Genomic DNA, 72,089 nt, shown 5'->3' with positions numbered 1-72,089 from the left:
TCTAATCACAAGAGATGGATCTTGATCGCATGGACTTGAAGATTGGATTTTGAGCTTAGATAGTTATGATAGAGTTGTTAGAAATTTTCTTTTTACATAGTTTTCAATAGATTTTGCATTGTAAGGACAAATGTTTTTCTGCTGCTTTTATAAATAAAATAAATTTTGTTTGACTTATTTATTTATTTGTTTACTTCCTTGCAATGAAATCGTTATGAAAATTGATGTTTGCATATTTCTACAACGAATGGATATGATTCTTAGTTATGTTATTTATGGAAATGTCGAGAATTTAGAAAATAGGGAGAGTTTCTCATCGCCCAAGTTTCAATTGGACAGAAACTTGGAATCATGCAACTTGGTTGCACGATGAATGAGAAATTTCATATTTTGGAAATTAGACTAATTCATTGACAAAGTGTCAAGTGAAGGACTAGGAGATCAAGTACACAAAGTTGCATGTTGATCAAAGTCCACCATAAGAGTAACAAAGACATTCGTCATGATTTACTAAAGGTTTGGTAAATATGATTATACTTACAAGATTAAGTGTAATTCTGAATTGATTAAAGGGTTTAGATCAATAGTAGAACGAATAAGAAGAATAAAGTAGACAGAAAGATAAGAGTTTCTCCATTTTAAGAAGAAGGGAGAGTAGCTTTTATGCTTTATGATAGGTCTTAATGATTCAGAACCATATCTCAATTGATCCTCTAAGTGAGTCTTAGTACAATTGTATGTTTAAGAAGAGGAATCAAGGATTGAAGAAATGGTTAAATCAAGAAGTCTATCATACTTCGTTCCAATAACAAGTCTTAAAGTTAAGATTGTGGCAATGAGTGAAAAGTATTAAAGGTTTATAACATTCATAAAATGTGGAAAGTTGTGATGTCTTGAATAAGACAAAGACCAACTTGGACCAATTTATGAAGTGTTTTGATAAAAACTACACTAACTCTTGAATATTTGTTTGTCAAGAAATGTTTATTGACAAAAGAATCTTATATGTCAAGGAGTCAGTGGGAGTCTCATTGGTCTGGAAAGGTTTCAAGAACAAATCAAATAAACCTTATCAATCATCACTAGCACACGAGTTGAGGTTTACAACCTATCGTGTTGACATTATTTTGTTTCCGTGCTGTTTCCAATTGAGTTAATTATGCATGAGAGTTCTGTGAGTTCTCATTTTGAACGCATAAAAGGCAAAGCACCTTAATCAATGAAAGGTTCATTGATAGGAAAGGGTGAGCTGCTTAACTACTTGGAAGACATGGTGGGCAGCTGTGCTACCATTAGGCAAGAAATCAAGATTAAAAAAGTTCGGTCCATATGAGTTTGAATTTGTAGTAAACTTTGTTTTTTAACAAATTCACATGGATAGGAACATATACACCACTTTAAATCTAAGTGTCATAAGATTTCCTCCTTCATGAAAATGATTGTGAGGAAATGCTTTCACTAAGAAAGATTTTAAGAAGATAGTGATTGTAAAATTGCATTCTCGAATTCGATCATGGTTACGGTATCCCTTTCCATAATTTGAATTGTGAGGTTTGGCAATTAGTATTAATTGTTAAGACACACATATGAACTATCTAAGGCAAAGGTGTATAAGTTCGAGAAGCCTTGATAAAAGATTATCAAAGCACTAAGTATTAGAAACATGGACTTAAGAAATTCAATAGGTATTGTCTTTCTGAAAGTTAAGATGTTTATGAATACATGTCGAAGCTAGTAGGAGCATAAGTGTTATGTTTTATAGTAATCATCATGATAGTGGGAGCATAAAAGTTATGATTGTATGATTATTATGGAAAGTATTGCAAGTTGGCAATATTAATTATAGAAAAACAAGAGTTATACCTTGCAAAGTCGTAAGGGTTGTAAAGTTGTTTTTCTATAATTAAAGGAGAGAATATTATGCTTCATTTCAAATCTAAAGGATTAGGTTGTGAAACGTTAATAGATTTAGTCAAAGGTACATAGTTTGTTCTTAAAATTTCGATTATGATTACGGCATTCCTCTTCACAATTCGAATTTTGAGAACATAGCAAATAAAACATTGTGCATCGTGTCCCATACGCTTCGGGTATAGGATTGATTGCAAATGCTTTAATGTTTGACCATTCTTAAATTTTCCAAATGTCTAGCGCATTTAGAGGGAAAAGGGACTAGAATCGATTTTGACTAAAATAATTAAACAACTATCAAAGAACAATCCAAAGTTCGACAAGGATTGGTTGCTTGTGAGTAGTTGGAAGCATGGTATTGGATGGACCATATTGACATTATTATGAATAGATAAGATTCTATTAAGAATAAGTTGTCATATGGAAAATATGGAAGCGTGTCCATATTGGGAAGTAAATATTGAAAATCTATGACTAAATTAGAAACTTTTATGCAAAAGGATGTTCAAAGGAATGTACTTTGAGTGAGAGATATCATATCTAAGGAATTGTCTTGTAACAATCTCCGTTAGAGAACTTTGCAATATCATTGGTAATAGTCTTTTTGACTTTGATGCAGTCACATTACGAAAGGATCGTTGCATAAAGTGTTAGAATCTAGCATATTCTATAAGTAGCAAGAATTTGATATTCTTACACTTATGAAAAAGGATTTGGAGTTGTAAAATGAGAATGATTGGAAATGTGTCCAATATGATCTATTTCACAAAGTAAGAACCATAGGTAAACATTGTGTGCATGCTAGGAGCTGTTGGATAAGGTGTCTAAGTCCATAACTTATTTGGTATATACTTGACCCGACCGGCATGGTCCATTTGGGTTGCATCTCATCCAAACTATTAAGGATAATTTTATGAGAGTTATACACATATGTTTATTAATATATTATGAGTTATAATATATTAATATGAAGTTACGTTATTTAATTAGTTTTAGTCTTAAATTAATTATGAATTAATTTAGAGATTAAAAGGAAGACTAATTAAATTATGGGATATTTGTTTTATATAGTGTGGGCTAATACTCATTTGTTAATGGGCTAGGCTTATGTGGAAGTCCATGGATGATCCATGGAGCTTTTAACCCATGGATCCTTGGAAAAGGAAAAGACATGGGTTATTAGGGTTTCACCCTAACCATGCATACTATATAAGCATGCTTATGGAGCATGAAATGGAGCCTAAGAGAAAACTAGTGAACTAGTGTGTGTGTGCATGTGTGTGGCCGATTTTTATACAAGGTGTATACTCTCTCAAAGTTTTCCAAGAGTTTGTGGTGTTTGTGATTCCATTTGAGGCATTCACACTATTGGTGCTTGGCCCTCAAACTCCTTAGAACCCAACTCACCAAAAGGTATGTAATCTCTTCTAACTCTTTTATGTTGAAATGTTCCCCATGCCATGTTAGATAGGTTATAAACCTTGGAAAATTATTATTTTGCATGTATTTAGACAAACATAGATCCAAGGTTTATTAGGGTTGCATGCACACTTAGGAAGTGTTAGATTGCTCAAAACCCAACAGTGGTATCAGAGCCTAGGCCTGCTTGTTTGATACTTGATGCAAAATAGTGAAAAAAGTCGAAATCGTTGCTGTCAGCATGGTGGACTCGCCGAGTCCATTGAGGGAACTCGACGAGTCCAAGGCAAACTTCAACCTACTCTGCGAGTCCGTTCATGCACTCGACGAGTAGGATCGAAAGAATGCAGATTCTCGACTTTTGCTGCTGGAAATGGACTAGAAACATTACGCTAAATTGTTTTGGTGTTATAAAACTTATTTTAGTTGGTGTAATGGTTGTTCTAATCCATTTACAATAGCATATATCAAAATTCCATGATTTTATGTGTTCATATAATTCTTGATTTTTTGATGATCATGTTCATGTTCTTATGAATTTAGAAAATGATAGGAATTATTTGCTGAATTGTTTAGGATTAATTCTTTATCATTTATGTGTTTTAATGGAGTCCATAATTTGTCCTCAAGTTATGGATTTCCAAAGGTCACTTTCATTTAACACACACTTAAAACACATAAGTTACATGAAAATAAAGAGTCTTCATTTTTATGAACCTTTAATTCATAAGTTATGAAATGAAGAGTTTTGCAAAGTTACAAAACTTGCCCTCAAGTTTTGGAATTTGTAAAGTTTCACACACTTTAATAAACTTTAATTCCAAACCTTAGAGTTTTAATAGTTAAAATTCGACCATTATACTATTTATAACATTAATGGTTAATTATTATATATATGTATAAGAATAAGTCGTTTTACCGTTAGTAGGCCTCATTCACGAAGCCGGTCTATAAGGTGGGTATAAGGTTGTTGCCTATAAAATGGCGACTTAATGGGTGTATACTCTCACCCACCGCTTGCTTGATCGGTGGAGGGTCGTTAGCCGAACGGGTAGAACAATGACTTTAAATTGTAACAGCCCGGAATTTCAGGTATTTCTTTAAATTATTTTTGGGGCACATTTAGGAGGGGACTCGGCGAGTTGGTGCATGACTCGCCGAGTAGGGCCATGGTCTTGGTCGCAGATACGCGACTGGACTCGACGAGTCCAAATAGGGACTCGGCGAGTCGACGCTGATTCATCTGAACCCTAGCCGTTTCGATCCTGAATCGTATATAATGATCTTATGGCCGTCATGTCGCGTCTTTTGGCCGATTGAAGATACCTTGGGGGTTTGTGGGCATCTGGAGCAAGAGTGAGGGCTAGAGGAAGCTTGAAGAGATTGTTAGACAAGGAGGGGCAAGGTGGTGATCAAAGGAAGTCCAAGGAGTCGAGTACTGGAGGTTGGGGACACAGGGAACACGTTTCCAGGTAATCTTCGGATCATAATCTGTAGCTTTTACGTTGTATGCGAATTTAGGGTTTAGGAAACCCATTTAAGGAATTGTTAGATTATAGTGTTGTTATAAGTGTTTAAAAACCCCTGTAATAGTATATGTGAAAGTCCAGGAAGCCCCATATCTATATACTTCGAAATCATGCGAAATACAGGAGACAGCGGATTGACTGCATGGCGAGGACTCGCCGAGTCCAATGATCACACTCGGCGAGTAGCTTGAAGATTCACTAGGACTCGCCGAGTTGTTCTTCAGACTCGGCGAGTAGCTTGAAGATCTACTAGAACTCGTCGAGTCGTTCTTTAGACTCGGCGAGTGGAGTCGGGGTGTCTATACTCGCCGAGTTGCCCTTTGCACTCGACGAGTCTGGTCAAGTTGACCGTTGACCTGTGTGTAATTTGGTAGGGTCGGTTGTCTTGTTTGATAAGATCATTAATTAAGGTATGTGGTATAATAGGGAGCCTGCAGATTAGCGGATCGAGTGCGAGTAGCTCGAAGGGTTTATAGCTTGCACACTACGAGGTGAGTCTTCTCACTATACTTCACCCGGAAGGGTTTGACTGCGAGACCGGAAGGTCGTATGTGTTATATTTATGCTATGTCTAGAGAGGTAGATGCTTTATATGTGATGAATGCTTATATGTGATGTATGCTTATACGGGCCGGAAGGCGAGACTTTATGTGATAGAAAGAACGGTATGATGTATGACTTATGTGTTATGTGCGTTATGTTACATGTGTTATGTTTTATACTACTATGGGCCGGAAGGCAATTTAATACGGGCCGGAAGGCGATATGTTATGGGCCGGAAGGCGGTTATATTACGGGCCGGAAGGCAATGTTATGTGGACCGAAAGGTCCGGGCCGGAAGGCGTATGTGGGTAAGTCGTATACTGGGGAACTCACTAAGCATTTATGCTTACTAGTTGTGTTTATGTTTTTCAGGTACTAGTGATGACCGTGGGAAGGCGCCGGCGTGACACGTACACACTGCCATTGTTGAAGATCTTGGAGATTTATTATTTATACTTTTGCAATAAACTTGGAATAAACTCTTTTGTCGAATAATGATGTTTTGTTTTAAATGAAAAATTTATTTGAAAATTTGAGTTGTTACATAAATCCTCATTAAAAGTATAATGAATATTATAAAATAACTAAACTCTTTTAATTCCCAATCTTAGTTATTTTAGGAAAATGTGAACATGGTGCTAGTCCATGGAATTCACACTTTGTACCTTACCAAGTCGTTGGTGGAGCGTGTGTGGTTAACCGACACACTAACTAGGACTAGTAAGGATCACGAAGGGTGACTTAATGTTTGTCATAGATCAATGGAGTGTGTGTGGTTAACCGGCACATTGATTAGGTGATAATATTAAGAGTACCAAGTGAATTAGCATGGTTATTCACACCTTGTTTTGTGATCCTCGGCATCCCAGTCACAAAACTTGAAGGGCACAATCGAGATTGAAACATGCCATTGAAAAGTTCAATGAATCTCAAAAGAATCTAGGAATTTCAAATCCAATTAAACCTAATAAATCATTTCATTTTCATGGTGGAAATTGGTGAATCGTCATTCACCTACCTTTCAAATATATTATTACTTAGATTACGGCATCCCTCTTCTAAGTGTAATATATTGTGATTGGATCCTAGCCTTAATATTACATTTGGGTGTCTTATTAAGGATCCTAAATATCTAATCTAAACTTACTCTCTTCTTTCAGATGTCTTCCAACACTAATGCTTCAGGCTCTAACCCAACTGGTTCTTTCTCTCTCATGAATCTTTGTGGGAGGGTCATCTTTGATGGTTCTAACTTCATGGATTGGATTAGGAACATCAGGATGGTTACTCGTTACGAGGACAAGGAATATGTCCTCGATAAGGAGTTAAAAGAACTTGATGAGTCTACTGCTACTCCTGAGGAGATCGCTGAATTCAGGACTCATGAGAGAGATGCTACTAAGGTGGCATGTATCATGATGGCCATGATGACAGCCGAGCTCCAAAAGTCGTATGAAGATTTCTACCCTTTTGAGATGCACCAAGACCTGATGGAAAGGTACCATCAGAGTTCTCATCAGGAGCGGTATGAAATAATCTCCTCCATAATAACTACCCGCATGAAGGATGGTGAATCCGTCACGGGCCACATGCAAAAGATGCAAAGGTATGTGGACCGTTTGCTGAAGCTGAATGTTAACATCCCCAAGGAATTGGTGATTGATATCATTTTGCACTCCTTGCCTTCTTGTTATGATCATTTTCGAATGACATATCATATGAACAAGGAGGAAGTTACCCTCAGCAAGCTTCAAGGACTCTTGAAGACCGCGGAAACCGGTCTTAAGGGTAAAGCGGTTGTTACCTCTACTACTCCTACTCCAACTTCTACCCCTGTTTTAGCTATTAGGCAAGGCAAAGGGAAAAAGAGGAAGCACCCTTCGAAGGGTACCAAGGGAAAGTCTCTTGAAGGCTCCTCATCAAAGACCAAGAACGGTTCTGCCACTCCTTCTGCCATTCCCAAGGATGTTGAATGCTTTTATTGCCATGAAAAGGCACACTGGAAGCGAAACTACCCTAAGTACTTGCAGGATCTAAAGGATGGGAAAGTGAAACCCACCTATGCAGGTATTTACACCATATTGTCTAATTACTCAACATACTCTAACTCTTGGGTGCTTGATACAGGATGTGGTATTCACATATGTTTTGATTTGCAGGGCCTAAGAAGAAGTGAGGATGTGGAGCACGGAAAGATAAACTTAATCATGGGGAATAGGAAGGCTTCACCTGTTTCCAAGATTGGAGTTTATACTTTGTTGCTTAATAATGGGTCAAAATTAGATTTGAATAAATGTGTGTACTCGTCTGAAATGGCGAGGAATATTATTTCTTTTCATGCTTTGTACAAACAAGGTTTTACCTTTTCGTTTGATAATGAATGTGGTGGTATTAATGCTTTCTATAAAAATGTGTTTTATTTAAAAGCGTTACCTTGTGATGGTGTGTATGAAACTGTATCGATTGTAGACAACTTAGGAAATAATGTGTTGTATATTGATTCTTCTACTAGCCTAGATAAAGCATCATTGTGGCATTGTCGTCTTGGACATGTAAACAAGAAACGCATAGGCCAACTCCAAAAGAGTGGAGTCTTGGAATCATTTGACCTTAAATCAGATGATAGTTGTGAATCTTGTCTACTTGGAAAAATGAAAAAATCACCCTTCACTGGAACTTGTGAGAGGGGTGAGGGTTTGTTGGACCTAATACATACTGATGTATGTGGGCCACTCAAAACCGCCACAAGGGATGCTAATCGGTATTATGTGACTTTTATTGATGATTTTAGTAGATATGGGTATGTTTACTTAATCAAACATAAGTCAGAAACCTTTGAAAGGTTTAAGGAATTCAAACAGGAAGTAGAAAATCAATTGGGCAGGAACATTAAGATGCTTCGATCCGATCGAGGTGGTGAGTATCTTAGTACCGAGTTCCTTGACTATCTTAAGGAGTGTGGGATTGTCTCACAATTGACTCCTCCCAGGACACCACAGTTGAATGGTGTAGCTGAGAGGCGTAATCGAACTTTGTTGGACATGGTTCGCTCTATGATGAGTCGAGTTTCGTTACCAATCTCTTTTTGGGGGTATGCCTTAGAGACTGCCACCCATATCCTTAATCTAGTCCCTATAAAGAAGGTTACCAAAACACCTCATGAGATTTGGACTGGGAAGGTTCCCAATTTGGACCACATCAAAGTTTGGGGTTGCGAAGCCTTTGTGAGGCGTGAAACTCATGATAAGCTTGAACCCCGAAGTGAAAGGTGTATTTTCATCGGCTACCCACAGAAATCCTTCGGTTACCTCATCTACAGACCCAGTGAGAATGTGGTCTTTGTAGCACGAAGAGGGATCTTTCGCGAGAAAGAATTTATAAGCCAAGGAGACAGTGGGAGGCAGATTGATCTTGAAGAAATTCAAGAATCAATTGGTGAAGGAACCTCAGACACTAGCAATCAACCTGAGGAGGAAACTTCTGTTGATCCAGCTGACGAGTCTGTACCTCCGAGGCGTTCCACACGGGTTAGGAACACACCTTCGTTTTATTATGGTTTTCATATTACTACGGAAGGTGATATGTTTATTAGTGATAGTACACTAGTAAATTTGGATGAACCTAGTAGTGTTAAGGAAGCCATGGCAGGCCCAGAGTCTGCTAAATGGAAGGAGGCTATGGACAGCGAGATACAGTCCATGTATGACAATCAAGTTTGGAACTTGGTTGACAATGTACCAGGCCGTAAAACAGTCGGGTGCAAATGGATCTTCAAGAAGAAGACAGACATGGAAGGAAAAGTGCATACTTATAAGGCTCGACTAGTTGCGAAGGGTTTTACTCAAACTCAAGGTATTGATTATGATGAAACCTTCTCGCCGGTAGCAAAGATTAAGTCTATTAGGGTTATGTTAGCCATTGCAGCATTTCATGATTATGAAATATGGCAAATGGATGTCAAAACCGCTTTCCTTAATGGAAAGTTGGCTGAGGATATGTACATGAATCAGCCAGAGGGTTTTGTCAGTGCAGAGTACCCTAATAGAGTATGCAAGCTTGAGAAATCCATATATGGATTAAAACAAGCATCTCGTAGCTGGAATCTTTGTTTTGATGAGAAGGTAAAAGAGTTTGGCTTCTCGAGAAGCGAAGATGAGTCTTGCGTGTATGTCAGAGCTATTAGGAGTATAGTTAGCTTCTTGGTACTGTATGTGGATGACATACTACTCATAGGAAATGACATCCCAACCTTACAGGAGGTTAAGTCCTGGCTTGGGAAGTGCTTTGCTATGAAGGACCTAGGGGAGGCTACCTATATCCTAGGGATAAGGATATTAAGAGAAAGGAGTATCTACTTGGATAAAGTGTTGAAAAGGTTCAACATAGAGAATTCCAAGAAAGGAGATTTACTGATCCAAAGCAATACCAAACTGAGTAAGACTCAGAGTCCGAGTACAGAGGCAGAGATTGCTGAGATGAGCCAATCACCGTATGCTTCCGCAGTTGGCTCGATCATGTATGCTATGACTTGATGTGGCATTTGCTTTGAGCATGGTTAGCAGGTTTCAGGGGAACCCTAGCAAGGCTCATTGGACCGCGGTAAAGAACATTCTCAAGTACCTACGGAGGACTAAGGATTGGGTCCTTACCCTTGGTGGCTGTGATGACTTGAGAGTATTAGGGTACAGTGATGCTGGTTTTCAGACTGATAGGGATAATTTCCGCTCTCAGTCGGGCTGGATCTTTACCTTAAATGGAGGGGCTATTTCTTGGAAGAGTTCCAAGCAGGAGACGGTGGCTGATTCGACTTGTGAATCAGAGTATATAGCAGCGAGTGAAGCAGCGAAGGAGGCGATATGGCTAAAGAACTTCATCGGAGACCTTGGAGTTGTACCAGCTATTAAGGAACCTATAGAGATTTTCTGTGACAACAATAGTGCGGTTACCTTAGCCAAGGAACCAAGAGATCATGGTAGATCTCGACACATTGACAGAAAATATCACTTCATAAGACACAAGATTGAAGAAGGACTCCTTGTGACAAGGAGGATATCGTCGGATGAGAATCCTGCAGATCCCCTTACGAAGGGACTGACGAGGGTTAAGCATTTTCAGCATGCGAGACGCATCGGGCTGAGGGACGATATTAGTCTTACAGATTAGATAGTTTTTCTGAAACTTGTAAAATGTAATCGACGTTTGATGATGAATAAAATTTGTGATTTATTTATGATTAAAGTGTTACTATCATTGTCAATTATTTACTATTGTTTCAGTTTTGCATGTTTTGACTTCCAGAATAATTAATTTATTCAAACCTCCACAATCGATCATACGTCGGAAGTAGGTATGAATCAAGATTGTCATGAATTGGGTTTGTAGATGCCTTAAAGGTGTTTAGACATGGCAATGGTTGCTACAACATTCATGAGTACTCATAAGTTATGAGTATTGGTATAAACCCACGCTCACTTGTATCACTTCATGGAATTTATCTCGAGTGATCGTGAGATGATAACATCATATAAATCTTTAAACCTAGAGATATAAGTTGTTACCTATGAGTTGGTTGTGCATTGATTGCACGTAAACGCATCAGTAACTTGATGTTATAAAACGTGCCTTTGTGTACAATTCAATAAGTAGTAGAACAAGCATATCAGTCGAAGTTTATCTGTTCCTTCTAGAAATAGAAGCGATATCTGGGCCCCTCGATGATTTTGGTTTGACCCATGTACCAGGCCTGGTCAGAACTAAACCGATGTGTTCAGTGAAGTTCTTCGTCAAACAAATCGGAAAATCGAGAAACAACTGCTAGATAATAAGCAAGACATAGTTCCATGTGTTTGTCCGGCTGATATCATGAGAACAGAAGATTATGTGATCACTTATCTAAAATGGCGCTTCATAGTTCGACAAAGTCTTCATTGTTCGAGGGAGTTTTCGAGAGCTACGATTGTTGGTTGGTTCCTGAAGTTATAGGCAAATATAGTTATTAGACTTATCCAAGTTGGAGTCTGTTGGATAAGGTGTCTAAGTCCATAACTTATTTGGTATATACTTGACCCGACCGGCATGGTCCATTTGGGTTGCACCTCATCCAAACTATTATGGATAATTTTATGAGAGTTATACACATATGTTTATTAATATATTATGAGTTATAATATATTAATATGAAGTTACGTTATTTAATTAGTTTTAGTCTTAAATTAATTATGAATTAATTTAGAGATTAAAAGGAAGACTAATTAAATTATGGGCTATTTGTTTTATATAGTGTGGGCTAATACTCATTTGTTAATGGGCTAGGCTTATGTGGAAGTCCATGGATGATCCATGGAGCTTTTAACCCATGGATCCTTGGAAAAGGAAAAGATATGGGTTATTAGGGTTTCACCCTAACCATGCATACTGTATAAGCATGCTTATGGAGCATGAAATGGATCCTAAGAGAAAACTAGTGAACTAGTGTGTGTGTGCATGTGTGTGGCCGGTTTTTATACAAGGTGTATACTCTCTCAAAGTTTTCCAAGAGTTTGTGGTGTTTGTGATTCCATTTGAGGCATTCACACTATTGGTGCTTGGCCCTCAAACTCCTTAGAACCCAACTCACCAAAAGGTATGTAATCTCTTCTAACTCTTTTATGTTGAAATTTTCCCCATGCCATGTTAGATAGGTTATAAACCTTGGAAAATTATTATTTTGCATGTATTTAGACAAACATAGATCCAAGGTTTATTAGGGTTGCATGCACACTTAGGAAGTGTTAGATTGCTCAAAACCCAACAGGACCATGGGACAAGTGTAATAATTCAAGTAAGAAGTTGATTACCCGAAACGACAAATAATGAGTAATCGATATGGTGATAAATAAATGGTGTTTTATTTATGCTCAAAGGGTTGAGGCTATATGGGATTAGTATTATTCTTGTGTTTCACCTTGCATGTTTTGACTTCCAGAATAATTGAATTTATTAAGAATAATCGAATTATTCAAACGAGCCACAGTCGTTCATATGTTGGAAGTAGATATGAATGAAGACTGTCATGAATTGGTGTGTGGATTGTCTAAAAGAGTATTAGACATAAACAAATGTTTGTTGCAACGTTCATGAGTGCTTACGAATATGATTTGAGCATTGGATTAAACCCACGCTCGCTTGGATCACTCCATGAATTGTATCACGAGTGATTAGTGAGACGATAACATCTTATATTCTTGAAACCGAGATGTGTGAGTTGTATCTTGCTAATTGGTTGCACATTGATAATATGTAAACGCACTAGTAACTTGGTGTTATAAAACATATTGTTGTGTGTGATTTGGTTAGTAAGTGCAAGCAAGCATTGTATCAAAGTTTATCCGTTCCTTTTATTCAAAGAATAAAAGCGATATCTTTGGGCCCCTCGATGGTTTAGTGATGACAAACGTAAATGCTCGGCCGGGCTAGGGCTAATTTGATTTGTTCAATTAGTCAGTCGTCATAAATCGGGAATCGAGATGTAGTACAAAGAGAATGATTTAAAATTATATCTCATATGATATCTAGAATGGAGGAATATATGATCCCTTATCTAAGGACATGCGTATCTGATAGGATCAGAGTTGACAGCGGCTTTGGAAAGCTACGATTGCAGATCAGGATCTGAATTCATACGCATAATAGTTATTAGACTTATCCAAGTGGGAGACTGTTGGATTAGTGTCTAAGTCCATAACTATTTTGGTATGTACTTGGTGCATGGTCCTTTTGGGTTGCCTTCACCAAAGCAACTTGATTGGAGAAATAAATAAAGAGAGAGAGGATATTATGATTTATTAATATGTTATAAGAATAATATATTAAAGGAGAAATCATATTTGTTTAATTAATATTGGTCAATAATTAATTAGGAATTAATTTTGTGATCAAGTGTAATTAATTAAACTAGAGAGGTTGATTTGTAATTTTGTGATAGTTACAAAATAAGGTAAGGATTATCTTATTATTAGGTTGGACGAATTTAAGGTGATAAGGCCTTAGAATTCGACTATGATAAGGATTCAAGGATTATCTTATGGGTTGCTTTGTGGATAAGCAACTAAATAAGGATAATGACTGAAACCCTATCTCTACACCTATATAAACACCCTAAGGCTCATGAATTCGTGTATCCCTTCCCAAGAAGTCCTAAGGACGAATTCTAACCTCTCTCCTCTCTCTTTATACCTTCTCCATTTGCTCTTGGTGTTTGTAAGCCATTAGAGGAGTGACACTTGTGACTCTAAGCATTCCAAAGTCAATTCAAGGAGGAATTAGGATTGTTATTGCTACATAACAATCAAGGTAATATCTTAAACCTAATCATATGTTAATATCGATTTCCATATGCTAGAATTAGGGTTTATAGTCTTGGATTAAAAGCATGTACAATAGAGAAACCTAGATCCAAGCATTAGGGTTTGTATGAGCACATAGGATGTCTTATGACCAAAACCCATCAATACTTTCATTGATACTTGTACATTTCTAGTAACTATTATAGGTATAGTTAGGAGATACTACTTGCTATTCCTATTACAAGGAATTACACCAGAGTGAGTTCATTCATGAGTCTATACTATACATTACATGTTACATGAATACGTCTACATAGATACGCTTACATGAATACATTTACATAAATACATTTACTTGTATACGCTTACATGGATACTTGTACCTAGATTCTAAATGATGAGTTACTAGTACATATTATACGTGTAAATTTGTTCTGTCTATCTTAGTTCAACAAGATATCTAGACGGGACTAACCATTCCGGAACCCACCTGTTAGCAACAGCGGTAATGAACTTCTATGGATGCCTACGATTATTACTTATATTAGGGGCACCTTTACAGGACTAACCATTCCCTTAACCTGTTGTTCGCTACAGAGGTAAATGAACATCTACGGATGCCTACAGTTAATACTTATATTAGGAGTAGATTTACGGGACTAACCATTCCTTAAACCTGCTGCCAGCTACAGAGGACAATGAACAATCTACGGATGTTCAAGGTTATACATTTCGGCAGTCGTGATGTCGAGTTGATCCTAATACAAAAGGATAACACTTACATGGCTATATTTTTCCTATTACTTTTAGTTTGTGATACATTCACATAAATGACGAGGTAGACTTTATATTGTTAATAGTAATTATAGAGGAGAAAACCATCTTTGTTATAGCAAAACATCCGAGTCTTGGTAAAAGACTACTTTCCATACATTTGAGTCTTGGTAGAAGACTACTTTCAAAACATACAAGTCTTGGTAGAAGACTACTTTCCATACAAGTCTTGGTAGAAGACTACTTTTAAAACATTCGGGCCTTGGTAGAAGGCTACTTTTTATACTGATAGGAATCAGAGGGATTTGCTAGGGTATTCAAACGCTTTCAACTGCTTTCAAATAGTTCATACTTATACAATCTTTTTCCAAAGGTTTACAAGTCATTACTTTACAGTTTTACAAATCAAAGACACATTAATACTTATGAATTCACCAGCTTTTTGGCTGATACTCGCTTTCAAAATAACTTGTATTCTCAGGTCACAAATAGACTGGTACGACGACCAGGTTTTGTGAAGACGGACAAATCAAGACTCCTATTTTATTTTTATTGTTCATTATGTTTTCTTATATTATTAAATAACACTTGAAACCAAAAATATACTATTAATGCAATGGATGATGTTGTTGCTTGTTTACGACTTTGCATTGTTATGATACATTAAATGACGTCCTCCGCTCCAGAACGTTTCTGCCGTTCTCGGTTTTGGGGTGTGACAATTTAGTCCATCCTTAACCAATATGGATCATTGGCCCAAACTATAAGTATTACTGATTTACCTAATCAGTCCCCATACATATAATCAGTCTCTTTTGATCACTAAATTAATTCTTGATCAATACCAATTAAATAATATGATTATAATATATTAATAAATCACAAATGACCTCTTTCTCAAATATATATCCTATCAAATTGCTCCGGTGAAAGCAACCCAAAATGATCATGCTACTATCTGGTCAAGTACATACCAATTATAGTTATGGGGTTTAGACACCTAATACAACAATCTCCCACTTGGATAAGTCTCAAACTATAACTGCCAATGCAACTTCAAAATCTGATTAGCAATCATAGCTCTCAAAATTCGTTGTCGAACTCTGACCTAGTCAATGATGTGTCCTTTAGATAAGGGATCATATAATCCTCTGTTCTTCAAGATATCGTGTTGATAAAGACATGGAATAAGGTCATACTCATTGTCTAACAATTTGTTTCCCGATTTCTGATTTGTTTGACATAGAACTTAACTGAACACATCAATTCAATCCTGATCGGGCCAGGCACATAAATCAAAAAAAAATCATCGAGGGGCCCAAGATATCGCTTTCAATCCTCTTAGGATAAAAGGAATGGATAAACTTTGACCTATATGCTTGTACTAATTATTAGTTAAATTATACACAACAACATATTATATAACATCAAGTTATTGATGCGTTTTCATACTATCAATGCACAACCAACTCGTAATCAGCAACTCATATATCTTGGTTTGAAGATTATATGATATTATCATCTCACAATCACTCGTGATAAATTCCATGAAGTGATTCATGTGACCGTGGGTTTAATCTATTACTCAAAACTTATTTCAAGATCACTCAGGAATGTTGTAGAAAACATTTTCTATGTCTAAACACTTTAGACAATCTACTAGCCAATTCATGATAGTCTAACCTCATATATTACTTCCAAAGTATGATTGACTGTGGATAGTTCAAATAATCATATTATTCTGGAAGTCAAAACATGCAAAAGTGAAACATAAAATAAACAATTGATAGAAGATAGTAAGATTTACTTATAAATAAAACCTTTATTATTTAATCACCAAATATCAATTACATTTATTTATTACAAGATTCTAACTGCCTATCTCACCACTAAAACTAATATCATCCCTTAGGTCAATGCTCTTAGCATGCTGCAAATGCTTAACCCTACTTAGTCCCTTCATAAGGGGATCTGATGGGTTATCCTCTGACGATACCCTCCCTCTTCACTATGAGGAGTCCCTCTTCTACTCGATGTCTAATGAAGTGATATTTTATGTTGATGTTCCTGGATCTGCCATAATCCCTTGGTTCCTTGGTGAAGGCAACCAAACCCTCTTTGTCACAGAAAATCTCCATAGGCTCCTTTACGGCTGGTACAACTACAAGGTCTCCGATGAAGTTCTTTAGCCATATTACCTCCTTCGATGCTTCGTTTGCTACTATGTACTCTGATTCACATTTTGAATCAACTACACACTCCTATTTGGAACTTTTCCATGTTACTGCACCTCCATTTAGGGTAAATACCCAGCGCGACTGAGAGCGGAAATTATCTCTGTCGGTCTGAAAGTTGGTGTCACTATACCCTGTCACTCTCAAGTCATCACTCCCACCGAGGATAAGGACCCAATTCTTAGTCCTCCGTAGGTACTTAAGAATGCTCTTTACTGCAATCCAGTGTGCTCTAACAGGATTCCCTTGATATCGATTAACCATGCTCAAAGCAAAAGCCACATCAGGGCGAGTACATATCATAACATACATGATCGAGCCAACGGAAGAAGCATATGGTACTCGACTCATTTATGCTATTTCGGCATCGGTACTCGCACTCTGAGTTTTACATAGTTTGGTATTGCTCTGGATAGGCAATTCTCCTTTATTGGAATTCTCCATGTTGAAATGTTTCAACACCTTTTCCAAGTAGGTACTTAGACTAAGTCCTATTAGCATTTTACTCCTATTTCTTAATATCCTTATCCATATAATGTAAGCAGCTACCCCAAGGTCCTTCATAGCGAAACACTTCCCAAGCCAGGATTTAACTTCCTGCAAGGTTGGAACGTTGTTTCCTATGAGCAGTATGTTATCCACATATAATACCAAAAAGCTAACTATACTCCCAATTGCTTTGACATATACGCATGACTCATCCTCACTTCTCGAAAAATCAAACGCTTTGACTTTCTCATCGAAACAAAGATTCCATCTGTGATATGCTTGTTTTAATCCATAAATGGATTTCTCAAGCTTACACACTTTATTATGGTACTTCGCATCTACAAAACCCTCTAGCTGACTCATGTAAACATCCTCAGCCAACTTCCCATTAAGGAAAGCGGTTTTGACATCCATCTACCATATTTCATAATCATGAAACGCAGCTATGCCTAGCATAACCCTTATAGATTTGATGTTCACTACCTGTGAGAAGGTCTCGTTATAGTCAACTCCAAGAGTTTGAGTAAAGCTCTTCGCAACCAATCGCACCTTATATGTGTGTACTTTCTCATCCATGTCAATCTTCTTCTTGAAGATCCACTTGCACCCGACCGTCTTACGACCTTGTACATTGTCAAACAAGTTCCAAACTTGATTGTCGTACATGGAATGAACCTTGCAGTCCATTGCCTCTTTCCACTTTGTAGACTCTTGTCCCGTCATGGGTTCCTTGTAGCTATTAGGTTCATACAAATTTATCAATGTACTATCACTGATAAACGTATCACCTTCCATTGTTATATGAAAACTATATAACACAGGTGGAACACTAACTCTACTGGAACGTCTCAGAGGTACGGACTCGTTTCCTTCATCGCTTAACTCTTGAAGCTCTTCAAGTTCAATTTTCCTCCCACTATTCTCTTGGCATATGAGTTCTCTTTCATGGAATACACCCCTTCTCGCTATGAAGACCACGTTCTCACTAGGTCTATAAAACAAATATCCAAATGATTTATGTGCGTAGCCAATGAAAATACAACGCTCACTATGAGGTTCGAGCTTGTCGCGAGTCTCTCGTCTTACTAAAGCCTCGTAACCCTAAACCTTGATATGCGCTAACGATGGAACCTTCCCTCTCCACATTTTGTGAGGTGTTTTGGCAACCTTCTTAGTTGGGACTAGATTAATGATATGAGCGGCAGTCTCTAAGGCATACCTCCAAAATGAGATAGGTAACGAAGCTCGACTCATCATGGAACGAACCATATCTAACAAGGTTTGATTGAGACTCTCAACCACACCATTAAGTTGTGGTGTCCTAGGTGGCATCAATTGTGAAACAATTCCACATTCTTTAAGATATCCGTGGAACTTAATCCTAAGATACTCACTACCTCAATCGGATAGGAGCATCTTTATCTTCCTAACCAATTGATTCTCCACTTCTTGTTTAAAATCTTTGAACTTTTAAAAGTTTTTCGAATTGTGCTTGATTAAGTATATCTGCTATAATCTTTGGTAAATGTTACATAGAAGCACTTAGCATCCCTTGTGGCGAATCTGAAGGGTCCAAACACATCGGTGTGTATGAGATCCAACAAACCCTCACATCTTTCACAAGTACCAGTGAAAGGTGACTTGGTCATCTTTCCAAGCAAACAAGGTTCGTTCAAGTCAAATGACTCCAACACTCCATCCTTTTGGCTATGCGCTTCTTGTCGAATGTCCAAGACGACAATGCCACAAGCATGCCTTGTCCAAACCATTGGACGAATCAATATGTAATATATTATTTCCTAAGTTGTCTACAACCATCACAGTATCATATATACCATTACAAGGCAATGCTTCAAAATAAAATTTACCATCACAAAAAGCATTAATAGAACCAATTTCATTGTTAAATGAAAATCTAAAACCTTGTTTATACAAACCATGAAAAGAAATAATGTTTCTCGCCCTATATGGCGAGTAGCAAGAATTGTTCAAATCTAACCCTAACCCATTACTAAGCAATAAAGAATAAACTTCAATCTTGGTGACAGGCGACACTTTCCTATTCCCCATGATCAATTTCATCTTCTCGTGCTCCACATCCATACTTCTTCTTAGACCCTACAAATTAGAACAAATGTGAAAACCACATCCTATATCAAGGACCCAAGAACTAGTATGTGATGAGTTATTAGATTGAATAGTGTAAATACCTACGAAGTATTTAGGGCAGCTTCGTTTCCAGTGCCCTTTTTCATGACAATGGAAGCACTCTGCTTCCTTTGGATTGGATGAGGAAGTAGCATAACCACCTATATTTTGTGACCACCTATATTTTGTGACAAAATATATTTTATGACAAAAAAAATCTCGTTTTTTTTTTTAATACGTGAAATATTCTAATAGAATATTACATTGTACATATTCTAAAAAATAATTTTAAAATGCAAAATAAATGGAAAAATCCGAAAATTCTTTTTTTAAATATTATTTTCGGAACTTGAGTTAACTAAAATAAAAAAAAAAATTGTGTCTCACAGTCTCGCAAAATATAGGTGGTCACAATATATATATATATATATATATATATATATATATATATATATATATATATATATATATATATATATATATATATATATAGAGAGAGAGAGAGAGAGAGAGAGAGAATATTGCAATATGGATGTCTATTTATAGAGAATAAAATATTATAAATTTTAATATATTTAAAACCATTTTTGATAAAAATAGCTCCTTAAAAATTTTAAAAAAAAAAAACGAAAAAAAAAACCTATGTTTTTATATATCTTAAGGTAACGATTAACAAAGTTTAAGGAAATATGTTTTATTGGAAAACACATGTGTATTCCTTTCCCATTTCCACCGGTACGATGAAGGTTTTTGCGGCAAAAATAAATAAGTGGCTGAGAATGATTCCTCCATTCTTAACCTTTTTTTATTTTCTCAATTGAACTTACCTATATATATATATATATATATATATATATATATATATATATATATATATATACACATAGAGAGAGAGAGAGAGACATGCAGTGGTGCTCTGTTGGTTCCTAGTTTGGGGTTTATTTATGTTGAATAGTGTGTGTGTGTGTTTGTGATCTTTCTAGAGATATATGGCTATGGTGGAGGAGAATTAGGTTTAGGGTTATAGTTTATGGTATAAAGAGGAGATGGAGGTGTTTAAAACAGAGGGGGTGACAGACTCCATCACCAGAGGAAGATTCTGTAACGCCCGTAGATCCGGGCTAGTCAATTTAGAGGCAATAGGGGTCGAAAACGACTTTTCAACAAAAGATTATTAAGAATAAATAATCTCAACCAAGTTTTAGTATATGTTACAACGTTTTCGTACATATAAAGAGCATCGAAATCCGAGTTTTAACGAAGAAGTTATGACCCGTCGAAGTTTCGCGATGGAACCGACACGATACCGGGAGGCGTAAATAGTGAATTTACGATAGAGCTAGATTTAGCCTTAGCGCTCTAAACGAAATTCGTAGTATATGTTAAACCGATAGTGTGCATAAAAAGAACATCCAAATCTGACTTCGTATGAGGAAGTTATGATTTTTCTAAGATTTAGCACAGCAGTGCACAGCCTGAAATCTGAATTTTAGATCGGTCGATTTTTAGCCAAAATAATCTAAACGATATACGAATATATCATTAATAGGAGTTAAACGATAAAAATACAATCGAAAACGGAGCTCGTATGCGAAAGATATGGACAAAGCTTAGTCCGTACTCTTCGAGCGTTGCGAATTCGATATACTTTTGTAAATCTGAGATAGAGTGAGAATTAGCCAACGAGGTCTAAATGAAAGTTGAGGATCTCATTAATTGGAACTCAACGGTAAAAAGACAGACAAAAACAGAGCTCGTATGCGAAAGTTATGGACGAAGCTTAGTCTCTACTTTTCGAGTGCGGCGAATTCGTTACAGTTTTGTAAATCCGAGATAGAATGAGAATTAGCCAACGAGATCTAAATGAAAGTTAAAGATCTCATTAATAGGAACTCAACGGTAAAAAGACAGACAAAAACGGAGCTCGTATGCAAAAGTTACGGACGAAGCTTGGAGACTATTTTACTATACAATTCCTATAAATAAGAGATGAACTCTTCATAATTTCCTCACACCTTCAAACCTTTCTTTCTATCTCTAACTTCTCGCTAACCTCCCTAAACCCCTCCCAAGTCTAGGGAACCTCCCTAGCACGAGAAGAAAGCCCCGGAGCGCTCGACATCTCTGAGAAGAAAAGCTTTCGGCTTGGAAACGCTGCTCCAGCGAAGCTTGGTTTTTAATAAAAACCCGCTGTAAGTGAGTTACGCCGATACTATATTTAATATAGCTTTTATTTAAATATAGTAACATTATTAGGACCTTAAAATAATTATTTGGGCTATTATTATGAGTTATATTGAGTGTTATTTAACGATTATATAATAGTAATAATAACTAGATTATTAATTAGTCGCGATTAACGTTAAAACTAAACTCTAGTGGTATTAATACTAGGTTTTGGTCAAGGAAAAATTGTTTTAAGAAGTAACGAAGTGCTGTCCGAGTGCCGAGTCACCACCTTACCAAGTGAGTGCATAGTTACTTTCAGCTTACACATAGATATGAAGTATTTTATATAAATTACGTGCTATGTGTGCATATTATCTGAATACTTGCTATCTATGATGGATGAACGTTTTATACATGTTTTCAATGATTTAAACTGTATATGTACTTTATATCTACAAAATGTGTTGGGTAAACCATCGGTAGATGTAATAGTTGCTGTGTGACAAAATAAAATAATGAGAGGCCTCATTATAGATGTTATTGATGATCCAGTCATCTAGCGGAGTATAGATGACGACCACGGACTATTCTAGATAGTCCAATGGAACGCTAGCAAGCTCGCAACTTGTAGGTGTTTATTTGAACTATGTGTTTAATTGAACTGTATGCTCACCAGATGTACTCCATCCCCCACATGGTTGCCTTAAGGACATTTATTGTTGAGGAATCCCCTTAGCAGTAGTGTCCATCCCGATGATCGTCTTTAGACTAGGTCCCTTGTGTTAGATGTCTTAGGGACGTAAAGTGAGGATAACGAGAATGGGTAATCAGGTTTATTTGGTTTGATAAAGTTAATAAACTTATTTATTGTGGGTTGAAAACTCTATGTGCTCACCAGGCTCCCAAGTCTGACCCACTCAGTTTCTTGTATTACAGGTAGTGGCGCATGAGCATAGATGTGATGTTTTGGACGCGGGATTACGAATATAGGCCTGTAGATATGAAATAATGTAGTAAGGCCTATGTTGTATTGTTTATACTTATGTACTGTATCGAACATGACATCCCGAGTCTTTTTAATGAAATACATTTCTAAGGAAATGCTTTTGATAAATATTTATCATAATATTGTTTTGGTACAAATTCCGCAACACTTTTATTTAAAATATTACTTTGATTTTTAAACAATGCATAAACAAAATCGGTCTTTTCTGGCCGTGAAAATGGAGATGTCACAGATTCCTAAAGCATTGGTTGTCTAGTTGAGACGACAGAACATTTGGTTGATGTCGTGAGGGTGAATGGGGAAAGGAATGGCATATGAAAGTCTTCTAGATTGTATCGGCAATGTGAAGAAGTTGGTGGTAACAGAGGGTTGTCGGAGACTAAAGTAACCAAGGAGAGAGACGGATGAGATGTTTGGTAGCAATTTTTGTGTGCATAGGAGATTAGGGTGACATCTAAAGAGAAGGTAATACCGTAATATACATTTAGGTACTATAAGATAAATTTAGATACGTGTATACGATAAAGATTGTAAGCTTAATATTATTGTACATTATGTTTAAATAGTGATACCTCCTAAATTTCAAGAAATATTGAATATACTTTATATATATATATATATATATATATATATATATATATATATATATATATATATATATATATATATATACACTAGTACAATACCCGCTACCCGCTGCAGCGGGCGGCGAATAGTTTTCGTGTGCAAGACATTAAGTTCGGGGGTGAACGTTTCATTTTCAACATTTATTTTTGGTGGGTCGCATATGATTTCATTTTGGAAACATATGGTATTCCATCGTATTCCAATGAAACACGTATCGAAATAGTTAATAACCATTAATTACTTTAATAATATTTTTATCAAAAATTTGGTTACTTGATCTTAGCGGTGTAGTCATAGGGTTCAATCCTTTAATGTTTATGTTTATGATGTTAATGTTTAGATTTTAGCATTTAGGGCTTTTGGTTTTTTAATTTTGCTTTTAGCATTTAATAGTTATGAATAAAATAAATTTGTATTGTATTGACACATTTGTATTTTATACATCACTTGCATCTATTAATCGTCATTGGTGAATGTTTATAGCTTATAGTTTTCCGATGGATATAGATTGTTTCACTTCATAACTCATCTGCATAAACACTTCAAATGCAGTCATTTGGTATTGATTTTTCCATTTCACTTTATTTTTTGTACTATGACATTCAAATTAATTTTCAATAAGGACTTTTTAAATCTACCCAATAATGTCTAGTTGTATATCTTGTTGAAATAACTGAATAGTTTTTTGAGTTTTTTTTAAAATCAAAATTAACCATAATCAAACAAATATTGTTCGATTTAATGTGTAATTTGGTTTTTGGTAAATGGTTCCAATTGGTTATTTTTTCCGTTCAGTTATCATTCGTTATTATTCATGTCTTTCTTTTTTAGCACGACTAACAAAATTCGTTAGTCATGTCAACAAACCACTAAATATTTTTCTTTAATTAAATAAAACATTATTTTTTTTGTTTCACCATATTTAAGTTTCGGATATATATTTTTAGTTTGTTTTCAGATTTAATTAGCTTTTTACTTATAAAATATAATATTTGTATGAGTTTCTAAAACTATTTTTATTTTTATGAAGTTCCAAAACTACTCTTTATTTTTAAATAATTTGTTAAACTATAAATTTATGTATATTATACTACAATGTCGTCAACTCGATATGAGTTTTCAAAGAAATGATATGTTAAGAATTTTAAGTAATAACTCCAAAAGAAATTATGCGGTCATTTCCATAGAGATGATAAAATTATATTTTACTTAATTAAACTTTTATCAAAATATTTTGGTTATAAATAGGGTTCTATATACCACCTAATAGCAAACACAGCTTTATAAGTTTTAAATCAACTTTTATTTTTAACAACTCAAAACCACTTTATAGAAAATATGTATGTTTATATTGACAATATTTAACTATTTACAAATTATATTAGCGAAAATAAAACAAATTATCTTTGCAATGTTAATAATTTGTATTATCTTTTTATTTACTTTAATTAAACTGTGAAAACAATAAACCTTATTTACTTTAAAAATTATCTTTTATAACGATAGGTTTAAAAAATTTTGAAATAAAATAAAGTTTTTTTTCGGTACAATAAAAAATACATAAGGAAATATCTACATCTACATTATTATATAAAGTTTGCCAAAAGAAAGATATGAATGTTCTATAGAACTAGAAAATAACTAGATTATGACTCGCGTTAAATATGGGGAGCGCATAAAGATAATATAATTGTATATTGATATTGCATAATAATTACAAGAAAATCAGGGTTATTGGTATTACTGAAATGTGTAGAAAATATACTGAAGTTGGTAAATATATATAGTCGTTGAAGGACCTCTTCGTAAACAATATTTTTTGTTTTATTAGTTGAACGACATTGCTCGTTACAAAGTACCTTTAAACTTTTTTTACTTGTGACATGGGAAACAGCTATATATAGCTAACCATGCGCGAAAACGGATCTACGCAAGTATAATCCAACATTAACAATGTACTTTCAAAATACATTGTTTTCATGGTTATATTGCAAAATACAATTGTTAATTTCAAAAAATAGAAACTTATTTATGTTTATTCGAAAGGAACCACATAAACCCCCTACAATATTAAATATAAAGACACTATAACAAATAAATATAAAAACAGTTATATTTGTTCGATTTAGATATTGCCCGTGACTCATTGAAAATGTCAAAATACATAATTGGCACACAACTTACTTGTTATTATAAGACGAATTAAACAATTTAAACACATGATGATGTCTTTTTTTATTTTATGATAATGATAAAATAATGGAAAAATGAATGCTTACTTCAAGACGTATGCGATCGTTTGAGTAAGGTCGATGGTCTTAACTGTTGAGTATTTATATCTTTTACATATAGCTATTAAATGGTTATTCAAAATGAATTAAAAGTTCATTGTTATTTCTTACCGATTTAGAAGTATATTTCGATCACTTTTGCATCAGATAAAAAACATATATGTTCTTTTAATATTACTACAATCCTACTTTCATATAAAATTACTTTTTTCATATAAAACCAAACTCGGTGTTTTTCTATCATTATTATCATCATATATTATATATTCTTGATAGTTTTGAAAAGTTCGTTGCAATTTCTTGTTTCTTTTTGAAATCGTTGTTATATCTTGTTGCTTTTAGAAATAAGTTTTAAACTACTTTTTGTATTAGACCAAATTTGAAGGTTATTTTTACATTATTACCATTGTATATGTTCCATTTCATTTTTATTATTTGAATATAGTTTTTGTAGTTCAAAAACGATGCGAATATAAAGATAATGATTATATATTAACCGACTCTCTATAATGTATAATTAAAAATCAAGACACTATAATCATAATTTATTGATGTTAGTTAAAATATAAGTTATTTGGGTATGAGGTTAGCATTTGGTTATTTATTTGGGAAATATAATATGTATTCTGCATTACAAGTGCTTATCTATTAAATTTAACATTTGTTACCTTAAAATTTTATTTTGGATTGACATAGCCATGATCATCCCATATTTAATATCTTGCACCTTTACTACCTGCTTATTTGCATTCATTAAATCAAGATTCAACATTTTTTTTAAAACAAATATAGACAAGAAACTATTGAGTTACTATTAAACTTAATGGATATACTAAAAGATACATGAGACTTGCCTTTTGAGAGATCAATAATACCAAATTGGACCACTTTCTGCATAATTTAAGAAGCGACGAAAACCTGATTGCCCAAATATATAATATCGTTATTTAAGTTGTAATCTGTTATATGCTAACAAAATTAAAAAATTTAGCCAAAATTCTGTTACATGCCATCAAAGATGAAAAAATATCCTTTAAAGTTGGATGAGGGTATTTGTTAAAAAAAAAAACACTTTTCGTTGGATGTATTTTTTGATGACAGGAACAATTATCAGTCCAAACATAATCTGTAAAAACCATCAAGCTAGACGGAGTGGGTACGAGAAAGGGGTGAGGGAAGCTTCCCTCACTCCTGCACACCACTTCGTTAGTGAGGGAAACGTGAGGGAAAAAGGGTGCGGGAAAGAGATGGGGGGAGGGGGTGCCGCAATCTCTCCCTTCATGCTATTGGTCAGGTTTTTTTTTCTTTTTATCTTATTTAATATTTATAAAATTATATACCTACTAAAAAAAATATAAAATATACATCAAAACTCATTGTTTTTAATTCCCTACAAAATGAGTATAATATATGTATGAACTATATTAAAAAAAAAAAAAAAAAAAAAAAAAAAAAAAAAAAAAAAAAAAGTGGGGGAAGGGCTTCCCACCCATTCCTTGGCTTTTAGGTGAGGGAAAGAAAAGTGACGGAAATGAGGGTATGGCCTACAAAAAGTGAGGGAAGCTTCCCTCCCACACCCTCCGATCTCATAGCCAAATCATAGATCGCTTAATCAACAAAATAAAATACCACAGTAGTAGATGATAATCCAGTTAGAACATCTTTTTTTTTAAAGATCAAGAAATTGACAATTTATTATAATCTTATCATGCTGATAAAAATCATAACAAAGTGCAATAGATTGAATCGATAGTTTACAATAATAATAATAATAATAATAATAATAATAATAATAAAATGAAGCCCTATAGAGATAGAAAAACCTAAGAACGAGACAAAAAAACACATAACACTACAAAGTTGCAAACATCAAAAACACATAATGCTAAAAATCTAGAAAAAAAAACATATAATTAGAATGTAACATGACAAAATAATCCAATATTACATGAAAGTATATGAAATGAACTAAATTAACATGTATTTAGATTATGCAAATTATGTTGAACAATGATTCTTCAAAAATATACTTATTGTTGTTTCATACCTACATACAAAGTTTAATAAAAAAAATTGTTAATTGTAATTATGCAATTTGATTCTAACATATAAAAACAACCACATAGAAAATTTAAGAATCAAAGAAAAAAAAATGTCTATATTACCGTAAATCTTATATTTAAGGAAATAAGATCATTCTCAATTTAGATTTTAACTTTTTAGCCTACTTTTTATATAGTCATGTAGTAATATGTAGGCAAGAATGTTGATATTAAGTGTTGTATATTGTTGTTACCGATAAAAAAAATTAAGTTGTAGTTTAAATAAAAGTTCTTTTTACATGGTAAGTATGTTTTCTATAATTTGTAAAAAAATAACAGAGCTATTGCAGTTTGTAGAGCTTGTTGAGGATCGAGTACAAGTTATTAGGTTAAGCATTTAATATGAAAAATTATACATTATTGTTTTGTTTGACTTAATGACGTAATATGTTAAGCCAAAAAAACGTTATGTTATGTTTTATGAGATTTCAAAAATAGAAACATAATTTTCTTAGTTATAGAAAACAATCTTTAAAATGTTTTATTACTATACTTAAACATATTCAAATTAGAATAATTATAGTTTAACTATTTCTGGATTAAATTGTTTATAAAATCCATCACCTTGATAGTGAATAAAAAATAAATTAAAAGATATTTACAACACGAAAAAATCACAACAGGTTACTGTTAAAAATGTTAAAAATCATTCCTAACTTTATTTTGTGATTTCATTCATACGATTTGAAATTCACATTCAACACAGAATCGCATTCAACGCATTCAAATGATCATGCAAATCTTTAGCACAACTTTTCATCTATCCATTTTTTGGTTTATCACCTTCATCTTTTTCACACCTACGAAATTCGATTCTAAAATGATCTCTTTGTAGATGTTCTTCAAAATCTGTTTCCTTAAGGATAATATTTTCTTTCCTTTCCATTGAGGTATTTTGCGGCTTTATGAAAGTGTTACTCCTCTTCCTCTATATTGATGTCCTCAAAATATTACTTATTTTGAAAAGTTGATCTGCGCCCTCATTCCATTTTTTTGCTTATTCTTCCTGTATTCATTTTTTTTTACTCATCAAATTCTTGTACTTTCATGTTGGGCATGGAGATATTAAAATATTGTTAATACTTCAATAGACAAAGATATTTGTATGAATTTTGTATCGGTGTATTGAGGTAATTGTGAATATTGGTTTACAAAAATCTTAAGAACACAAAACGAAATCTTTATCAAATTAGAGCTAAAATTAAGCAAAATCTATTGACCCCTTGTTGTGTGTATAAATTAAACCAAAAAACTGCCAAATCTATAAAAACAACACCATCTTACTATTAACTATTAGTCTATTACAAAGACCAAAACACTATTATATTCATCAATTGTTGTTGGTGGTTGGGGAGTAATAATCCCCAACTGTCAAGAACACATGTTCCCCCAAGACCACATCTACAGCTGGCTGATTTTCAATGCAATCCACTTTAATCTATAACACAATAAAAACTAATTAATCGCCTTTTAAATTCGCAAAAATAAATAATAATTAAAAAAAAAACATTTTGAAAACAAAACCTTGCAATTTCCTCGTCGAAATTCTAACTTCAGATTAGAGTGGTCCCTCGATAACAAATATACCTTCAATGCCTCTGCATATTTCGCATTCCCTGTTTTGAAGAAATCGATTTGTGCTTTATTAAAAAATTATTATAATTTGTGCAATAGGCTGCTTTTTTTTATGAAATTTGTTAAAAGGAGAGTGGATTGCAATTTGTTTAAGACAAAAAAAGGTGTGGTTTTATCACCTTATCCAAACACGCATTTGCATCTTTCATAATACTTGTATATTATAATTATATAACATATTAGTTAATCATGAAATTCATAAATAAATAAAAAAAAGGAGCAAATTAAAAGAGAGAGAGAGAGAGTTGACCTGTATATAAATGAAGGATTGCATTATCGTTGAATGTTAAAGTTGGTGTTGACAAAATGATCTCAAAGTCACAATGTGAAATATTGTGGTACGTCTCCTTAACAACAATTACCTACAAAACAATAATTAAAAAAAAAAAAAAAGTGTAAACAGTAATTCTCTCTAACGTATTACACCAATACTCTAGACATATTCCATTTTTTAACTTTTAAAGATTTCCAATAACAATTGGCTTTTTACAATATAACACTATTTACTTTTTTTAAATAAATAATTAATTCAATATACATCATAAATTAGTATCAATTTAATTTTAAATATAGCATCACAATTCACAAGCAATAATTATTACATATAGTAATCTTACAGCATTGTCAGGACACAGACGATAGTCAAGTAAAGGAGAACCTATCGCCTCTTTGATGTATGCTTCCTGTAAAAAGGTACAAATAATAATAATTATTATTAGAATTATAATTATCATCAAGAATTAAATTTAATCACCTGAGATTTTAAAATTTTGGAAGAGAGTGATGTGCCTTCATCCAATGACTTGAAGTAGACCTCCACAATGTCGGTGGGTTTAAGTTTAGAATCTTTCCTTAACTTTTGGATACGATTAACAACCTATAAATATAATAATCAAGAGGAATTTTCATCAGAAATTAAATTAATGTCTCAAATTATATAAATTATAAACCATAATTATCTACCAAATGTCGTTATCGATTTAGTAAAATACCAGACGAGCAAAACCAGCTTCAAACAAGGAGTCATCAGGGCGTAAATCCAGTACCACCGTTACATCGCCTAAAAAGTTAAAAATAATATTTTAACAAAAATATTAATTAAACTTTTTTTTTTAATTATAAAAAAGATGTCACGTTTCCTCACCATCAGCATATCCACCCATTTCCTCTTCAGTCACCCCATCAGGGAGTTTAAACTCACGAATGATCTACAAGACCAAAATTCCATTTTAAAAATATCCATGTACTTTTTTTTTTTCTCTCTTTTATTAACATTACTTTGAAAAATCTACCCAAGAGTGAAAAATAAGCAAATGTAACAAAGTACCTTGATATCCGAGAGCTTTAAGCAGTGATTAGCAATAGTAATTTCTCCTGATTTTTCAAAACATAAAATTTCCTCTTGTGACATTGACTTCACTGCTTCAGCAACTATTCGCATTGACTTCCCCAGTCTTTTTCCCAACACGCTACAAAATTAAACATAAATAAAACTCATAATATTTTTGAAAATAAAATTGTGCTAAAAGAAAAGGAGAAAATAAATAAATAAATACAAGTACCTGAAATTAGGTTCAGCACGTAAACAAGCATACATCGAAGTATCGTTACATGGCACAACAGATAAAACATTGAGCTCTTCTAACAAATACTGTTGTGAAAATTCAACCAAATAAAATGAAAGGTTAATTAATTACCATTTTGCCATTCAAGAAAAACAAAATTGACCTACCTCTCCCAGTTTTCCAGTAATGTCATCGAGAAACTCAGTATCCGTATGTGCAACAATCATTTCTCTGAAACAATTTAATGATTTAGCCTCGGTTGTAAAGAAAAGGGTAATTACGTAAATAGTTGTAAAAGAGAGGTGGAAATTACTTAATTACCTGAGTGGAATTTTGAGAGATTTATTGTGTAGCTCACGAATATTACGTGCAAGATCGATAACTTTCATCATTCTTTCAACACTTTGTTCAATACGACTCCCTACCTGAAACAATATAATTAATCATTAAATGCAAGAATTAAGGAGAAAAGATTGCTATGAAAAGATTTGTATAAACCTTTCTTTCCACTTGAGGGAAACTACAAAAGTGAATGCTTTCCTCTGATCCATTAACCACTTTTCGCATGTTTTGATAAAGAACCTCAGTGAAGAAGGGTGTGAAAGGAGCCATTACTTTACAACACGTTAAAAGCACCTATTGTAATATAATATAAAACTAATTAAGTAATTATTATGTATGATGAATTAAATAGAAAAATGAAAAGCATACATGGTAGAGAGTTGAAAGTGCAATTCTGCAATCTTCTTCTCCAGTTCGACCTTTAAGTCTTTTACGATTAAATCTTACGTATATATTGGTCAAATTGTCAATGAACTTTAAGAGATAAGGAACAACCTGTGAAAGTAGTAGCATATAAGTATTTAGATATTTATATGTAAGAATATGTGTGTGTATACTGTATAGATATATTACTGTATAGAGTCGATAGGAATCCATTTCTTGTGTGACAAAATGAACAAGGCTTTGAGTAGATGAGTTGATCCAATTATCAAGGGAATTAGGTGAGTTGAGAAGAGTGGTTGGAGTATGAGGAATAAAAGGTGGAAGCCCTTCAACTTCAAGTCTTTTTGCATTTTGGATAAGGAATCTGTACGCATTGTACCATGGTAAAAGTACATCTTTCTTCTGCATATGTAATCAATCACTTAAAAAATTAGCAAAATTACAGAAAGAGAAGGTGAAAATTTGTAAGAGACATTATGGTAAAAGGAGATTTAATAAGGTAATAAAGATTGATTACTCACAACATTATAAACTCCATCTTTTTTGAAACGTAAAGGCTCTGCACGCACTACTGGAGAGTTTATAATGTATAACCTTAGTGCATCCTGTAAACAAACAAATTTATAATTCCAGTCATAATTTCTGAAAATGGTTAGATATAAGTTAGGGTTCAAGATCAAAATTTTTTAAGAACTTACAGCTCCATATTCATCAATGACTTCCATGGGAGAAGGATAGTTCTTCAATCTTTTGCTCATCTTTTTACCATCTTCAGCCAAAACAAGGCCATTGCAGATGAGATTCCTAAATGCAGGTTTCTCAAATAATGCAGTTGACAACACCATCAAAGTGTAAAACCTGCCATTTTTTGTTTCAAAGATAAAGAGACATGAATGGAGCTTTTCTGTTTGAAAAAAGCATTTCTTACAATGAAAGTAGATAAAAGAAGAGAAGAGAAACAAACCATCCACGAGTTTGATCTAAGCCCTCTGCAACAAAATGTCCAGGGAAATTCTTTTGAAAGAATTCTTCATTTTCAAAAGGGTAGTGGATATATGCATATGGCATTGACCCACTCTCAAACCAACAATCAAATACCTGAAATCATGCAACAAATAATATTAATTCATCAATCAAGAAAAGAATATTCCTCTTTATTCTGAGAATTACATATGATTCATTTTCTTACATCTTCTACACGATGAAGCACACCAAACTTTTCACCACGAGGACTAGGAATTGTGATGTGATCAATGTTGTGGCGATGTAAATCAGTAACCTGTGTGAAAAAAATGATAATATTATATATTTTAAAACAACCACAAAAGTGCATTGTAATTACATATTGGATTTATATCCAAAATACATGATGTGTTGTGTGTAGTTACTAGTTATACTTACTTTCACCCCTGAAAGTCTTTCAAGTTCTTCAACTGAACCAATGACTTGAATATCTACACCATCTTCACTGATCCAAATAGGAAGAGGAGTTCCCCAAAATCTGCTTCTACTAATCGCCCAATCTCTTGCATTTTCCAGCCAATTGTGAAACCGTTTTTCCTGTATTTTTAAGATGGAATGGAATTGCAAATATAATGGAATGAGTCATTCCATTCCTTTGTTGACTAAATTATACCAAACAGTATAAATGACCTACCTTAACAAAAGCAGGAACCCATTTTGTTTTCTCATTGTTTTCAAGCAGTTGGTCTTTCAACTTTTCCACTGCTACAAACCTTGACAAAGAAACAAGAATAAACTAATTATGATACCACTTTATCCCATTAAGATAATAAAGATGAGAAGGGTATTCATGTCTTTTGCACAAAAGATGAGTATAAAAAGTGTACCAGCTGGGAACTGCTCTGTAGATGAGAGGGGTATCAGATCTCCAACAAAAAGGATATGAATGTGTAAGGCTTCCAGATTTGACCAGTCTGCCCTTATCCTGCATACATTGATAACAAAAGGTAATAAATAATCATTTTACATAAATGCCCCTGTTGCTAATTATATAACATTCAACTATACTTGCCTTAACTGCTTGAATGATATCTTTATCTGCCTCTTTAACATATCGACCACTGAAATCAGTAACTCTTTCTGTAAAGCAGCCATCATCATCAACTGCCATAACTAGATTTTCTCCCTGGAATGATATACAAGAAAAAGTAAGATCTTGTTATTTGAAAAATTATATATAAAAGAAACAATGCATATGTGATCAACATATTTCAGACCTTATGAATGATTTGATTTTCCAAACAAACACGATAATCATCTTCACCAAATGCTGGAGCACAGTGAACAATTCCAGTTCCACTATCTGAAGTTACATAATCATCTGCAACAACTCTGAATGCCACATCTGAGAATTCTTTGAAATAATCAAATAATGGCACATACCTGCAACAAAATTGGATTATTCAAGATTTAATTAATGTGCCAATAAACAAGATTAAGTTGAGTAAAAGCAAGATAATGTATTCCTTCTCAAAGTCATTTAGGCTGGACAAGATGATATTTTTTCTGCTGATAAGGATGAGGAGGATATTAACGTCTTTTACACATTGAATAAGGGAGAACAAATCAACAAACACACTTACTTTTTACCCACAAGTGAAGATCCTTGAAATTTATCCAACACTTCATAAGCAACCACAGAGTTTTTAGCCTTTACACCATTAGAACTAGATCCCTTGGTTTTGTCATCCACAGCTCCATTAGGTGTTCCTTTTTTTGCCTTTTCTACTGGAAGCTCTGATAATCGAGATTCAGCAACTACATAGATTTTTCCATTCGATTTGCTCTTCACCTGGTTTCATTTATAGACTTAACATCAACTATTTCTTTAACTCCAAAAATCAAAATGGAAGTATAGATCAACTCTACACTGCTAACCTTGACATATACAAAATTTGAGTTGACACAAAGTGCAAGATTGCTAGGGAGTGTCCATGGTGTGGTTGTCCATGCAACAAATGCAGCACCATCTTCATCATCAACAATTGGAAATGTCACCATTATTTCAGGATCAGGTACTTCCTGCTCTCAACAAATTAAAGGTGATACAAAGGGGATTAGAATTGTTTGAATCGCAATTAGCAAACAGGAAAACTTCAATTCAAACCTTGTAGTTTGAATTAGCCTCGAAATTGGACAATGGAGTCTTGCAACCTGTACTGTAGGGCATCACCTGTTACATAATTGATAATACAGGAAGACAATTAAACGTTTTGTAGAGTAGATAGTGTATTGAATTGACATTGAACAGATCAAGGAATGCTGAATTGAAGAACTAACCTTAAACCCTCTGTAAACAAGGTTTTTCTTAAATAACTGAGAAAAAACCCACCAAACACTCTCCATGAAATTCAGATCCATCGTTTTATAATCATTCTTAAAATCAATCCACCTTCCTGTTCTTGTAATTACCTTCTCCCACTCCCCAACGTATCGAGTAACAATACTCCTACATTCCTCATTATAATTGTCAATCCCCATCTTAATCACATCCTCTCTGCTCTTAATCCCAAGCTTGACGTCAATCTCATGCTCCACCGGCAACCCGTGGCGGTCCCAACCGAACCGCCGTGTAACGTGGTGGCCGGTCATGGTCTGGTACCGAGTGACGATGTCCTTGATTGTTCCGGCAAGGATGTGGCCGTAGTGAGGGAGACCAGTGGCAAACGGAGGCCCATCGTAGAAGACGTATTCCGGTAGGTGTTTGGTTTTCTCGAGTTGGGTTTCGAATGCTTTGACTTGAGTCCACCATTGTAAGATCTTCTCTTCTTGTTCTGGGAACGAGAAAGCTTCGTCTTCACATACATCATCCATTGCTTGCAAACTGCGATCAAAACCCTAATCGTTATGAAAACAGAGAGTGAATGAGGGACAATGTGAGGGTAGAAGGTAGTAAAGAAGTGTTCATGCAGGGGTTTTGGTTCCAGTGTAGAAAAGATGGTAACTTGCCTAAGATAAACATAACGTAGTCCCCACGTTTTAAGTCTTAATTGTTTCCTTTCCAATTCTCGTCGATTTCAAAGGATTTGGTTGACAAATTTTAATATCATTCTTTTCAATCTTAATGTTTGTTTTGTCAAAGAATTTGGAATTTAAATAGTGACTTTTGTCAAAGAATTTGGAATATACATAAAAATACGTTTAAAATAGGTTGTTTACTTTTTTTATTGAAAAAACTATCATTGGTTAAGCACAAGGTTCAAAAAAACTCACTCCAAAGTTTGTATGTACCACCAAGTTTTATCAAAATATCGTCTTACCTCATATATGTATATAAAAATAAATAATAGTTGAAAATACATATAAAAATATGAATTATATACAAAATTTCCGTCTTAAATCACGTTTTACAAACGACAAGACTCGTTAATGCTCAAAAAAGTTTGAGGTTTGACATTGTCGTCAAGTCACGCCTTACATTATTTAGAACATTGGTTAAACATATATATATATATATATATATATATATATATATATATATATATATATATATATGTGTGTGTGTTTACTTAAATGTTTGTATCACTAAATAATTGTATTTTATGTTAATTTGTTACTAAATAATTATTAATTATTAATATTTAAGAATATATACATAAATTTTATTAAAAATATATAAAATGGTTTGTAGATGTGGCAGTGGATCCCATTTTAAAAGAGTATTAATATTTCATTGATATGAAATAGTTTCTTCGAGAAAGGAGATGAAGTGAAGAAAGAATGTTAATGAGTGAAGTGAGGGTAACTACATGGAAATAGGGAGAGGACCTAGGTAATTACCGAATTTTAAAGGAAAAGAGGGAGAGAGAAAAGTGTTTTCTTGGCGCTTCATATTCATAAAGGCCTTCTTGGATTTTTATGAGATTTTGCTTTTTATAAAATTCTAAGTATAATTTTATAAATTTTCAAGGGTTGTTTGTGTTGGTTTTTATTTATGTATTTTTGTTTTTTAAAAATAATTCCATAAATTCTTGTATTCTATTTTATTATTTTGATAATTATTTAGCTTATAATTTATATTTTATGAACATAAATATTGTATTTCATATAATGAAATGTAACGTCCCAAAAATTCTAGACAAAATTTTTTATTTTTACTTCATTTTAAAACATCCATTAATCATATCAAAACAAGTAAAAGTGTATCATAGTGAAATAATATCATAGTACAATTCCGAAAATCACATAATGCAGAAAACATGAGCGAATACGGTGCAATCAAGTCGGGCGCTTCCTTTACGAGGTGGAAGTATCTGAAACATAAACTACAAACTATAAGCACAAAGCTTAGTGAGCTCCCCAAAAATACCACATTCATACATACATAACAAACAACCCATAATTGGGTCTATTTCACCCCCCTTTAGTATCTTTCAATCGGTATTGGGTCTATTGCACCCCCTTCTGTATCTTTCAACCGTTATTGGGTCTATTGCACTGCCTTCGGTATCCTTCAACCGGTATTGGGTCTATTTCACCCACACAACTAAGCATATAATCATATTAGCAAAAGTCACGAAGACAACAAATATAACATGGAATTGTCACGGAGACAACTATCATTCTATTAACATGATCTAGTGGGTCGCATTGGTGCCTTCAACCCACGAGTATAGGGAAGGAAACTCACATCAGTTTGCTATTAGTTAAACAGATGCTCGGGTTGCTAATACGAATACTTCTTACATTAAACATATACGATACTAACCTTAGTTACTATTTAAGTTTAAGCCCATAAATCACAAGGCCCAATAATGGCCTAAGTCCAACTAGAGAACCCTAAGGCCCAAAAGTTCCAAAATAGCCTAAAGTCAACGGTCCAAGCTTCAGCAACTGACCCTCACGTCGTGACCAGCTCATGGTCATGTTGTGAGTACAAACTTAACCCATACCCAACTCAGCAGGTTAACTCAACCAATCAACTCGCCCACTCTCGATTCCAATCACTGTCATGTCGTGGCCACTTCGAGCCAACGTTGTGACCTAAACCAAACAAAACAATCATGGATAGCATGCATTCTCACGATGTGGCAGGCTCATCCTCACGTCATGAGCGTTGTCTTGGCTAACTTTTAGCATTAAGCTCTTATTCCTTTAAGCCATTACCTAGGACTTTCCAGAGGGTCTTCCCTCACTCAAAGGATAAAAAAAATAGATTTTTAATCATGCATGTCCAATGCATGATTTAAACACTCACTAGGTCAAAAGAGAGAAATGAGATCAAGACTAAAACTTAAAGTCTAAAACTGTAACGCCCGTAGATCCGGGCTAGTCAATTTAGAGACGATAAGCATCAAAAATGACTATGGAAGATTATTTGGAAGGATTAATCTTAACCAAGTTGTACTATATGTCACAAGGTTTCTGTGCATATAAAGAACGCCAAAATCCGAGTTATAACGAAGAAGTTATGACCTGTCGAAGTTTCGTAACAAAACCAGCACGACGTTGAATGGCGTAAAAATTGAATTTACGTTAGAGTGATATTTAGCCTTATAAATCTAAACAAAAGTCGTAGAGTTCGTTAAACCATGAGCGTGCATAAAAAGAACGTCCAAATCTGACTTCGTATGAGGAAGTTATGATTTTTCTAAGTTTCGACTTAGCGGTATGCAGCCCGAATACTCGATTTGAGATCGAGCGGTTTTTAGCCGAAACAATCTAAACGAGAATCGAAGATCTCGTTAATAGTAGTGAAACGATAAAAAGATAGGCGAAAACGGACATCGGGTGAAGAAGTCATGAATTTATAACGGAATTTTCCTGTCCCGGCATACTAAAAATAAATAATAAAAATAAATTCAAAATTAGCCGACAGAGTCTAAACAAAAGTTGTAGATCGTAGTCTCACCTACGCGGGGATATAAAGAACGTCGAAAACAAAACTCGTATGAGGAAGATATGAATTTTTGAAGTTTATTAAATAATTAAAGTATTTAATTTAAATAAAAATTCGGATATTATCCAAAGGGGGGGAGTCACCGGGCTTAACCACATTACGCCCAGCGTAATTCGTGTTTCAGCCCCGTATAAAAGGATGTCGATGGCAGCCGATTCTTTTGCTCATTCTTCCCTTTTTCTCGCGTTTTTGCATCGTTTTTCGTGCAAGAATTATCCCGAAGCCCCTGTATCATTCCCAAGCCCCGAAGCAAGTCCCGAGGCCCCAAAGATCCCGAGAAGTGCGATTCCCGAGCCGAATCTCTGCCCACGAGGAGTCCGGTTTTTGTGAAAATCTTCCAGATCTACCGAAGAATACTACTTCTACAAGTCGTAGTGCTGTCTGATCATCTTCTGATCAAGTGAGTGTGTAGTTACCTTCTTCTCATGCATAAATATTAAAGTATTTGCTATGAAATACGTGTTATGTGTATAATATAAAGTTGTTTATATGTGTGGGTGTATAGTCCCTTTCATAAACACGGGTATAATACAAGTATTGTTTGAATGTATTAAGTATATGTTTGGGTGAACGTGTGGTTACTTTCTTCTAACACATAAATATGAAATATTTGTTATAAAATACGTGCTATGTGTTTATATATTGTTTTTTATTTGAGATGAGTGTGGAATGGATGTTTTATATAGTTTTTTTTAATGAGTTAAACTGTATATGTATTTTATATCTACAAATATGTTGGGTAGAACATGGGTAGATGAGATAGTTGGTATGTGATAAAAGGATGAGGTATGAAAGATGCACTTAAGAATAATATCGGTAGATGCACCAAATAGTGAATGTCGTAATCCTGGCAGATGTGCTTATAGGATAATGTCGGCAGATGTGCCAAATAGAGAATGTCATAATACTAGCAGATGCGTTTATAGGATAATCCTAGCAGATGCGCTTATAGGATAATGTCGGCAGATGCGCCTAAAAGAGAATGTCATAAACCTGACAGTCGCGCCTCATAGTGTATGACGTAATCCTGGCAGAGGCGCTTAAAGGATGATGTTGGTAGATGCGCCTTACATAGCAATAGATTTTGTGCTAATTCCTTAGATCAATCCTTAGGAATAATATCGGTAGATGCACCAAGTAGTGAATGTCGTAATCCTGGCAGATGTGCTTATAGGATAATGTCGGCAGATGCGCCAAATAGAGAATATCATAATACTAGCAGATGCGCTTATAGGATAATCCTGACATATGTGCTTATAGGATAATGTCGGCAGATGTGCCTAAAAGAGAATGTCATAAACCTAACAGTCGCGCCTCATAGTGTATGATGTAATCCTAGCAGAGGCGCTTAAAGGATGATGTTGGTAGATGCGCCTTACATAGCAATAGATTTTGTGCTAATTCCTTAGATCAATCCTTAGGAATAATATCGATAGATGCACCAAGTAGTGAATGTCGTAATCCTGGCAGATGTGCTTATAGGATAATGTCGGCAGATGCGCCAAATAGAGAATATCATAATACTAGCAGATGCGCTTATAGGATAATCCTGGCAGATGTGCTTATAGGATAATGTCGGCAAATGTGCCTAAAAGAGAATGTCATAAACCTGACAGTCGCGCCTCATAGTGTATGATGTAATCCTGCCAGAGGCGCTTAAAGGATGATGTTGGTAGATGCGCCTTACATAGCAATAGATTTTGTGCTAATTCCTTAGATCAATCCTTAGGAATGAATGAATGACGGGTAGTTGAATTCTTAGGGTAAAATCCTAAGAAATAAATAAGATATTGGGGATGGGTAATTGGGTTGATTGTTTGATGGTTGAATATAATAATTATATTATTGTGGGTTGAAAACCCTATATACTCACCAGGCTCCCAAGCTTGACCCACTCAGTTTTTTTTTGTATCACAGGTATCGATACGAAGATATATTTCACGGAGAGATTAAAGGAGATGTAAAATCTTTAGTGTAAATTGATGGGTTTTGGTCATAAGACATCCTATGTGCTCATACAAACCCTAATGCTCGGATCTAGGTTTCTCTATTGTACATGCTTTGAATCCAAGACTATAAACCCTAATTCTAGCATTCAAGTAATCATATTAATATGTAATTAGGTTTAAGATCATACCTTGATTGTTATATAGCAATAACAATCCCAATTCCTCCTTGTATTGACTTTGGAAGGCTTAGAGTCACAAGTGTCACTCCTCTAATGGTTCACAAACACCATAAGCAAGAGGATGAAGAGGAGAGAGGTTGGAGGCTGCCAAAAACGTGTGTAAACCCTTACAAGAACATAAGCCACGTTTTTTAGCCTTAAGGGGTCTTTATATAGTTGGGCTATTAGGGTTATCTAACAAGGAAACCCTAATTTGGATGCTTAAGCCCTAAGCAACCCATAAACTCCTTTAATTAAGCCCATGGACGATTTCCTTATGGGTTTCCCATTAGAATTCGTCCATCCTTTAATACAAGGCAATCCATGGCCCAAATTGCAATTATCTTATAATTACAATTCCAGTCCCTTAAGTTTAATTAATCTCTTTTAGTCACAAAACTAATTACCAATTAATTATTGACTAATATTAATTAAACAATATGATTTCTCCTTTAATATATTATTCCCATAACATATTAATAAATCATATTTAATCCTTGCTCTCCATAATTCATCCTATCAAGTTGCTTTGGTGAAGGCAACCCAAAAGGACCATGCACCATCGGGTCAAGTACATACCAAAATAGTTATGGACTTAGACACTAATCCAACAGTCTCCCACTTGGATAAGTCTAACAACTATTCTGCGTATGACTTTAGATCCTGATCTGCAATCGTAGCTTTCCAAAGCCGCTGTCAACTCTGATCATATCAGATACGCGTGTCCTTAGATAAGGGATCATATATTCCTCCATTCTAGATATCGTATGAGATATGATTTCTAATCATTCTCTTTGTACTATATCTCGATTTCCGATTTATGAGGATAGACTAATTGAACAAATCAAATTAGCCCTAGCCCGGCCGAGCATTTACGTATGTCATCACTAAACCATCGAGGGGCCCAAAGATATCGCTTTTATTCTTTGAATAAAAGGAACGGATAAACTTTGATACAATGCTTGCTTACACTCACTAACCAAATCACACACAACAATATGTTTTATAACACCAAGTTACTAGTGCGTTTTCATATTATCAATGTGCAACCGATTAGCAAGATACAACTCACACATCTCGGTTTAAAGAATATAAGATGTTATCATCTCACTAATCACTCGAGATAGTGATCCAAGTGAGCGTGGGTTTAATCCAATGCTCAAATCATATTCATAAGCACTCATGAACGTTGCAGCAAACATTTGCTTATGTCTAATACTCTTTTAGACAATCCACACACCAATTCACGACAGTCTTCATTCATACCTACTTCCAATATATGAACGACTGTGGCCCGTTCGAATAATTCGATTATTCTTAATAAACTCAATTATTCTGGAAGTCAAAACATGCAAGGTGAAACACAAGAATAATACTAATCCCATATGGCCTCAAACCTTTGAGTATAAACAAAACACGTTTTATTTATCACCATATCGATTACTCATTATTTGTCGTTTCGGGTAATTAACTTCTTACTTGAATTCCAACACTTGTCCCATGCTCCTAGCATGCACACAATGTTTACCTATGGTTCTTACTTTTGTGAAATAGACAAATTGAACACGTTTCCAATCCTTCTCATTTTACAACTCCAAATCCATTTTCTTAAGTGTGAGAATATCAAATTCTCGCTACTTATAGAATATGCTAGATTCTAACACTTTATGCAACGATCCTTTCGTAATGTCACTGCACCAAAGTCACAAAGACTATTGCCAATGATATTACAAAGTCCTCTATCGGAGATTGTTACAAGACAATTCCTTAGATACGATGTCTCTCACTCAAAGTACATTCCTTTGAACATCCTTTTGCATAAAGGTTCTAATCTAGACATAGATTTTCAATATTTACTTCCCAATATGGACACGCTTCCATATTTTCCATATGACAACTCATTCTTAATAGAATCTTATCTATTCGTAATTATGTCGATATTGTCCATCCAATATGGAAACATTTCCATAATTTCCAATACTATACTTCCAACTACTCACAAGCAACCAATCCTCGTCGAACTTTGGATTGTCCGTTGATAGTTGTTTAATTATTTTAGTCAAAACCGATTCTAGTCCCTTTTCCCTCTAAATGCACTAGACATTTGGAAAATCTTAGAATGGTCAAACATTAAATCATTTGCAATCGATCCTATACTCGAAGCGTATGGGACACGACGCATAATGTTTTATTTGCTATGTTCTCAAAATTCGAATTGTGAAGAGGAATGCCGTAATCATAATCGAAACTTTAAGAACACACTATGTACCCTTGACTAAGTTTATTAACATTTCACAACCTAATCCTTTAGATTTGAAATGAAGCATAATATTCTTTCCCTTAATTATAGCAAAACAACCTTTCAACTCTTACAACTTTGCAAAGTATGACTCTTGTTTTCTATAATTAATATTGCCAACTATGCAATACTTGCCTTAATAATCATACAATCATAACATTTATTCTCCCACTATCATGATGATTATTATAAAACATAACACTTATGCTCCCACTAGCTTCGACATGTATTCATAAACATCTTAACTTTCAAAAAAACAATACTTATTGAATTTCTTAAGTTCATGTTTCTAATACTTAGTGCTTTGATAATCTTTTATCAAGGCTTCTTGAACTTATACACTTTTTCCTTAGATAGTTCATATGTGTGTCTTAACAATTAAGACTAATTGCCAAACCTCACAATTCAAATTATGGAAAGGGATGCCGTAACCATGATCGAATTCGAGAATGCAATTTTACAATCACTATCTTTTAAAATCTTTCTTAGTGAAAGCATTTCCTCACAATCATTTTCATGAATGAGGAAATCTTATGACACTTAGATTTAAATGGTGTATTTGTTCCTATCCATGTGAATTTGTTAAAAACCAAAGTTTACGACAAATTCAAACTCATATGTATCGAACTTTCTTAATCTTGATTTCTTGCCTTATGGTAGCACAGCTGCCCACCACATCTTCCAAGTAGTTAAGCAGCTCACATTTTCCTATCAATGTACTTTTCATTGATCAAGGTCCTTGCCTTTTATGCATTCAAATGAGAACTCATAGGACTCACATGCATAATTAACTCGATTGGATTGGCATGGAAACAAAATAATGTCTTCACGATAGGTTGTAAACCTCAACTCGTGTGCTAGTGATGATCGATAAGGTTTATTTGATTTGTTCTTGAAACCTTTCAAGACCATTAAGACTCCCACTGACTCCTTGACATATACGATTCTCTTATCAAAACATTTCTTGACAATCAAATATTCAAGAGTTAGTGTAGCTTTTATCAAAAAACTTCATAATTTTGGTCTTAGTTGGTATTTGTCTTATCCAAGACATCACAACTTTCCACAATTGATGAATGTTATAAACCTTCTTAATACTATTCACTCAATGTCACAATCTTGACTTTAAGACTTGTTTTGGAACGAAGTATGATTGACTTCTTGATTTGACCATTTCTTCAATATTTGATTCCTCTTCTTGGACATACAATTGTACCAAGACTCACTTAGAGGATCAATTAAGACATGGTTCTTAATCATTAAGATCTATCATCAAGCATAAAAGGTACTCTCCCTTCTTCTTAGAATGGAGAAACTCTTATCTTTCTGCCTACTTGATTCTTCTTATTCGTTTTGCTATTGATCTAAACCCTTTAATCAATTCAAAATTACACTTAATCTTGTAAGTGTAATCATATTTACTAAGCCTTTAGTAAATCATGACGAATATCTTTGTTACTCTTATGGTGAACTCGATCAATACACAACTTTGTGTACTCGATCTCTTAGTCCTTCACTTGACACTTTGTCAATGAATTAGTCTAATTTCCAAATATGAAATTTCTCAGTCATCATGCAACCAAGTTGCGTGATTCCAAGTTTCTGTCCAATTGAAACTTGGGCGATGAGAAACTCTCCCTATTTGGTAAATTCTTGACATTTCCATAAATAACATAACTAAGAATCATATCCATTCGTTGTAGAAATATGCAAACATCAATTTTCATAACGATTTCATTGCAAGGAAGTAAACAAATAAATAAGTCAAACCAAAATTTATTTTATTTATTAAAAGCAGCGGAAAAACATTTGTCCTTACAATGCAAAATCTATTGAAAACTATGTAAAAGAAAATTTCTAACAACTCTATCATAACTATCTAAGCTCAAAATCCAATCTTCAAGTCCATGAGATCGAGATCCATCACTTGTGATTAGATTCATCTTGCTCTCTTATCAAGCTCCTTTCTTTTCACCGATCCTTCAAAACATTCAAATGCAATCTTATCACATCATGTATTAAGAACCAATGAATGGGAACTTAATGGAGTTAGATAGTGGATTCTTACCTAAAGCGTAGTCATACTTTTGACTCTCCCATCTCTTAGATCTCTTAGGTAAATAGGGCAACTTTGTCTCCAATGCCCCTTCTCTTGGCAATAAAAGCAAATTGACTCCTTTGGAACAACACATGGAACTACCTCAGACATCGCCTTTCTCTTATGATCAAACTTTTTGATCATTGCATGTCTTTCATTTCCATTGTCTATATCCATAGAGGTCTTGAAGGCAGATTCACCAATCAACTTTTCTTTTCTATTGCGCCAAACCATTGCTGATTCAGCAGCAATAAGCATATAGGTGAGATCTATAAGGGTCACGTCGCGGTTCATCATATAGTAATCTCTTACGAACTCACTATATGAGTTAGGAAGTGACCGAAGAACCCAATCAACAGCCATCGCTTCACCGACAACGGATCCCATCATTCTTAATCTATCAATGTGTGACTTCATCCCTAAGACGTGTGCACACACCGACTTTCCCTCTTTATGTTTACTTGCCAAAAGGGCTTGAGTGATATTGAACCTTTCAATTTTACAATCTTGTGGGTTAGGGAGAATAATTGGAGGAGGAGGAGGAAGTGAAGCATGATTTCTTGTTCCTCGATCGAATCGTGGAATATCATCTTCATGTGGAATGCTTGTTCCACGGGATTTGAGAAGACCATAGTTGTCGAACTTTGACATCGGGAGAAAAACGAATTCAAGTTAGTTGATTGATTGAGTCCTTGGTAAATCACCCAAATGAAATTCCAAGGCTAGGACCCAACACAATATCCTACAACTCGGGAGAGGGATGTCGTAACCCAAATTGCAGAACATTTGAAGGTAAGTGAATGACGATTCACTAATTTCCACCATGAAAAACGAAAAAGAAATTTAAGTTTTAAATCTATGAAAACTCCTAGATCCTTTGAGATTCATTGAACATTTCAATGGCATGTTTAAATCTCGATATGCCCCTCTAGTTTGTGACTGGGATGCCGAGGATCACAAAGCGGGTGTGAATAACCATGCAAACTACATGGTGCCCTCACATGTTACAATCACCTATTCGATGTGCCGGTAAACCACACACGCTCCACCGAACTATGACAAATATTGAGTCACCCTTTGCTACCTTTGCTCAGAACCATTTAGTGTGCCGGTAAACCACACACGCTCCACTAACGTCTTCGCAAGGGTACAAAGTGTAATTTCATGGAATTGCATCAATTCACTTTTGCCTAAGTAACTAAGATTGGGAATTTGAAAAACATTTAGTTACTTTGTATTTCATTATACTTATAATGGAAGGTTTCGTCCTATCCTACCCGTTCGGCTAATGACCCTCCACTAGTCAAGAGTGCGGTGGGTAAGAGTAGATACCCATTCAATCGCCATTTTATAGGCAATTTCCTTAAACACCCCTTATAGACCAGCTTCGTGAATGAGGCCTACTAACGGTAAGACTGACTTTTACTCATACATATATATAATGTTAGACTTTTAATCTTATATATAGTATAGGGTGTATTTTATACTTTTAAAATACTATATGGTTAACTTTAACAATTACACTTTTAATTCAATTAAATGGTTAACCTAAACCTTTATGGATTTATTAAATCTCTTTTAATTATACTCCTTAATTAATTAATAAAACCATAAGGGTGTGATTTGAACTTTTCAAAACATTACTAGGGTTTTAGAATTTAACATTCCTAATTAAACTTTTAATCAACTTTTAAATTCCAAAACTTGATGGCAAGTTTTGAAACATTTCAAAACATTAGGGTTTTAACTATTTAAATTTCAAAACTTCAAAACTTTTGGGTTCAAATTTAAACTATAAAACCTAAAGGGAAAATATGAAACTTTTCATAACAACAAGGATCAAATAACAAATAATCTAAACTAACATTTAGTTACATAATTATCCATATTTTATTTGTTTAATGATTTCTTGCAAATCAATTTATCAATTTACTCAAAATAATTAATCAATTATCTTATAAGGAAACAATTATCTAGTTAATTGATAAATATCTTTAATTAGATCAACAATATAGTCATATATATCATAAAATCGGATTTATATTGATCTAACATGATAAGGTAACTATCCATATGCAAAAACAGCAAGAAATCCCGAGATAAACATTATCTGACGAGTTGACTCGTCGAGTCAGGCATCGACTCGTCGAGTTCAGCCATGGACTCGGCGAGTCCAGCCTCCACAATCCAAAAAATCGAATTTTTCAGTTATACAATGCATCAATACAATTGAAACCAAGCTATGCTCTGATACCACTGATGGGTTTTGGTCATAAGACATCCTATGTGCTCATACAAACCCTAATGCTCGGATCTAGGTTTCTCTATTGTACATGCTTTGAATCCAAGACTATAAACCCTAATTCTAGCATTCAAGTAATCATATTAATATGTAATTAGGTTTAAGATCATACCTTGATTGTTATATAGCAATAATAATCCCAATTCCTCCTTGTATTGACTTTGGAAGGCTTAGAGTCACAAGTGTCACTCCTCTAATGGTTCACAAACACCATAAGCAAGAGGATGAAGAGGAGAGAGGTTGGAGGCTGCCAAAAACGTGTGTAAACCCTTACAAGAACATAAGCCACGTTTTTGAGCCTTAAGGGGTCTTTATATAGTTGGGCTATTAGGGTTATCTAACAAGGAAACCCTAATTTGGATACTTAAGCCCTAAGCAACCCATAGACTCCTTTAATTAAGCCCATGGACGATTTCCTTATGGGTTTCCCATTAGAATTCGTCCATCCTTTAATACAAGGCAATCCATGGCCCAAATTGCAATTATCTTATAATTACAATTCCAGTCCCGTAAGTTTAATTAATCTCTTTTAGTCACAAAACTAATTACCAATTAATTATTGACTAATATTAATTAAACAATATGATTTCTCCTTTAATATATTATTCCCATAACATATTAATAAATCATATTTAATCCTTGCTCTCCATAATTCATCCTATCAAGTTGCTTTGGTGAAGGCAACCCAAAAGGACCATGCACCATCGGGTCAAGTACATACCAAAATAGTTATGGACTTAGACACTAATCCAACATAAATAATGTAAGTTCTGTTTATGCTTATGTGTCTGTATCGGAACATGACATCCCGAGATTTTGTTATATAATGAAAATACATTTCTTTAAAAAAATGCTTTGATAATTTTTATCATATTTTGTTTTGGGAACAAATTCCGCAACTGTTTTCTTTAAAAGATTACTCTGATTTTAAAAACAAAGCATAAACAAATCGGTCTTTTCTGGCCGAGAAATTGGGGATGTCACAAAATCCAACTCTAAAACTCATATCCAAATATTATAATACAAAAGTTGCCTCAATGATCCATAAAGTTGTCAACTTTGTGGATCCCATGCATGTTATCCAACTCAACCAAGCAAAAAGGAGCTTAAACCTAGATCTAGCATGCAAGAGATGAAAAAAACCAGAGCTTTATGACTTAAAAAGGTCCAAAAGCTTTGCAAGAAGGTGAGGTAGAAGTTGGATTGTTAAGAGAATGCTACACTAAAGTCTCCTTCCACTTCAATGAGCCAAAGACCACCAAATAAGTTCTTCAAGGTCACCAAAAATGGTTAAAGACTTCAAACAGGTCGAGATTAGGGTTTTCAAGAGGCTGAGGATGGGCAACCCTAGCCCTTTCATTCCCTTAAATATTCAAGCATTAGGGTTTTGGATCATCATGTTGTTCTCTCGTCATGAGGCTTCATACCTCACATCGTGAGACCATAAAATGTGGGTCAACAAGTCAATGGTCACTCACGACATGACCACCATATCTCACACCGTGACCCTCTTCCGAAAGGCTAAAAATTCAAGAAGTTAAGTATCTTAGGGATCTAGATGTTACATGAAATAAGAGTTTATAAAATGAGAATGTTTGATTAGATGAATGTTTGAATTATGCTGTGTTGACAATAATTCCAACTTGTAACTAAATCATATTATTATTTAATTAATTTAAGTTTGTTAAATACTTAAACTAGGTAAGCACTTCATAGGTTCCAACCAGGTAATTAGGGTATTTAACTTTTCCTTGAACTTTGATCTACTAACATGGTTTTGTGTTTAGTTTTAAGACCGAACTTTGGCACTTTATAACCTAGTTGATGTATTCATATATCCATGTCAAGGTTCAGCGTAAACTAAGTCCTAACTAATTGTTCTGAGATATCTATTGTGTCGGGACATAATTCTAATATAGCATCTAGAATTAGCTATGTATACACATGAAAGTTGTGAGGATCAAATTGGATACTAACCCGAGTTTCGACGGATGTCACACTATCCCACCCCAAGAAAAAAAACCAAACTATTTTGTAATTATAATCACAAGTATTATCTTGTAAATGTCATTAGTCCTTCAAAATCAAAGAGTGCTTGGTCTAATTCTTTTCCATAAGATGTATTTTGAACAAGTGATGTACTTGGATGGTATTATGTGTAAAAAAAGCAACAGTTAGACTGGTAATTTTATACTTACTAAACATAAATAGTATTTTTTTTTTTTTTTTGAACAATTTTAATACTTCGTTACCCACATAAGTCATTGTCCCTAAATGCTATCTTCCTAGTTCCATCTTCTTCATAAAAATCAACATTTTTTTTAATCAAAAGAACTTATGGTCAAGATTTGTTGTTGGTGGTTTGGGAGTAATAATCCCCAACTGTTAAGAACACGTGCTCTCCCAACACAACATCAACATCAGGCAGACCTTCAATGCAATCCACTTTAATCTGTCACAACAATAAAAACTGATTAATTGCTAATAACTTTAGAAATAAAAATAATAAACAAAATAACGCATTTTTGTTTTTGAAGATAAACCCACCTGATTAATTCCCACAAGAAATTCTGTTTTGAGATTGAAGTGGTCCCTGGACAACAAATACACCTTCAATGCATTTGCATATTTCGCATTTCCTATACACAACAAAAGTAACTGTTATATTCTTATTGACTTATTGTCATTGTTGTAAAATGGTTTCATAATCATATTTAAAATACATAATATTATAATAATAATATAAAAGTTTATTAAGAAACTCATATAAAAAAGGAGCAAACGAGATGACCTGAATATAAATCAAGGATTGCTTTATCGTAAAATGTTAATGTTTGTCTTGTCAAAGTGATCTCAAAATCACAATTTGAAATGTTGCGATACGTTTTCTCAGCAATCACTACCTGCAAATTCCCAAGAATAATTAGTATTAAATTCAATATTCATAATAAATTAAATATCAATTTAATTTATAATACAACATCACAAGTAATAAATATTACATAAAGCATGTGTGTGTTAGTGTGTGAAATCTTACAGCATGTTCGGGAATGAAGGTAGAGTCTAGTAAAGGAGAACATATCGCCTCTTTGATGTATGCTTCCTGCATAATATGAAAATTAATTACATGTGTTATAAATAACCATAAACATAATATTTTTAATAATGATTAATGAGATGATAAAATTTGACCTGAGACTTTAAAATTTGGACAGATGCTGACGTGTCATCATCCAAGGACTTGAAGTAGACCTCCACTGGGTAGGTGGGTTCAAGTTCAGATATTTCACGTAATTCTTGGATACATTTAACCACCTATATATATATATATATATATATATATATATATATATATATATATATATATATATATATATATATATATATATATATCAATCACCAAACAAATATTTAACTATATATCTAATAGAATAAATACCTCATGTGCAAAACCAGCTTTGGACAAGGAGTCATCATGGCTTAAGTCCAGTAGTACTACCTTTACATCATCTGATTAAAAGTTATAAATAATATTAATTTGTTAGTAAAATAGAAAATCATTATTTATTTAAAAATAGAATTTCAGAAACAGGTGTCGAGTTTTCTAACCATCACCGGATGCATCCATTTGCTCTTTGGTCATGCAAAATCTCCCCTTGATTTGTTAAATTCCCAAAAAAATTATAGACAAAACTAGAACACATGCTTGAAACACAATAATTTTCCAGTTTAACAAAATCAAACAGTTAATAGAATAGAAAATGTCCAGATTAACAAAATCATACACAACCAAGAACTTCACAGCTTCTATGGACATAAATCAATAACCCTAAACATAACCCTCAAGTTTCACAAAGTTTCAAAGTTCAAATACATTTAGAATTTTAGACAAAATATTTAAGAAAAAACACAGCCAAAGCACAGCCAAATCTGATTAAACAATGCACAAATCATATTCGCCAAATTTCACAGTACACGAATAACATTACCTGTTGAAGAAGTAGAGAACGCCGGACCACCGTTCGCCGGAAGTGAGAGGGTAGACCGGCGATGAAATCACCTGCTATCGACGATGACAGATTGAGAAAACTGAATCGATCGGGGCTGGATCGACATAAGGAGAACGTCGGATAGAAAGGTTGAAGGAGTAGACGGAGGAACAGGGGCGATGGCGGTTACCTGGTCGAAGTGGTGGCGCCGGCGAGAAGAAAATCGCCTGAGAAATCGAGCGAGAGAGCGAGAGAGAGCTGTATCGATTAAAGGGGAAACGGGGTTTTAGGTAGAGGTTTTATGGGAGTAGGAATGTCGGAATCGTCCGTTACGTGGGCAAGAAGCTTACAATCTACATTTTTACCTTCCTTCCTTGTATTTTGATCTTACGGCATAAACTACCCCAAACACGTTTTTCATGAATTTAATGATACTTTCTGGAAATGGCAAAATACCCCCTCAACTTTAGAGATGTAAACGGGGTGGATACTGGTGGGGATTACAATCCTTGTCCCCGGACAACTACACCCAAACTCGAATCCACATACTCGTACTTTCCCCAAGACTCGTTAAATCTCTCATTGGTTCGAGTATAAAAACTCTCCTTGGATATAGAGAACCGATGGATATCCGTTTAGTAAAAAGTATCCAATTTTTTTATTAAATTTCATAAATATTAAACAAAAACATAACAATAATCATCATAATTAAAACATTCAACAGATCATACTTTATTCTCATAGACAAGAAAGTAAAAATGATACTAAAAAAAATAAAAAAATAAAAACATTAATTCTCATGTTTGTTAAGAAACCAAAATAAAAAAGATAAATCTTCATAAACTAAGTATCAAAAACCACAATGCTTATAACTGTATCATCATCTCTAATAATTTCAAATTTTACAATATGTTTTTCTCTATTTGAATGTGTATATAGCAATAAAAAAAAGGATTTTCTAACATGTGCCCTAAGGACACATATAAAAAAAAACATTAATTATAACAAATATTATCATAATTAAATATGAAATACATTAATTAAAAAGATTATCATCATAATTAAATATGAGATACATTAATAATTTCCATAATAAATGCATTTTATATTTAATTATGGTAATATTTTTCGTAATTAATGTTTCTTAAGGCACATATTAGAAAATCCCATAAAAAACAAAGATAAGTAAAATCACAAAATATTGAAGTTAAAAATAATATAATATAATATAAAATGGTTACAATATAAAAAACCATATCTAATTATATATATAGATTATAATTTTGAAGTCCCTTATTGAAGAGTACTTTGATCTTATTGGTCGAATTTTTTTGTTTTTGTAATCTGTATTTTTCCTTTGATAATGGGTCGGTGTCGTTACTATTCATTCCCAATACGTGTTACTTTTAATCCTTTCTTCTCCTTCTACATGTTTCTCTCTGTATTCTACCTTTCTTTTGTCCAATAAAATCCTTGCAAATATTTCTCACCGACTACATCTCGATCTCTGATATCTACTCTTTGAAGCTTCATACTGACCTCCACTATTTTGTCATTGAAATCACCATCGGAGGTTTTCATTTTCTTTATCTCCTTTTCGATCACCAACCATCTGGACCTGACGATTTCATAATGTTGTCATACCACCTCCACTCATCACTCAGAGCCCACTGTAGCAACAACAGTACCGTCGTCCCTCTTCCCTTGACTCATCCGGGGTTAGGTTCTGAGTTTGGAATTGTCAAATCGTACCACGCTTATTCACCATCCAAATCGGCGTACGGGAAAGCGGTGTACGTTCACCCTGGGAGTGTGACATCCCCATTTTCACGGCCAGAAAAGACCGATTTTGTTTATGCTTTATGAAAATCAGAGTGCCTCTTTTAATAAAAATGTTGTGGAATTTGTTCCCAGTAAAACATGATAAATACATTATCAAAGCATTTCCAAAGAAAGGTATTTTTATTCATTTCAAAACATTTGAGATGTCATCGTCAATATAGAAACATAAGCATAAACAGAACTTACATTCATTATCACTAGTGATTTATATCTCCTTAATCTCTCAGTGTAATGTGACTTCATAACAACACTTGTGATATAAATAAACTGAGTGGATCAGGTTGGGAAACCTGGTGAGTACATAGGGTTTTCAACCCACAATAATATAATTATTATGTTTAAACAATTAAGCAATCAACCCAATTACCCATCCCCATTATCTTCTTTATTCTTAAGGATCTACCCTAAAAATCAGCTATTCCTCGTTCATTTATTCTTAAGGATCATCCTAAGGAATCGACACGAAGTCCATCGTTGCCACGGTTTACAAAACAGGAACTAAGTCTGCATAGTCACCAGGGTTTAGGCATCAAGTCTGCATGATCGCCAAGGTTTAGGCACCAAGTCTGCATGGTCGCCAAGGTTTAGAGTACACCGGGTGAATACATCGTTCACAACACCTACAGGTTGTGAGCATGCTAGTGTTCCACTGGACTGTCTAGAATAGTCTGTGGTTGTCATCCATACTTTGCTGAATGACGTGGCCATCGTTTGGGAAAAGGCTTCTCACATCGTCCACCTCTCACCCTCACCTCGTGGTCTATAACACCTCTCAACTCATCATCAAACTCATATTTCATCTATTACATCTACCCATGTTTTACCCCAACATTATCGTAGATATAAAATACATATACAGTTTAAATCATTTAAAACATGTATAAATCGTTCATCCAGCATAAACAGTAAGTATTTAGATAATATGCACACATAGCACGTAATTTATATAAAATACTTCATATCTATGTGTAAGATGAAAGTAACTATGCACTCACCTGAAAAGGTGGTGACTCGGTACTCGGACAGCGCTTCGTTTACTTTAAAATAATTTCTTTCGACGAAACCTAGTATTATTACCACTAGATTTTAGTCTAATATTTACCGTGACTAATTATTAGTCTTATTATTATTATATAAGTGTTTAAACAATACTTTCCAACCACTATGTACAGACAGGGGACAGACATAAAACACCGGAGGGCAGGACCATTTTGGCGTATAGCACTTCTGAAATCCAACAACCCTATGAGGCCCTTTAAACCAGATTCCCCGTACTGCGAGTAAAAAGATATTGTAACGACACTTATAAAAGTCATAATAATAGCTCAAATATTTATTATAAGTTCATAATAACAATATTACATATAAATATAAGCTATATTAAAATAGGGTAAGCATAACTTACTCACAAGGGGATTTTAGCTAGGAGTCGGGCTCTGCAAGGGCAGAACTTCGTCGCTGAATCTTTCTAAGAAAGATGCGTGCAGCGCTTCAGCGCTCACCTTACTATACTAAAAACTACAGAAAGAGAAGTCGAATCACGAGGGACCGAAATGCTCGGGGGATAAGGAGAGAAAGACTCTTGAATCAAGAGAATGGTGCAAGAAATGTGAGAGCCCAATGCTCTTATTTATACTAATTGATTTTCAAAAACTACCCTCCATAATTACTTAATGACATTTTAGTTATATAAACAACTAAACACCCCTCTATAATACTATTTTAAATGGATTTAATGATATTTGTACTAAACTAATTTCGAAAGAACTCAACATTAGTCTTATAATGACCGCATCGTCGATACCTTTCTAATATATATATATATATATATATATATATATATATATATATATATATATGTGTGTGTGTGTGTGTGTACGTATATATGATTTATACTTTATTTTAATACGTAAATATGCTATTATAATTTGTAACTCGTTCATACGAACTCCGTTTTTTACGTTCTTCATATCCAGGCGTAGGTGGAGACGTACTCTACAACTTTCGTTTAGACTCTGTCGGCTAATTTTGACTTTATTTTTAAAGTTATATTTTTAACAGGCCGGGACGTGATTGGTCCGTTAAAATCTCATAACTTCTTCACCCGATGTCCATTTTCGTCTGTCTTTTTATCGTTACACTAATAATAACGAGATATTCGATTCTCGTTTAGGTTGTGTCGGCTAAAAACCGCTCGATCTAAGACTCGAACTTTGGGTTGTACACCGCTAAGCCGAAACTTCGAAAAATCATAACTTCCTCATAAGAAGTCAGATTTGGGCGTTCTTTTTATGGACGTTCTCAGGTTAACATATTCTACAACTTTCATTTAGATTAATAAGGCTAAAAGTCGCTCTATCATAAATTCACTATTTACGACTTCGCGGTGTCGTGTCGGTTCCATCGCTAAACTTCGACGGGTCATGAATTCTTCGTTATAACTCAGATTTCGGCGCTCTTTATATGTACGGAAACCTTGTAATATATACTACAACTTGGTTAAGACTATTTATTATAAATAATCTTTTGCCGAAAATTCGTTTTCGACACTTATTGCCTCAAAATTGACTAGTCCGGATCTACGGGCGTTACAAGAGGGAGGAGGACTATCGCACATTATTCCTCATCGGCTCTTTAAATCAAAGTTTGAGGCCTCCCATTTGTTATCGAGAAAGAGAAACGGAGGTCGGTTCCTTCGATCCTTGATTGGTCAAAAAGAAATACGAAGGAAACAGATGATGATGATGGCGTTTGTCGATGGTGTTGGTCGGAGGAAAACATCACTCTATTCTATTTCTTTTAATGCTTCTATCCATACTTGATCATTACGCCATCGCTCTATTTGATTTCAGGTTTGTGACATCGACTTCAATGGCGATTCACGTAAGGAATTGTTGAATAGAGACAAAATTCATGGTTTATTTTCCCTATTTACTTTTAGGGGGTAGTGATGGAGATGGATTGTTATTTGCCCTGATTACAAAAACTCAAAGTGGCCTTTGGGGTAACCTTCATAAATTTCAGCTTCCACGCTTCCAGATATCTCTAGGTATCTCTATTTTTGATCAAAGTGACCTATTTTTGTTTCGATTGTAGAAGTAAAAGTAAGTATACACTAAATGTATTGATTCTTTAATTTTTATTTTAGGATGTTGAATTTTCTATTCTTTAGTCAACATAGGTAACTGAGTTTTTCCTTCATCTTCTTTAGGAGAAACGACAACAGAAAGAGTTTGTGGCGACGTCGAGAAGAGCACATTTTCGTTGCTAATATTTAACTCGAACAAACAGAATGAGAGAAGCTTTCATCATAGAAAAATGCAGTTCAAAGAAAAAGAATGAACGGGGAGCCCTGTGACATTAGAAAGTGACATAATAAAGCTCCAAGTTAAAACTTCTTCACTTCTCCATTCTAGATTTGGTTGAGATCCCATTAAAAGCTTTGTCTCTATTTCTTCATTCTTGATCCTTTTTATATATGAATGCAGTTAAAGTGTTGGACTAAATACTTATTGCCATGGACATAAGCACAAAAATGTGTAATTCGGGTTGAGAAGGAATTTGAGTTTTCCAAATTTCATTATTAATTCTTATTTCAACTTTTAATTAGGGTGACTTTTATTAATAATCAATTAATTTTTGCGTCGTTACTTAGAAATGAAGAAGACATTGGGAATCAAGTAAGATATGTTACCGATCACTGGAGGCATTTATGAACAGTTTCGATGCAAAGGTAATAGTAATAGTGTAATAAATTTACAGTTTGTTGTATTGTTTTATAATGATACTTTTCTATGCAACCTTTTATATTTAATCTCATGAATTCATAAATTAATAACCAGATGGCCTAAAAATTCCATTTCTTTTATCTATCATGGTATGCATTGATTTTGTTTGTTTTTTAGGGACAACATCTGCACTGCTAAGCTAAGCAGTTATTGCAGTCGAAATTTCAATAGCGGTCACATGCCGCTATTTGAAGTCGCGGTTATCGCAGTGGTATAACGGTTTTTTATTATTATGTTTAATTTATATTATATATTTATAAAAAATATATATATTAGATTATTAATACTATATAGAATTAATACATAAAAAATCATATAAAAACATAACATAATCTATATATAATATTCTAATATAGTAATATAGAAACTAAAAAGTGTCAAAATGCCATCGCAACTCAAATCGTTCGTGGTTTCTAAGTACTAAAACAGATGAGAAAGGGAAGTTATCATTTGTTGCATTGTAGTTTGTAATTAATTATATTTATTATTTGAACTTATTAAGACAAAAAGTATAGTGGACTAGTTAAAAAAAATAAAATTTTAATATTGAAATAACACACAATGGTTTTTTTCTTTGTCAAAGTAACCTAATATATACGAAACTATAGCAAACGGGTGTAGCGTCACTATAGCGTTGATGAAGTTCGCAATAAATAGCGATCAACATCGTCGCTAATAGCGTCACCACTATTCGTAAACACTATTTCAAAATATGGTTCAGTAACACCGTAAAACGCTATTGCACCGTTATTGCACGCCATTGATAGCATAGTTGCTAAGACAAAATTTCATTCTAGGTTGACAAGCTAATAAGAGATTTTAGAAACCATGAGGCTTAATCACGTGATTGTTTTATCATTTTGTTGTTGATTCAAACCTAGTTTTCTGTAATCCTATTTGTTTAGATTGATAGATATAATATTTTCCATCCATCAGGTTTTAAGATTTCATACTTATTTCAGATATTTTTTTATATGATCTTTATTTCAAATGTTTTAAGTTTCTTATGTTGGCTTTTTTACATTTTTCTGCTCACAGGTGACACGTCAATAAAGTACACATTCGTCTAAGTAAAGTATAAGTTTATATATCTAAATGAGATAGTGATGATTACATTGCTTCACAATCTTTACAACTCCTCTAAGGTTAGAATTTGCTGAATTTTCTACAAAAATGTTTGTTTGAATGTAATGGTAAAATGGTCACTTAGTTAGTTATTCAACCTACAAAATAAGCATATTTACATGCATTACAAGTTGTACATGTGCTTTTGATGAAGTCTTTTAATTAGATGAGTCTCATAAATTGAGAATCAAGGAACAATTCAATAATTTTCCATGTTTTAACAAGTTATAGTTTTAACTGTTTCTCGATTCTCATTAATGTTAATTTATTATCATGACTAGATGTTGAACCATGGATGTTATTTTGGATAAAATCATATAAAACTTCTTAATTGTTTGTCGTTGTTTGACCGACTTATAAGAAAAACTAATTATAGGAGGTAAAATGGTTGAACAACATAAGTCACAGTTGTGTTGTTTATTAAAAAAATTTTGATAATAATGATGGTGAGCCAAAATATGAGGAAGAGGCTGATAAAACGATGTTAAGGTAATTATGATGAAATAGCATTATGTTTTTATTCATTTGTTTATCATAAAAATTATAGACCCTTGAAAGGGCAATACTGTAGGTTGCTTTTTATTGCATATGTCTGCTTTGTTTGAACACCACTACTTCTCATTCTTCTTTTTGTATTTATATATGCATGATCAGCTATAGAAAATGTTTTTTTTATGTAGTTAGAGTTTAAGATTTTTTTTCCTACTTTACTTTTAAGTTGATTTTCTAAGGCTTATTGGAAATGTAATGCAAATGAGATTAACATGAATTTAGAATTCCATTTATCTCTATTAACTACAGAAATTTTATTGGAATTCGTTGTGGTCAATTGGAATTAGAATTGAAGAGAATGGAAACCTCGCAAAGCGGGGATTATTTTCTAGTTTCTTATCAATTAATTATCACATAGTTGCGAATATTCTACCCGCCGATGCAGATAGTATCATATTCACCATTACCCCATCCCAATTTTGGGTATGAAAATCAAGACTTGTTTTCGTCCTGTTATCCGTTAAGATAGGGAATACCCGCCCCATTGGGGTTAGGTACCCACAAATCAAATTTACATCCCTTCTCAGACTTATTATATTTCAATTTTAATAAAAAAATATTTAATTGCATTTTAAGTTTTTTGTTTTGACAAATAATACCATTAAATAATTAAAATATCAAACAAACTCTCCTAATTAATTAATTTATTAATTAAATACCTAAAGTACATTTTTATTGTAGAAAGGCCGCAAAATAAAATTCATTATTATTTTACGCATGTACCAAAAAAGGTGTTACATAGTACGTAGTTTTTTTTATGAACAATTGTCTCTTAAACAATGTATTTTATCTTTTGTGTTGTAAGTTGAGTAATATTATGAATATGAAGATCATACATATACTAAACATATACTAAGTTGATATGTTGGGTTGAGTTTAACTTTAAATGTCGTCTTTACTTAAAACCAAAACATGTTGATTTTAAAGTACTTGAAATGGTGTATCGGTCTTAAAGTGAAACGTTGTCAAATTGAACTATGTCAAAACACTCATACAACGAATTTAAAGGTTAAAATGACATTATGTTGATTTAAGACTAAACTATACAAATAGTCCGGATTGTTTGCTTAAAATTGTCACTTTGGTCCAAAAAAAGTTTTAACTAGCACCATAGATCCAAAATTTTTATTTTGTTACAAGTTTGGTCTAGTTTGATTTAAACTTTTTATAATGACGATTTTGCCCTTAGCATTTTTTTTTCAAATTTTTTTATTACAGAAACTAAAAAAAAGAAACTCTCTCTCTCTCTCTCTCTCACACACACACACACACACAAAAAGCATTTGCTTCATAGATTTTTAGAAAACCCATCCCCATCCCCTTCACCACCACCACCATTAGCGATAGAGGCTTCCACCTCTAAAACCCCAAGAGCTTGCAACCCACAAGATCCAAGAATACACCATCTTTACGTCTTCATCGAAGTTAGGCGAACAACACCATCTTCAAGTCACCTTCTCAGACGGTCATCTTCCTCAACAAACCCTTCGATTCCGACGATGATATGGGTGGGTGTTGCAGATCCATAAAGAGGGAGGCCACGGGGTGATTTCAAGATGAACAGAGCATAAGAACGACGAGACTGAGGAAGACGGTGATGCCATTTTTCGACAAAAACGAACTTACCAGATCTGAAGTCCGATGAACAAATCTAAACTCCTGTGAATGGCGAACAAATCTGAACCCCTTTAAACGACAAAACGTCAGATATGGGGAGAAACGAAGGTGGCAACGATGTAGGGTTTGCTGAGGAAGATGGCGGAGCTGATGGTCTGGCAGGAGGTGGTGGTCCAACGAAGGGTTTGCAGATCGAGTCAATAACATCTCAAAAATCATAAGTAAAAATTTCACCTTTAGGTCAACCAAAAACCATGAAGTATTCATATAAAACCATCCATAAGTACGTCAATGTGAAAATAGTTATAAGAGTATAATTCCTAAAATCATAAAAAATTTGAACCCCAATGGATGCATTGCGATCAAGTCGAGCCTTTCCCTTTCGAACCGGAAGTACCTGAAGCGTAAATTTAAACTGTAAGCACAAAGCTTAATGATTTTTCCCAAAATAGCACATATCATACATATAATGGGTCTCGCCCAACATCCATCGGGCCTCGCCCGACATTAGGCCACACCCAGTACAGATTTGTCAATAACATGCGATGGACCCCGCCCAACACATTAATCAGGCCTCGCGTGACAACGGTCCCCGCCGAAATATTATTTTGTTAAATAAATACTTTATTTACATATAAACTAGTGATAATTATGTTTTATGTATATATGTTATAGTTGTTTTTAAATAATGCAACTAGCCAAGACACCATATTATTCTACTACAAAAATATTACGATTTTATGACAAAGTATGCTACAAAACGTATGTCATAAAAAGTTACCACATTTGTAATATTTCAAGTTCACATCATATATATATATATATATATATATATATATATATATATATATATATATATATATGAGTTATTAAATTCATATCTTGAAGTCATTTATGTATTTGTGTACCCTACCATGAGATTTCTCATTTATCTGAGCGAGTACTATACACTTTATGAATTTTCTTATCGAGCATACTCGACTTTTCATGATAAATCTTAGTTAAGGGCCTTAAGAGTGAGACATTATTCATTACCAAAGTGCAAAAATACTTAGGATACCCACACTACTTTAACTGTTAATCTTCGGAGCTGAGATACATATGTATAGATCTATACGGGTTGACACCCCCATCTGTGGTTGTTAGCTACAACCTCGACCGATCAATCGAAACGGATGATAAATATCTTATTCATTTCTGCTACGTCCAATGAAGTGTTGTAGTGGGTACTTTAGTCACATGGTTCGGTTATAGGACTCGTTATAAGCATTAACTGGATCTCTTTACCTAGAAACAACGGATTCGGTTTCTCTGTTTATCAAGCATTTGAAGTATGGATTTACTTCGATATCTCTATTTATCAAACATTTTAAGTATGGATTTACTTATGTTTTCTCTCTTTATCAAACATTTTAAGTATGGATTTACTTATTATGTTTTCTCTTTTTATCAAACACTTTAAGTATGGATTAAAATAAAATTTCCCTTTTTATCAATATTTTCAACATGATTTTAACTATAAAATGAATACTTCTTAGACTTTTAAAGTATCATTACTATGGTTAGCAGAAAACATGTAACTCTCACCAACCTTTATGTTAACTCTCAAAATACATGTATTCTCATGAGATCATTAAACCAGTTTTTAGCAGGAGAAACGTTCATAGATTTCAGGCAACCTAGTTTTATCTAAGTATTTGTTATATCAGCCTATCTGTTAAGGCAAATTTTATGAATTTATTATTATTATGAACCTTGTACTTAAACATTTGTTGTTACTATTGTAACTTGTGATATATATTCAATTTGTTGGTGATCCATGAACTAAGTCGCACAGTCCAGCGTATTCTGACGCGTCAACCAGGGGTGTGACATGTTAAGTGATAAAAGGGTGTTCACAAAAATAAAAAAATAAAAGGTAGATAAAGGGGAGGTTGTTTACATTTTTTTAATAAATAAGTTAATACAAAAAAATGAAAAAAAATACCAAGGGAAAAATCAGCATTTTAATAAAAATTCAAAACAAATTGGACCAAACTTGCAACAAAATAAAAACTTTGGACCTCTGGTGCAAGTCCAAACCTTTTTGGATTAAGGTGACAATTTTCAACATACCACATGGACCATTTGTGCATTTTTTTTCTTTAAAAAAATAGAAAATGAAATTATAAAAGGTAAAGTCGTCATTTAAAAAAAAAAATCAAACCAAATTGGACCAAACTCACAAAAAAATTAAAAAATTTGGACCTTTAATGCCAGTCTAAACCTTTTTAGATCAAAATGACAATTTTCAGCTAACCACAAGAACATTCCTGTAGTTCTGCCTTGATTTAAAAGATAAACATTGTTAAGTTGATTTAAGTTAAAATGTTATTATGCTTATTTTAAGAGAGTACCTAAAGTAACCATTAATAATAAGGTTGTTAACAAAAATGATCATGATTGTTGAGTTTTTCAATATTTGAATAATCACGAAAATTAAAACGTTCAAAGAGTTCATAATTCATTCTCATATACGATAAAGTACAAAGAAAAAAACAGTCACGGCGCTCTCATGTTTGTTAAGAAACCAAAATAAAATGATATATTTGTATAAATCAAATATCAAAATCAACAATAAAATGATATATTTTCATAAACACTCTTATTATAAAATATTAGAAGTTGAAGAAAATAAAATATAATATAAAAGGTTTAGAAGATAGGGGTGGACTTGATATGATAGTAACATTTTTTTCCCAACCGTCACCGCTACAATAGTTTTCTGAAAATGAAAACCAGTAGAAAAAATATACATCCAAATATGTTTTTTTATTTTCTAAAATAGAAAATAAAATATGAATAAGTTTTAACTAAACACGTTTTCTAAATTTTCTAAAAAAAAACTAAAAATAAAACCATATTTCATTTTTATGAAAACTAAAAACGGAAAAAAAAAAACTATTTTTCCGTAACTAAACGCAAGTTTTGTTATTTTTTTGACAACATTAATTTAATGGTTAGTTTATTTAATACCCTTATTTTAAAGATAAAATATTGTAAAGTTGTTATCTTCATTTAAACTTGAAATATTATGTTAGATTTAAAGTGTAATTATGTTGATTTAAATTTGAATCGTTGTTATGTTGATTTTTTTTAGTTGAAACATAGTCATTTTGACTTTAAGCTCAAACGTTGTTAGGTTGATTTAAAGCTAAATTAAAGTTGAGATGTTGCATAGGTTTAAAGTTGAAAAGGTTGAACTCCACAAGTCGTGCATGTTACATGTTCAAGTTGAAAAGTTGTGCATACTTGATATTAGAACAAAGATTGGTTTTCATTTTGACGATGACAATGGAATCTTAGAACAACTTATTGGCGAATTAGGTGTACAACAAATTCATAATCAATGAATTGCTTATCCTTAAATATAAGAGGCACAGAGGAGGATATTAAGACTCAATGGGTGCGTAGGTTGATGGTTGCTCACAAAATAAATTTCATATATGAGGCCGGTCTACAAGAGTTTAACATGGGCAGTGAGAGATACACATATATATGACACGTGTTGATGCCAAATTAAGCAAATTAGACAGGTTTCTAGTTTTTTTCTAATTTAGTGTCTGAATTCCTGGTGTAATTGTGACAGCTCATCCTCTTGAACTATCTCATCATTGTCCAATTACACTTAAACAAGATGCGTCATGTTTTGGCTCAGCTACATTCAAGTGCTTCAATTCATGGTTATTAATCGATGGGATTGACTAAACAGTTATCGAAGCCTATGGGAATTTCTCAGGATATGGCACTCTAGATAAATGAGGCAATTAAGCAACGGAGGAAAGTGAATCATCAAAAAGAAAATCAAGAGCTACTTGACCTGAAGGAAAGTGTTTAGCACTTAAGAAAGCAGCAGAACACCACATACTATCTAACAATGAACTATCGAAAAAAAAAAAAAAACTTTGGGATTCATAGGATACTTGAACTTGAAAGAATAGAATGATGGTATTAGACTTGAAACAAAAAGCCATAATCAATTGGACCATAGATGGGGACAAAAACACAAAATTATTTTCATGGTCATATCGATAGTAAAAACAGGAGGAATAGAATAACAGGACTGTCGATCAATGGACGATGGACATAGGAGATCATTGAAAAAAAAAAAAAAAAAGTATTCAAATTCTTCCAAAGCAAGTTCAAAGAATATTGGTCATACTGACCAAAATTAATCAAGCTAGCCTCATTTCAAATCGATTTCCAAGATGGATGCAATCAGATTTGAGGCACCAATTTCATCAGGAGAAGTTAAAAATGCAGTTCGGGCATGTGGCAGTGATAACGCTTCGGGACCATACGAACTCACATTCAAATTCATAAAGAAATATTGGGGTACTATCTCGGAAGATGTGATGGGATTTATTCGATATTTTGAGGAATATGGTACCTTATCTAAGGGCTGTAACTCATCATTCATAACACTAGCACTTAAAATCAAGGATCCATTAACCCTCTCTGATTATCGTCCCATTAGTCTCATTGGATGTGTATATAAGATTATCATTAAGATCTTGTGTTACCGGATTGAAGAAGTTTATTGGAGGGGTCATTGGATATGTTCAATTAGCTTACGTGCAGGGATGAAACATTCTATACGGACCAATAAGCGTCAATGAGATTTGTGCTTTGGAAAAAAAAATAAACAAATTAAGAAGAGAATACTAATGTCCATGTCGCAATTGTTGTCATATACATATCTTCAAGTATGTGTGAATTATGCATCCCTCTATAAAGGATCTTCTTTTGTGGTACATACGTCTCCTTATTGGTTTGTATTGCGCATCTATTTCTGTAACACTCTACTATTCTTTTGATCGTAGAAAGTTCTCCACGATTAAGCTCATTGATGATAATATCCCATTAACATTTGGGATGTGTAGTTGTACAAAACCAAATCACCATATGAGCATTAATTGCTATTAACTTATCAGATATATGGCCTACAATGTCTATTATTGAATGTAAAAACATGAAATAAAGACTCTTCATGAACCCTAAATTGTTATTTCATGAAAGGCTCTTAGTTTGCAAAAACATCGTACTGATAAAAGTAGAGTAAACTACATGTTTGGTTAACTAGGCATACAATCACATCCTACAAATGTGTAGAATAGGCAGAATTCAAAAAATGGAAAATACCAGACTTGTTTGATTTAGTGATATCTTCATCATCAGGATCTGATCCTACTTTTATTTTCAACATCAAAACAATATTTTTCAGTTTTCCCCTTTCTTGAAGTTGAAGCAAAATTTAGCATATAAACATACGCAACTCCAAACAAAGAAAAACACATTTGAAACAAACAACAGATACATAATGACCAATCATATGACTACAGCCTACAGGTACTGGTTTAGGTTTACCCAAAAAGAAAACGTTTAGTATGAAAATTTTTGTATAAAACTATAAAAATAAACACCATCTTACTAAAATTACAATGAACAAAAACACTCACAAAAACGGACCAAACAACACTAACTGTCTTATATAATAAAGTCTATCTTCCTTGTTCCATTTTCTTCATTAAAAAAAAAAAAAAAAACAACATTTTTAATTGACAAACCTCTTAATCATTATAGTAAAAGTTATTTCAAGAAAAGTTGTTGGTGGTGGTTTGGGAGTAATAATCCCCAACTGTTAAGAACATGTGTTCTCCCAACACCACATCAATAGCGGGCTGATTTTCAATGCAATCCACTTTAATCTGTAACACAATTAAAATTAATTAATCGCTTTTAAATTTGGAAAAAAAAATATAGATAAATAAAATAAGGCGACGAACCTTGTTAATTCCCACTAGAAATTCTGTTTTGAGATTAAAGTGGTCCCTGGACAACAAATATACCTTCAATGCATTTGCATATTTCGCATTCCCTATTCACAACAAAAGTAACTTGTTAAATGGTTTCAAAATCATATTTAAAATACTTATGTATAATAATAATAATATATTAGTTTGTTAAGAAATTCTTTAAAAAAAAGAAAAAAGGTAACCTGAATATAAATGAAGAATCGCTTTATTGTTAAAAGCTAAAGCTGGTCTTGAGAGTGTGATCTGAAAGTTGCAATTTGAAATGTTGTGATACGTCTCCTCAGCAATCATTACCTGCAAATTCCCAACAACAAATACTATTTTACAATTTGGATACAAAACAAAAAAAGGAATATTCCTTTTTTTTGTAGAGTTTCAATAACAACCTTTTCTACTTATTAGCTTTTTACAAATTACAATATAACATGCATCACAAGAAAATTTTGAATTGAATATACATATTAAATTAATTAATAATATAAAACTACAAGTATTAAAAAAATAAATATTACATATAACATGCATATGAAATCTTACAGCGTGTTCTGGAGTTAGGCTAGAGTCTAGCAAAGGAGAACCTATCGCCTCTTTGATATATGCTTCCTGCATAAAAGGAAAACCACATGTTAAAAATAACCATAAACAATAACAATTAATACAATACACTGATGTGTAATAATAATAATAATAATAATAATATTTTTAATAATGAATTGACCTGAGATTTTAAAATTTGGGCAGTTACTGATTTGTCTTCATCCAAGGACTTGAAGTAGACCTCCACAATGTCGGTGGGCTCAAGCGCAGATTTCTTCCGTAATTTTTGGATACGGTTAACCACCTATTAATATTTAATTATTTATCAATCACCAAACAGATCACTTAAAATGCAAACCAAATCAAGAAAAAAATGGTATATAACAATTTTCAATATTAGGGGCCTTTGAAAAGCAAAGTGTTGTTATTTTAGTTTGTAATAGAATAAATAATAATACCTCACGTGCAAAACCAGCTTCGAACAAGGAGTCATCAGGGCGTAAGTCCAATATTACCAACACATCACCTGATTAAAAGTTATAAATAATAATATTAATCTGTTATTAAAATAAAAAATAAAAAAACAATTATTTATTTAAAAATATAATTTCAAAAAAAAGGTGTCGAGGTTCCTCACCATCACCAGATGCATCCATTTGGTCTTCGGTCACTCCATCGGGTCGTTTAAATCCACGCACAATCTACAAGGCCAACATTCCATTTTAAAAATGGTGAATTGAAATACAATCAAATATATAATTATATAGCAATGTCTTTTTACCAATATCACAATATGTGCATTAAATGTACCTTCTTATTTTACCTATTACAAGTTAACAACAACCTACTTACATTTGTTTACCCTTAATAACTGTTACCTTGATATCAGAGAGCTTTAAGCAGTGATTAGCAATGGTAATTTCTCCTGATTTTTCAAAAGCTAAAATTTCTTCCTGTGACATTGCTTTCACTGCTTCAGCAACTACTCGCATTGACTTCCCCAGTCTTTTTCCCAAAACACTACAAAATTAAATACCAACATCAAGCACCTATCTAAAACTAAAAGGTAAGGATAAAATATGCATAATGAACATGTAAAGATAATTAAATACACACACTAATATGCAAAAAAAAAAAAAAAAAAAAAACTAGTTCTATCATACTGTTGTTTTTAGTTAATGTGTCTATATTATTAGTCCACACACTGGGTGGCCATTTATTACCTCTTCATTATCATCAACTTGACTTTACTTTTTAAAGAGAAATACATAAAGAAAGAGAAAAAAAGTATGTTCACCATTTTTACCAATTAAGCCACTTAACTAAGTTTTGTAGTGTTAAAATTAAACCATTACGCTTACTTGACTTTTTAGGAAGACATGTTCCCCAGTTACTCGGTTTTGTAGAAGAATTGATAGTTCAGTGGCTACATTGATAAAATACCGAAAGTATTCTGTGCTTTTTTGTATTTTGCTCTTTTTAAAAAGGTCAAAAAGATATATTTGTAAGTGGCTAAACCAATAAGATGGTAAAAGTATCAAGTATGTTGTGCTTTCAAGAAGAAAAATAGAACAAGAAAAAAGAGATCACTACAAAAATAAAAATAAATAAATAATAGAAGGATTTATATAAGTACCTGAAATCAGGTTCAGCGCGTAAAGAAGCATACAACAAAGGATCATTGCAGGGAACAACAGATTTAACATTCAGCTCCTCTAACACATACTGTCATATGAATATTCAACCAATTAATCACATTAACAAAAAATGGCAAATCCAAAGGTGAAAAGAGCATTTCTATCAACATTGGAGAAAACAAAAGGTTTGAAGTGTAAGATGAAAGGTTAATTCCCAATTTGCCATCCAAGTAAACAATTCTGAAACTTGGTTACTCTAGTTAGTGACACTATCCCTTTAGTATCTTCACATTGGAGGAAAACTGAAACTTGGCTACTATTTAACAAATCTGTTTCAATAAAACATGCCACATCAACAATAAATATACAAAACTAACCTCTTTCAGTTTCCCAGCAATGTCATTAAGAAACTCAGCATCTGGATGTACAACAATCATCTCCCTGAAACCATGTAATAAATCAGTCTCAGTTCTAAAGAAAAGGGCAATCATGTAAATTGTCATAAAAGAAAGGAGTTACAAATACAAAATCAGAGTCTACCTAAGTGGAGTCTTGAGAGGTTTATTGTGGCGTTCGCGAATATTACGTGCAAGATCGATAATTGTCATCATTCTGTTAACACTTTGTTCAATACGACTTCCCCCCTGAAACATCATTAAATTGTCAAATGTTTTTAGAGTAAAATGCAATGTACTTTTCCTTTATTTTTGTTTATTATAGCATGAATCTGCTTTCATTTCTTCCTATTAAAGCATTGCACTTTGAAAAATCTACCCACTTATAGCTGTATTCACTGCTATAACTTGGTAGTTTTTTTCAGAGTACAATGTCATAATAAGAAAAAGGAATGAAAGTAGACTGTTATAATAGGGTACAATGGCTTATCAAGAAAAAGTTTCAAAGTTCAATTTTCATTTTTTAATAAATTGATTTGAAAGGAAGATGCTATCACAAGCAAAAAAAAATGTACCTTTCCTTCTACTTGAGGGAAACTGCAATAGTGAATGCTTTCCTCTGATCCATTTGATACTTTTCGCAAGTTTCGATAAAGAACTTCAGTGAAGAAGGGTGTAAATGGAGCCATTGCTTTACAAGAAGTTAAAAGCACCTAAAAAGAATGAAAATACAAACTAATTATGAAATCCAATTGAAAACAAAAAAGAAAGAACGTTAAATCAAAACCATTTAAAAACTAAAAAAAAAAAAAGAATGTTCAAATGAAAAGCATACATGGTAGAGAGTTGAAAGTGCAATTCTGCAATCTTCTTCTCCAGTGCGACCTTTAAGTCTCTTACGATTAAATCTTACATATATATTCGTCAAATTGTCAATGAACTTCAACAGATAAGGAACAACCTGTGAAAGAACTCACAAATAAGCATCCATATATGTATATGTATATGTATTATGTATAAAGAGAAATGGAAGCTTACAGTATAGAGTCGATAAGCATCCATTTCTTGTCTGACAAAATGAACAAGACTCTGAGTGGCTGAATTGATCCATTGATCAAGAACATTAGCTGAGTTGAGAAGAGTGGTTGGATCATGAGGAACTAATGGTGGAAGCCCCTCAACTTCAAGTCTTTTTGCATTTTGTACAAGGAATCTATACGCGTTGTACCATGGTAAAAATACATCTTTCACCTGCATACAAAATCAATCAGCTTTCAAATTAGCAAAATCACAAAAAAAAAAAGGGGGAAGGTGGAAGTTTAAGAGAGTCTACTCACAACACCATAGACTCCATCCTTTTTGAAGCGTAAAGGTTCTGCACGCACTACTGGAGAATTTATAATGTATAATCGTAGTGCATCCTGTTAAACAAACAAAATTACAATGTCAAACAATCTCTCTGTATATATGAATATATGTTATTCAACTAGTCCAAATTGGACAACTTACAGCTCCATAATCATCAATGACTTCCATGGGAGAAGGATAGTTCTTCAATCTTTTGCTCATCTTTTTACCATCTTCAGCCAACACAAGGCCATTGCAGATGAGATTCCTAAATGCAGGTTTCTCAAATAATGCAGTTGACAACACCATCAGAGTGTAAAACCTGCCATTTAATGTTTCAAAGATAAAGAGACATGAATGGAGCTTTTCTGTTTGAAAGAAGCATTTATTTTTGCTTTATATTGTATGGATGCATTTGCTACAGGTTTCTCAAATATACTGAATTTATATCACAATGAAAGTAGAGAAACAAACCATCCACGAGTTTGATCTAAGCCCTCTGCAACAAAATGTCCAGGGAAATTTTTTTGAAAGAATTCTTCATTTTCAAAAGGGTAGTGGATATATGCATATGGCATTGACCCACTCTCAAACCAACAATCAAATACCTGAAACCATGCAACAAATAATATTAATTCATCAATCAAGAAAATAATATTGCTCTTTATTCTGAGAATTACATATGATTCATTTTCTTACATCTTCTACACGATGAAGCACACCAAACTTTTCACCACGTGGGCTAGGAATTGTGATGTGATCGATTTTGTGGCGATGTAAATCAGTAACCTGTGAGAAGGAGAAAGAGGAATCAGAAAGTTTATATTTTTAACACCTTTAAACAAGATAGGAATGTATATTCCAATTATATATATATATAAGTTCCAATACAGATGTGCACTTACTTTCACCCCTGAACGCTTTTCAAGTTCTTCAACAGAACCAATAACTTCAATATCTACACCATCTTCACTGATCCAAATAGGAAGAGGAGTGCCCCAAAATCTACTTCTACTAATGGCCCAATCTCTTGCATTTTCAAGCCAATTATGAAATCTTTTTTCCTGCATTATTAGATGGAATGGAATAACAAATGAACAGAATGTGAGAATGGACTATTGGAATAGGCAAGGTAATGGAATGAGTCGTTACATTCCATGATTCCATGATCATGTTTGGTTGGAATATAGAAATGAAATGGATGTTCATATGAATTATTTATTATCATATAAAACACTGCCTTTAACCACATTAGAACACATTAAATTTTTTTTTTTTGCTCTTTCCGAAAAAACCAACTGAAAATAGACAAGTGACATACCTTCACAAAAGCAGGAACCCATTTTGTTTTCTCATTGTTTTCTAGCAATTGATCTTTCAACTTCTCTACTGCTACAAACCTTGACCAAGAAACAAGAATAAACTAATAATGATACCACTTTATCCCACTAAAGATAATAAAGATGAGAAGGGCATTCACGTCTTTTGCATAAGATATAAGGAAAAATAGGGTACCAGCTGGGAACTGCTCTGTAGATAAGAGGGGTATCAGATCTCCAACAAAATGGATATGAATGTGTAAAGCTTCCAGTCTTGACCAGCCTGCCCTTCTCCTGTGTACATCCATAACAAAAAGAGTCATTATTTAATTTACGCATTTGCCCCTGTTTATAATCATATAACATTCAACTATTCTTGCCTTCACTGCTTGAATGATATCTTTATCTGCCTCTTTGACATATCGACCAATGAAATCAGTAATTCTTTCTGTAAAGCAGCCATCATCATCAACTGCCATAACTAGATTTTCTCCCTGGATATACAAGAAAAAGTATGATCTTGTTATTTGAAAAATTATATATACAAGAAACAATGCATATGTAATTAACATACTTCAGACCTTATTAATGATTTGATTTTCCAAACAAACACGATAATCGTCTTCACCAAATGCTGGAGCACAGTGAACAATTCCAGTTCCACTATCTGAAGTTACATAATCATCCGCAACAACTCGGAATGCCACATCTGAGAATTCTTTGAAATAATCAAATAATGGCACATACCTGCAACAAAATTGGATTATTCAAGATTTAAACAAGACTACATTGAGTATGGTAATCTT

The 72,089-nt window shown here is 33.6% G+C and overlaps 3 protein-coding genes across 5 annotated transcripts in view; all 3 read right to left on the bottom strand.

The window, feature by feature from the left end:
• Window positions 1–28,830: 28,830 nt before the first annotated feature.
• LOC144997557 (isoleucine--tRNA ligase, cytoplasmic-like) lies at window positions 28,831–35,416 on the bottom strand. Its single transcript, XM_078957452.1, has 27 exons — window positions 34,796–35,416; window positions 34,623–34,688; window positions 34,394–34,537; window positions 34,099–34,307; window positions 33,733–33,898; window positions 33,528–33,641; window positions 33,343–33,440; window positions 33,150–33,228; window positions 32,894–33,052; window positions 32,682–32,771; window positions 32,457–32,590; window positions 32,191–32,350; window positions 32,014–32,097; window positions 31,682–31,894; window positions 31,478–31,603; window positions 31,265–31,402; window positions 31,088–31,191; window positions 30,934–30,997; window positions 30,764–30,852; window positions 30,529–30,670; window positions 30,346–30,409; window positions 30,194–30,261; window positions 29,956–30,078; window positions 29,819–29,884; window positions 29,452–29,563; window positions 29,091–29,182; window positions 28,831–29,004 (listed from the first exon to the last, which is right to left on the bottom strand). Exons 1-27 carry the CDS (start codon window positions 35,327–35,329, stop codon window positions 28,897–28,899), a joined length of 3,546 nt encoding a protein of 1,181 aa, XP_078813578.1. The 5' UTR covers window positions 35,330–35,416; the 3' UTR covers window positions 28,831–28,896.
• A 13,985-nt stretch (window positions 35,417–49,401) lies between these two features.
• On the bottom strand, window positions 49,402–51,585 carry LOC144997013 (isoleucine--tRNA ligase, cytoplasmic-like). Of its 3 annotated transcripts, none has more exons than XM_078956827.1 (9): window positions 51,460–51,585; window positions 51,270–51,340; window positions 50,890–50,935; window positions 50,720–50,790; window positions 50,473–50,595; window positions 50,318–50,383; window positions 50,072–50,183; window positions 49,828–49,919; window positions 49,402–49,732 (listed from the first exon to the last, which is right to left on the bottom strand). In XM_078956827.1, exons 3-9 carry the CDS (start codon window positions 50,921–50,923, stop codon window positions 49,622–49,624), a joined length of 609 nt encoding a protein of 202 aa, XP_078812953.1. In that variant the 5' UTR covers window positions 50,924–50,935; window positions 51,270–51,340; window positions 51,460–51,585; the 3' UTR covers window positions 49,402–49,621. The 3 variants fall into 3 exon arrangements, with proteins under 3 accessions (XP_078812953.1, XP_078812954.1, XP_078812951.1); XM_078956828.1 differs by having other exon boundaries at window positions 50,890–50,913; XM_078956825.1 differs by having other exon boundaries at window positions 50,890–51,340.
• Window positions 51,586–65,613: 14,028 nt separating this feature from the next.
• LOC144997012 (isoleucine--tRNA ligase, cytoplasmic-like) overlaps window positions 65,614–72,089 on the bottom strand; it is a 7,881-nt gene continuing 1,405 nt past the window's right edge. The window contains exons 5-27 of the mRNA XM_078956824.1: window positions 71,865–72,030; window positions 71,664–71,777; window positions 71,480–71,577; window positions 71,286–71,364; window positions 70,870–71,028; window positions 70,664–70,753; window positions 70,439–70,572; window positions 70,127–70,286; window positions 69,955–70,038; window positions 69,656–69,868; window positions 69,453–69,578; window positions 69,193–69,330; window positions 68,763–68,866; window positions 68,600–68,663; window positions 68,222–68,310; window positions 67,464–67,605; window positions 67,223–67,286; window positions 67,044–67,111; window positions 66,767–66,889; window positions 66,586–66,651; window positions 66,231–66,342; window positions 66,019–66,110; window positions 65,614–65,940 (exon numbers count right to left, since the gene is read on the bottom strand). Coding sequence (XP_078812950.1) covers window positions 65,827–65,940; window positions 66,019–66,110; window positions 66,231–66,342; window positions 66,586–66,651; window positions 66,767–66,889; window positions 67,044–67,111; window positions 67,223–67,286; window positions 67,464–67,605; window positions 68,222–68,310; window positions 68,600–68,663; window positions 68,763–68,866; window positions 69,193–69,330; window positions 69,453–69,578; window positions 69,656–69,868; window positions 69,955–70,038; window positions 70,127–70,286; window positions 70,439–70,572; window positions 70,664–70,753; window positions 70,870–71,028; window positions 71,286–71,364; window positions 71,480–71,577; window positions 71,664–71,777; window positions 71,865–72,030 — 2,599 coding nt within the window. The 3' untranslated portion in view covers window positions 65,614–65,826. The remainder of the gene's footprint in view (window positions 65,941–66,018; window positions 66,111–66,230; window positions 66,343–66,585; window positions 66,652–66,766; window positions 66,890–67,043; window positions 67,112–67,222; window positions 67,287–67,463; window positions 67,606–68,221; window positions 68,311–68,599; window positions 68,664–68,762; window positions 68,867–69,192; window positions 69,331–69,452; window positions 69,579–69,655; window positions 69,869–69,954; window positions 70,039–70,126; window positions 70,287–70,438; window positions 70,573–70,663; window positions 70,754–70,869; window positions 71,029–71,285; window positions 71,365–71,479; window positions 71,578–71,663; window positions 71,778–71,864; window positions 72,031–72,089) is intronic.

The sequence above is a fragment of the Lactuca saligna genome, chromosome 5 (genome assembly GCF_052625555.1).
Source record: "Lactuca saligna cultivar CGN05327 chromosome 5, ASM5262555v1, whole genome shotgun sequence".
NCBI lineage: Eukaryota > Viridiplantae > Streptophyta > Magnoliopsida > Asterales > Asteraceae > Lactuca > Lactuca saligna.
This window is presented reverse-complemented; position numbering and strand designations above follow the sequence as displayed.

Bases quoted from the DNA above. Each gene is read 5' to 3' on its own strand.
- LOC144997013 (XM_078956825.1), bottom strand. From the start codon at position 50,923: ATGACCAAAGAGCAAATGGATGCATCCGGTGATG. The intron at 50,791-50,889 runs GTTAGAAAACTC...ACTTTTAATCAG, and splicing joins AATGGATGCATCCGGTGATG to ATGATGTAAAGGTAGTACTA. The intron at 50,596-50,719 runs GTATTTATTCTA...ATATATATATAG, and splicing joins AAGCTGGTTTTGCACATGAG to GTGGTTAAATGTATCCAAGA.
- LOC144997557 (XM_078957452.1), bottom strand. From the start codon at position 35,329: ATGGATGATGTATGTGAAGACGAAGCTTTCTCGTTCCCAGAACAAGAA. The intron at 33,642-33,732 runs GTCTGAAATATG...ATATCATTCCAG, and splicing joins AAAATCAAATCATTCATAAG to GGAGAAAATCTAGTTATGGC. The intron at 32,351-32,456 runs GTTTGTTTCTCT...AAAAAATGGCAG, and splicing joins TTAGATCAAACTCGTGGATG to GTTTTACACTTTGATGGTGT.